Here is a 72,089-nt window from a genome sequence, read left to right on the forward strand (position 1 = left end):
AAATGTGACAAAGGAGACCCCAAACTGTTGAGCAGCAGAAATCCTCTATCAGGCAAGAATGGGACAACATTTCACTTTAAACTCCAGAAACTGTTCTCCTGGGTTCATAAACATTTACAGAGTGTTGTTAAAAGAAAAGCTGATCCAACACAACCATAAACATGACTCTGTTCCAACTGTTTTCAAGGGGGTTGTTGGCGTCTAATTTAAAATGAGCATATATCATTCATAAAACAATAAAATGTTTCAGTTTGAGAATTTGATATATTGACTTTGTAATATTTAAGTCAAAAGCAGGCCTTTAACCATCAAATTCGGTTTCAATTAACATTTTACACAGCGCACCGACTCTTTTGAATCAGGGTTGTGTAATAGCGCTTATAAAGAGAAAAAGCTCCACATTTTACAAAAAGAAACATTTTTGTAGAAAATGGGCAACAGGATGTACAAACTGAAAGCTGGAATTCAGTTCACAGATAATCCTTGTCCTTTTGTTCTCTTCTGCTGAGAGAGAGTGAAGAAGAGAAACAGAGTCATTTCTGTGGCGACCGATGGCGAACAGACTCATTTCATCTTAATCTCAGAAACCAAAGAATGCTGGTGCGAGCCTCTGTTTTGAATATGTTCCGCTTGTGTTTTCATTGGAAACAAATGCCTGTGTTTAGTTTGGGTTAAAGTCAAGAGGTCGCACTCAGTAGGAATCAACAACAGGGGACGTTACGAAATCAGGCACCATTGAACCATCGACACAGGGACAACGAGGTCTGATCAGCATTTAATGATATGTTCTTTTAAAGCTTTATACTCCAAGATGTGTGTGATTAACGTGGACATCATGAGACTGATATTGTTGTTTTTCGTTAAATATTGTGACTGCTGAATGGATTCCATGACATCTGATACAAACAGGGATATTGCCCGGAGGTTGAATCTTGCTAACTTTGATGACACTCATTTTTCCTATAGCACCACCAGCAGATAAAACCAAACTAACTTTATCTTAATGTAGTTTATAGTCCTGTTTGCAAATGTAAGCCTGCTCTAAAAGTCACAAAACCTGCCTCCTCCATGTTAGCTGCTAAAATGTGGGCAATACTTTTAGGGCAAATTAAATGTCAAATACATTTTTCTCAAATTTGGATTTGGTCTTTAGTTCTTATGCCGAGTGTTTATTCCTCTGAGAAGCTGAGTTTATTACGTTATTTGGTGCTGCAAAAAGTGGTGATTGACAGCTCTGTTGACCAATAAGGCCCCTGCAGCATAGTGTGCACCAGATTTTCGGAATAAAGAAGAGAATCTTAGTGTTATCTTTCAGTGTAAAGTACTGCGTCCGCTTCTTTATATGATGTTGTATGAGTCTTATATAGCCTTGTGTTAGCTCAGCTGATGGATGTAGGAAAATTAATCTAACTGTGCTTGTACTTGCTGCAACTAAGTGGCAACCTCCAATTTTGAGAACTGGAGCAAATGCAGAATTGCCAAAAACTGCAGTTCCTTGAGTGTCCACTTGAGGCTGGTTCCAAAAGCTCTGGAGGTCCTATTAACGCCCATGTTAAAACACACATCTGTAGAGCAAGGATAAACAAGTTTACAGCCTGGGACAGAAAACTGGTGTAGGTTGGAGGTGATGTTTATTTTTTAATTCATTTTGAAGATATTAAGTTTAAGAGTTTTTCACAACAAGCCATGATTATGGGCGTACCTGGTTTGACTGATGGGACGCTCACATGAATGTGTAGCTGTTTGCGAGGAAGCTTAAAGCCTGCCTTAACTCTGCCTCTTAGCCTCTTGTTAGGCTGACTGAAGTTTTGGTTGCGTCAACATCATAGTCACATCATAGTGACTACCATCATCAGGCTTCAGTCGTTGACGTCACTGAGACTATTTCCATGTTTTACAGTCTACTGCAACAAATACATGTGACAATAAAGAATCAATTATCACTAATTTCTGTCTGCACACACACTGCCAACATAAGCTGTTCAGTTTCAGTTTCAGTCATCGTTGAAGAAGCCAGAAGAAACTGCAAACCAGTGTCTGTCCTGTGTAATAGCTGAGTGTTAGAAATGGAGTACAAAAATATGAGTTTTAACCTCGTAGGCCTCCTACATAAGCTCTGCATGGATGAAATGCACGTGCTCATCAGGCTATTAAACCTGCAGGACATTAGCATTGGGACCAAAACATCAGCGTGCAGGCGTCCAGGCACACAGGGCTGCCAGCGTGGCTGAAGATGGTCTTGTTTGACAAAGTGAGCACTGTAAGAAGTGTTTGAAAACTATTAAAATCCATTTAGCTGCTGTGAATCTGAGCAGACTACAGATGCTGCACCTCATGGAACAGCAAACCAAAAACTTCCCCGTTTTTGATATCTCCTCATCTCCTTCAAGCTTCGTTTGCTTCCTTTGTCTCTCACTTTCTCCTCCATCTTATCTTCTTATCTCACCTTTCCCTCTGTCATACCCTCATTTACCAGCACCCCTCTCACCCTCTCTCCCCCCTCCCAGCCCCATGTGAAAGAGCTCCTTTCTCTGGGCATCTCTCACGTAGCTGCTGGCTCCAGTAAACACCTCCGGGTGCTGGGGGCTCTTGTGGCTTCGACACCTGCAAACAAAGACGGCGGTTATGAATTGGTCTGGCTTTTATGTAACTTGGCTGCAGGTGAGAGTGTGCTCTGTTATCAAAACATAACAGGTTCAATCCTACCGTCAGAGAGTGTTTTTACATGTGCACGTCCACATGTTTGCTGTCTGTACAGAATAGTCCAACAACTTCTGCCTAAGGTGCAATCAAGCGATCTTAAAATATGAAGCCCAAGTGGAAGTACTTAAAACTGCAGTTCCACGAGCCTCCGCTTGAGGCTGGCAGCATATCCAATATGGTTCCTGACGACTACTGTCTTCAAAACATTGCTTTAGAAAAACAGATGGGTAACGTTACGGATACTACCTCCACAAATTATTAGGGATGCACCGAAAATTCGGCAACCGAAAAATTTCGGCCGAAATGGCCCAAAAGGGCATTTTGGGTTTTCGGCCCCAAACCCTTTTTTCATCGAAACAACACGGCTGAAACAGAATGTTGTGATGACGCAAGCAAAAACCGCGTCTGGATTCATTTGTGCACAAGCGAGTCCTGCAACGCACATCATGAGTTCCCCTGGACATTCACTTCACACCAGTGGGTCTTAATAGAGAACATTCCCTCTCTTCTTGCCCCCTTTGAGCAGCTAACTAAAGAGATCAGCTCCTCTGATGCATCTGTAGCAGACGTTATTCCTTTAATTGCAGCACTAAAGCGTCTTCTAAGCAAAGAGGAAGAGATGGACCACGGAGTGAAAACAATGAAAAGTACACTCTTAGAGTTTGTCAGCACACATTTCACTGAGATCTATTTGGATCGCTGCACTTCTTTGCGACTGTACTTGATCTGCATCATAAAGATCATTACTTGGATATGGGAATAAAGCAGCACACGAGAAATTATCCAGGCTGTGATGGATGCAGAGAACCTGCTTGGAGATGGAGAAGCGCACAGCGCAGGAGAAGGAGAACAGAGCGGCCTAGGGACAGGGGCGTGTCCAGAGCTTTTTGACCAGGGTGGCCCAACTGAGGCTCTCACATAGGCAGGGGTGGCCAGTGCATTTACAAATAAATAACATTTACCCATTCTGTCTTCACAACCTACTTTCATTTAAGTATTAGACAGTTGTTATATTCCCTTTGACTTAAAAAAAACATGAAAAAGTGGCATACATCTTCTAAACTTAATTCTTTAAAGACTTACAAAAGATGTTTCTTCAAAGTCACATTTGAGGATAAAGAGCCTAGAAAATGCCTGTGCAACACAAACAGAAAATGCATGGCTTAATCTCAAATCCAAGGAGTGAAATGTTACAACTGTCCCCGGTCTCCCTACTAATAATTGGTATGATAATTTTTTTCGGTTTTCGGCCTTGGTTTCCTGATTTTCGGTTTTCGGTCATATTCGGGTGCAATATGTAGTATTTTCTTTTGAAATGTTTTTTATTTTATCATTCAACATAAAATGATAAAAGATTTCTTCTTTTTGCAGGTCTTAAAGTTTTGTTACACTTGTCTCATGTTGTTGTTATATTTCCTCTGTTGTGTTGTACTAACTACTAATCTTGTGTCTTTTCTGTGTCTCTTTGTTGTTATTTTGCTCCTCTTCAAAGCCCCTTCTTTGTCATTACCATATTATAATATCTTTTATTGTTATAGCACCTTTAAAAACAAAGGGTTAAAAAGTGCTTTGACAAACAAAGCATGTCAGAACTCAGGAGGATGGCAGAATAAAGCATAACAGACAGAGAAGAAAGAATGAAATGAGACAGAATGCAAATTAAACAGAATAAAGGGAAGAAACATTAGACCAATAAAACATTGTTATAGAAGTTTTTTTTTTAAAAACATTAAAGGACAAAAACAAGGTTTTAAGAAGAAGATGATATCACATCAGAAAAAATAGAAAACAATAGATTAAGAACACAGTGTTTTATTACCTTAAATTCTTACTTTACAGATTTCTTGGCTCAGTAATACCACTACCTAACTTCCTCCTGTCATAATCCTTACAGCCACTAGAGGGCAGAGCAACAACGATCGTTCACAAATGTCGTTCGGGGTCATCTCGGATCCTCTGTTCCATCACAAAGGGCAGAAGGTGGCTGGTGAGTATTTATCGAAGGAAGTAGAGCCGACTGCGTTCACAAGCAGGTGCAAGGCATCATGAACGTCACCTGGGAATTACAATCCAAAAGCTGAACGTCTGTCTGCAGGAATGCAGTGTGTGTGTATTAGCGTGCATGTTTGTGTGCGCATGTGTTTGGCAGGGTGGCCGGTGATGATGGTATATGTCTGGCAGGGCAGCTTAGCAACAATCAGGTAAAATGCCCCATTATTATCATTCCTTCTTTCTTGGATCCTTGATGTTGTTAATCTAGTCGCAGACGTTAATTCTCTGTGGTCCAGCGTGGATAAATTTAGCGTATAACTCAAGAACCGTTTCAGACCAATTGTTATTGGAAAGTCTTTAGATTGATTCCAAACGGATCCATCCACTGCTGAAAACAAATTGCTGGCATTAAAGCAAAGTTGCGGCTCACAGTTAAAACAGCGAGCCTTACTTCAGTGGATAAAATTGCCTTTACGTGCTCAATTGCTCTCAGGGTCATGTGTGCTGGAACCCATCAGGCAGAGGATTAAACAGAAGACCAACCAGTGCAGGTCCAGCGAAGGTAAGAATATAAAACATTAGTCCTCTCGCCCACCTGAAACTTATAAAACGTGTAAACAAACTACAATTACTGCAACTGTGTGAACAATTGAGCCTCACTGTTTAAAAACAAGAACCTGGAATGAGCTCAAACCAGCCCTCAGCCCACTAAAACGCCAAAACATCAGTGTTGCTCTGCAGTGTGTCACTGCTACAGTACAGCAGAGGAAAAGGTTAAGTTGAGGGACAGCCAAAAGCCGGGATGCATTGAAAAATGTTTTGTGTGTCATGTAAAGAAAAACATTTTATTTCCTTGAAAAAAAAAAAGAACAGAGGAATCATGTCCTCGCAATAGCATCCTGTAAATTATGCCTCCGAAAAAAAGTCTGATAAATTCCTCCTACACTGTTGTTCACAAAGTTTACACCATAAGTTGGTGAACACAGACCCTACCTCTTTCTCGTGGTTGATTCATTGAGAGATTTATGGGTAGAAGAACTTTGTTTACCAAGAACGACATCTTTGCTTTAAATTTGAGGCTTAAACCACTACCCTTGAGATATCATCTATATTAACAGTGAGGTGGTTTTTAATGACGGTCATCCGTCATTAAAACACACATCCAGCCTCATAGGAGCTACTTCAAATGGAGTGGACCATTTTTTCTGATATGAGCATCCCTGACTGATTGGGATTAAATGTGCAACCCTCCTTTAGCCACAAAGCACAAATCCCCCTCACCTTGTTCCTGCAGAGGTTTCATTCTCATGGGATGCTTGGACCTCTTCTTGAAGAATTAAACATTTGTTTCAACTCAATACATATGATACACATGTTTTTATCTTCCATTGCAGCAAAGCAGTGGAAACTGTGATTGGTCAGTTTTGGCTGTTTTGTTGTTACGGCAAAAGAAGAGTTGTAATTGTAGAAGAAAAATTTGTAGGACAAAAAGAAGACAAATTGTAGAAGACCATAAAAGTAGATATTGCATCTTTGATTTTAAAATGAAACAAAGGCAGGACCATCTTCAATAGCTGCAGAAATAATTGAGATTGTGTGTGTAAGGCTGACAGGAAAAGACACCACATCTCATTTGATATACTGCCTCATTTAAAAGTGTCTGCATGATTTCCTGGTCTCTGCAAAACCAGAAACGCCAAGCCAGTGGCTTCCCAAAACCAGTCAAAAATCGAATGGATGACGTCACAGTGGTAAAGTCCTCTTTTTATCATCTTATGCATAGAGTGGGGGGAGAAGTGTTATGATTGGAGAAGCAGAACTGAGCACTGAGCACTGAGAAACACTTGGGACTGACATTTAAGAAGTTTTGGAAAATCCTAATGTAATAATCAGTAAATCATTTTGTATCTCTAAATATCAAAAACCAAACTTACGTAAGCAATGACTGCAACACCGTACTGACCCCACATAGTTGATTTTGAGATGGAACTTTTTGATACTTTCTTTAAATTCCTGAAAAACCGACCGTGATGTTGAAGGTCTGAGTTCAACAATACAACACTATGTTCTAGAGGTGGGGGTAACGTTGTTGACAGGATGGGATAAAGCGGGCTTTGTTGAGGGAAATCTCTGAGGAGCAGCAGCTGCAGCCAAAGTTCAGATGAACAGATAAAAACACACTTAGCCTGCACTTTAACTGTTACACTCTGGTAGGTGGGCTGAAGGCCGCTGTGCAGAAATCTGCCCTTCATTACAACGGCTTCACGTAAAGGGGAAAGGGCTGTAATCACTTCTTTGTCTTAGGTGTTGTTAATGCTAAGTTTGAATCCCCACCTTACAACCTTTTGGAACCGTGTTGCTGGCATCAAATCCAAAATGAGCATTTCTTTTTCATAAACCAATAAAACTTTAAGATACAACATTTGGTATTTGGCCATTATATTATTTAAAATTAAAGTTGTTTTTATCAATAACTTTACAAGTCTAGAGGTTTAGAAGGCAGAGATGATCTTATTTTGGTTACCAAAAACAGCATTTTAGACCTTTAGACCTGAGGTTATGTTGTAAGACACTTCCCAGAGGGCATCACCTAGGATTTCAACACTAAAACTTGCTTGAAATCAGGTCTGGGAGTCTAATACTTCATATTAACCCTTTTTAATCAGCTAGTCAGTGTCAGTGAATACAATTTTGTCTTTTATTTTGAAAAGCTGGTTACTTAAGGGGTGATTACTTTGACAGCATTTGATATATAGGTAGTTGAAATTTGATCCCCGCAAAGATTTAATTCCAGTGCATTTTATTTGCCATTGTTAAAGGATTGCCAAACATTGCTCTTAGAAAAAAAACATTGCACATGTGCAGTCACTCCGGCTGTGCAGCCTATGCTGGCCAAAGACCTCCAGATGCTGATTAAGTTGATTAATATCGTATATTTTATATTAAGCTGCTGATGATAAGTGTTGGTTATAAATGCAACTGTCCTAGGTTTGAGGTTGGTTTGCATGTTGATGCGAATGGTATTAATTTGGCAGTGTTCACTGTGAAAAGTCAGATCGGCATTTTCCCTGCTCTTAATATTTTTGAGCTACACATCTGGAAATCTGTAGCATGCTATGGATCCCCTGAAGTCCCAAAAAGAAATATTTTTTATCTTGAGATAATTATAACCTCTTCAACTACTTCAGATGTGTATTGTCAACATAAAGCCAAATGGAGGACACTAATTTAATCAAGTTGTACTTGATGTTATAGCTGCTCTTGTAGATATGGTACTGTCAGCAGAAATTATCTGCTTCACTTACTGAAAGGCTCAGCCGGAGTCTTTTTGCTGACAGACACGCCCCCTTATCGAACATCACTCACTGATTGGACGCTGCAGCGGCTCAGACTTCTCTGATCAATATAACAGAGGATTAGCCCCCTCAAAATCTCCTCCCTGGATGGTTCAGAGATTGAGTTTGTTGACAGCTACAAATATCTAGGAATCTGGCTTGACAGCAAACTTTCTTTTGAAACACACATAAACACACAGCTCACTAAGGTCAAATCCTGTATTGGTTTTCTTTATCGCAACAAATCCTCCTTCACACACTCTACTAAACAGCTTCTGGTTAAGATGACAGTTCTCCCAATTCTTGACTACGGTGACATAGCCTAAAGGTCTGCTTCCAACACTCTCCTTCACAAACTGGATGTCATTCACCACGCTGCCATCCGTTTTGTCACTGGAGCCCCATTCTCCACTCATCACTGTCACCTGTACTCTCAGCTGAACTGGCCCTCACTCCACTCTCGCAGACAAACACACTGGTTTCTATTTATTTACAAATCCCTCACTGGTAAAACCCTGTTATATCCACAGTCACTAATCAAACTTCACAGCACAAACCGTAGCCCGGACCTCCTTTGGTCGCACCAAAGGAGGTCAGGGCTCTGTCTCTAGGTCCCTCTGTATGTCCTCTCTGTTTTTGTTTTGTTTTTTTATATATTGTCATGCCACCTGTGTTGCCTTTTTGGTTCGGAATTGGTTCTCAATTAGCTCACCTGGTTAAATAAAGGTTAAGTAAATAAATAAATTGTATAGGCCTATGTTTGTTTATTTCAGATTCACTGTATTAAGAAATCGAGTCAGAAAGCTTAATATCATATATAGAACAGAAATATTTAAAGCAATATATTATCTCATGGGCACAAGATAAAAAAAAAACAATTTAGGGGGACTTCAGGGGCTCCATAGCATGCAAGTTTCTAAATACAGAAAATGTTGCAGAGTGTACAGCCCTGTATTGTTGACTGCACTCATGCATGATGAAAGTAGAACAATGATCAGAGATTTTTCTTTTCTAGTTTTAACACTTTCACTTGTATTGAAGTAATATTTGACCAGGAGTAGTTCTACTTTTGGGTTGGGTTTAAGCAAGCTGTATATCTTGTTAAAGTTTGGATTAGTCTTTAAGATATTACATTTAGTGTACATACCCCAAACATGATTAATGCAATGGGTTAGTGTGTTTTAGGAGGCTAAAAACAACAAGCATGGATGTAAAGATTGTCTAAAGAAAGAAAAGCAGACCTTTGAGAACATGTTGGTTTTTTTTGTCGAAATATTTTTGTGTGCCAGATTTTTTATTATATCTGTGTTGAGGTTTCTTTGCAGTGAGATGTATTTACTGGTGTAATTTATTCCCTTTCCTCTCTGTGTTTTTGAAACATTTGAGGCCATCAGTCACATAATCTTACTTTGAATAACTCAACTTTTTCTCGGTTTACTTGTGTCAAGTCATTGGATTTATGCTCACACACAGTCATTCATAACTAACAGGAAGAGGACTTTTTTTCTCTTCGGTTCTAAAAAGCTTTTCCCACAATTCACCATCTTTCTTGGTGTTTCCTTAAGCCAGGGTTCATTCAGTTGAACCATCATTCACTCAGACCTGAGTTATTGTACCTCGATTGGTTCTGCTCTACACATAAGTGCATGCGGTTTATACAGTCACAGCTACAGATGGAGTCTGGATGTTGATGCAGACCCTCAGTTGCTCTCAGTTGTTTCCTTTGCAGTCTGCTTTGGTTGAACTTTCAGCCTTTAGCTCTTTCTTTTTAAAGAAAAGCTCCCACAGTACGAAGCCGTGATGTGAGGGACGTTCATCAATATTTCGTTGAGTCAGTTGAACTGTAAGATTCGAGGGCAGGCGTTCACTTTATGCAGGAAGTGACATAATTGTGTACATGGACTTTGGGCCGTTATTCAGCAGGTAACGGGAGGGCATTGTTGAAAATGGCTTTTCCCTGTATTTATTCAGTGGGCTCAGGTTTCATGTGAGGGCACATGCAATAAAATCTAACAAAACATACCTGTTTTCTGTTTAAGTCCCTATATGAGCGGCGCTGGAGTTCATTTGACAGTTGATACTGCCGCAAACGCTCCCCGAGGAAGTGATTTTGTTTCTTTATGTTACTCTTTGTCCTCGCTGAAATGCAGGAAGTTATGGTGTGTATGCCACAGTGGTCTCATGTTTAATATAGTTCCCTGTGCTGGCACTAAGGGTGATCCCCGGTGACATATTAAAGAGGTGAAAAGAGAATTTAGCTCCATTAAAATTGTATGAATGAAATATCGACTGCCAGTCTTTCATTTTAGAACAAACTTGTGCAAAGATTGTGATGTTTATTATATTCAATGAAGTGGAGAGACAGTTTATATTGTGCTGTAAATATCTGACAAATGAACAACTCTTACTTCTGCAGCTATAATTGGTTGCTTGGAACAGTTAGGGGAACACAGGTGCTAGATCAATCTGACATTGTTAACGAACCCCTCTGCTGAGGCTGTGGTATCTCAGTGAACCATAATGCAATGCAGTTGAGATCTTTGGTAGTTAATCTGCAGTAAACTCTGCCTTTCTGATGTTAAGGTGACTTCCAGTCAAGTGGCATCCTCCAGTACTTAAAAAAAGAAGCTAATGCAAGAGAGACAAAACCTAGAGCTCTTCAAGTTGCCACATAATGCTGGTTCCAAAAGCGAGTTGATTTCACCGAGCGAGCCCCGTAAGAAAAAGTCAAGCTCTAAAGAAATGAAAATTTAGCCTGGTACGAAAAAAAGTTTCTTCTTTGGAGTTAGTATGATGGCAGGGCATGGATAGTGAGAATATTGAACCCTCAAACCTTTGTCAATGTTGGGATACGTCGTAAGTGTAAGGTGTGGAGAAGCAAAGGTTGTGTAGCAGCAGCTGCAACTTCCAATAGATCCATGTCTGGTCCGTCTGTGATCCACTGCAGTCCGGTTCCGTGTTCTCTCATCCATCAACACCCACCGGCTGCATTATAGCGTTTTCATAACGGAGCACAGAGCAGGACCGCCGGAGAGCTGGAGTCACGAGACCAAGGTTCCTCCTCCTCTCTTCATCCATGTTGTCTATCTCTGACCTGTTGACTCCAGGCCTGGCTCCGCTCATCATGGAGGTTTGTTGTTGTAGTTAAGTGAAATACGATCTGGCGATAACACAGAGTGTTTTATTCTGAAAAATAACCAGATGTTTCATTTTGTTTTGGTGCCTGACTTCCTGTCCCGCTCCATCTGCTCTGTTGAGATTGATGTGGAGGACTCCTGCCTGCTGGATCAGAGACGCAGTCAGAACGCAACCGAGCAGATCCAGTGGAAGTTAACACATTGACTAGATCCGATGCCATGATGAAGCAGGGATGGACTAGACATGGATCTGGTGGAATTTAGCCAATAAGCACCAGTAGTTGGAGCTGTCACTGCTGGGGACATATTTTGAAGTGAAACTGAAACTACAAACAGCAGCCATGCCTTTGTCCTCATTTATTTATTGGAATTGACTCATTATTTTATTTAACATGGTAAATCCATAGCCTTGTTCAAACATGGACAAGTCTCAGTAACATCAACCATCGTTTTGCCATTTTGGAACTTTGGTCAACCTAGAAGAGATGAGATATGATAGTTACACTGCAACCAAACTGTCTTCAACTCAGCTGCACCCGTAATTATACACATGCAGGTATCAGAGCGTTTGTTTTCATATTATCTTAATGGGTGCAGTATAGAAACTCGCTTCCAAACAGTGTGCACAGAACCAGGCTGTAAACATTTATTTATTTATGCTGTAAAGATGAGCTTTTTATTTTGATACCAGATACAGATTCCTTTTCATTTGCAGACAGCCTCAAGTGGACATTTGAAGAACTGTAGTTTTCTGCACTTTAGCATTGACTTAATTTTCCACCATTTGAGGTTGCTGCTTGAACAAATCACTTCTTACACACTCTTTTTTTCATTTATTTCTCATCATCTCCTTTTATTTTCCCAAATTCACCACAATGCTGCCGCTGTCATCCCACACAGTAACTTCAATAACTTCATGTGTGCTCTGTTCCACATTAGTGGCTTCTGTCGACTCTCTGGAAGCTCAGACAAATCTTTCTCATGCCGACACCCAAAAGGCTTTTGATGTTATACAACTTTTTGTTCCCTGGTATTTTGAAGCTTGAAGACCATAAAAAATAAGTAACATCTAAATGAAGAGCTGAAAATGAAGAGCTGGGACACATTATTTTGAAATTATTCTATCAGGAAATGGTCACATTTCAGCTGAGAGAGACAAAAGAGCTGCGGTTCGGTTTACACAAACCAGAGCTGGAATCCTCTAATGAGGTTAAAGGTCTGCTAACGAGGAGTGCATGTGGCTGGATGTACCCAGAACACTGTTTTTCATTTCTTAATCAGTGTCTTATGTTACGCAACAGGGGAGAAAAGAGATCTGAAAATAAGAAAAATACAATCTGGAGGCTTCTTTGTGTTTCCCTGAATTTGTTTTGGAGTGTTTGTGTTGAATCAAATTTCTCTACTTCTGAGACTTACATGAACATCTTCCAAGAACCAAGATCAGATTCATTAGGTGTCACATCCGAGTGTTTTGAAGTGAATTTTCGCCAACTTTTATGTTGATTTTTCATCAGTGTTGATGGTAAATGAGGAAATAAATGCTTCGTGTGTGCCACACTGACTGAGAAAGCGTAGTTGTTTGGGCTGTACTGGCTGTTTCTACATCAACTACGAGCCACAGACCATCTCCCTCCATGAATGTCTTTAGCTTTAATCTCTCACTCCACAATATGCTGTCAATTATTCCAGTGAGAAAAAATGCCGAATTTCTGCTCATTTGTAACATCCTCTACACTCATCTTTTGGATTTTGATGTTTGCAGCAAAGTTGCACATTTAGTTTGCAATTGAAATGAGGGCATTATTGAGGCATTTATTTTTACAATTTTTGATATGACTTGTGGTGCCACTGACCATCATGCATACCAAGGCTTTAAACTATCTACTACTTGCACCATACAGATAACAGCCATGTGATCCAGAAGCCAAAAAAGGGAATTATGGAAAGAATGAGGTTAAATATGCCGGCTCAAGGCAGGGTCTATTTAAATAGAAATGTCTATGTATACATGCAAATAGTAACATTCCTACCTGCAGGTGCATCAGGCTCTTAAAGAGAGTGAGAACAGACCAAGCGGCAACCTCTAATCTTAAGAAATGAAGCTCATGAGGAAGTGCTACAAACTGCAGTTCCTCATGTGTCCACTGAAGGCTGGCTGCAGAGCCACCACAAAAACGTAGACACTCATTTAAAAAAGCAGATATTTACAGTAGAAATAAACATGTTTATAGCCTGGTTCAAAATCGATTTTGGGTACGAATAGCCAATTTGTCTATCGGCACACACTGTATGGGGAGTGACCTGTTTTAAACTTGTTATTTTATACTTTATTTTGGACTATATTACTCTTGCAAGTTTTGCCTAAATAAGGGGAATGGCTTACAGGCACCCTGAAGCTGTTAGCAAAGAGGCTAAAAGCCAGCCTCAACTCCACGTCTTTGCATCATACTAGATCAACCGAGGTTAGGTTGAGTCTGCATTTCCAATTCGGCATTCGCTGATGATAGGCTTCAGAAACAGGTGGGTACCACTCACTTTATCATAAAGTGTATGGTTCGGACATGCCCTGATTTGATTCGTGCTATGCGCTTTAGACCCTGCATTTTGATCAATCAAATAAGGCCTTTTATATGGGTAACACTTGAAGTTCATTGTGCCTAACTCAGTAATAATTGTTGTATTGCAGACACACCAGGCTGATGTGTATTGAGCCTCTTGGGGGTGATCAAATAATTAGAAAGCATCATATCTTGAGTCTGGACACAAGCCTAGCTGAACAGGTCTGGGTAGATTGTTTATGATCATGTCTAAAAGAAACCTCACAGAAATATATTTATCATAAAAACAGTGTGGCATCTCTCGTTGTATTGGTCTTGGTGTTTACAGGTTTCGGATTTTGTTTTTTGGGGGATTAAAGGTAAGAACTCCAATCAAAGGCAGTTTGTGGTTGAGCAGCATCAAAGTTATGTGTGCATAGGAAGCAGTCTAATCCTAGCTCTGACCTGTATATACATAGAAACCTCAGGATATTGGACATGGTTTTTTGATCTGTCTGCACGCTTCAGCGCCCTGCTTAAACAAGGAAAGGTCTGAAATAAACTGTGGTTAAATGCAGGACTGTGACACCTCTGCCCACACTCCAGATGGTCTGAGAAGACTGAGCATACAGTACACGTGAAAATTACACGTATAATTATCCACCTAAAAATAAGACCATGATGAGGAGTGTCCCTGTGACTCAGCAGGTTATGGTGCGTGTCACGTACGTCAGTTGTCTGAGCTCGAAATCTTTTCTGCGTGTCACCTGTTTTCTGCCACCACACTCCTGACGGAAGTGTGTTGAGTCTCAAGTCCTCTGGTTTAAATAGTCTGAGTCACCGAAGAAGAGTCTGTGTCCAGTCACTATTACCTGAGTCCAGGTCAAAGTCAAGTCCTCATTTAAAAAATTATTTATTAGAAGGAGGAGCGCTGTTTGACTCCTAACTTTCAGGTTCTAATGATGAATAAAATTTGTTTTCTGCACATCCAAAAAGTCAGTCAGTCCAGGTTCAGACTGATCCTGATGGTGTGTAGATTTAAGTAATAAAATTACAGTGCTGTGTCATGCATAAATGTGCACCACGTTTCTCTTAGTGAGGTGTTTCAAACAACGACTCTGCATTGGTGAGATCACGGCAGATTTCTAATCAACTTAAAAGTACCTGCAACCCACCCACTATTAACAAGTGTTAACTGACCAAACATCTTTGACTTGTTGGTTAAGTTCACTTTGTCTGCTAACATTACCATTAGCTTGCTTGCTGTTAGTGATGTAATCAAACCAAGCAGCAACCTCCGGCCGTGAGAATTGAAGCCAATGCAAAAGTGTTGAAAACTGCAGTTTCTCAGCTGTCTGCTTGCGGCTGGCTCCAGAAGTACCAGAAACCACATACACACATATTTAAAAAAGCTGATCTTTACAGCAGAAATAAACATGTTTACAGCCTGGTACAAAAAAAAGTGTAGTCTGGATAGCTCATTTCTCTATCAGCACACACTGTATGGTGGGGTGAATTTTTTCGAAACGCGGCCTTTCAAAGATATTAAGATTACGAGTTTTCCATTATGAGAGGCAAGCTGACTTGATGGTCAAGCAGAAACGCTAGCTGTTGGCTAGGAGGCTCAAAGCCCACCTCTTTACGTCACGCTCAGTCAACAGCAGTTAGGTTGATTTTACCATTTCCAATATAGCTCCAACTGACTGATACTACGTCCATTATTTATACAGTCTATGGATCAAACAGTCTAAGTAGGCTAACTATAGAAACTCAAGGGGAACTTCCACTAGATCCGTGTTAAGTCCGCCTTCGCTCTCACCAGCTCCACTCCCCCTCAGCTCAGGTAATCCGGTACGCAAGACCTGTGTTTTTGCTAGATGCAGGAGCACAGAAAAAAAACACGCGAGGAAGTCAGACGATATTGAACAACATTGAAACATTGGGTTAATTTCGAAATAAAACCCTCCAGATTTATTAAACTGAACTACATCAGAGGCCACTGACGACAACATGGATGCGAAGATGTTCTTCATGTAGGTGGAAAACCACCCATTCCGCATAAACTGCAGAAGATCCTTGGTCTCATGACTCCAGCTGTCTGGTGTAGCTTCCCTGTGCAGAAAATGCAACTTTTGTGTGCTGATGGACGAGGGAGCACCAGGGGTACATCTCGCTTGGCTGGAAGTGAAGCTTCCAGCAAAGCGTCTGCCCCCTGGTGGCTGGCTGCAGTATAGGTCAAAAACTCAGTCTCCCCCATTCATTTGAATGGGACTGCAGTCAAACTTTAAAAATAAATACACGTGGTACGAATGATTCTCACATCCGTATGCTGTGGTGATATGTAGTTATTATTTGACTGTTTTGTGTTCAAGGCCTCTTTTTTCTGAAAAGTTTCTTTTTTGTTAGTTAGAAGAAGTTAACAAACTGGGTTTTACTTCCGGGTTTGCTTTGATTGACAGCCGCCATAGAGGGAAAACTTCAAAGGATCTCGGACGCTGCGCTGTAGGGCGGAGCTCGTTACCATGCCGACACAGAAATTACCGTGGCAACCACAGAAATTCTGTGGCTTAGCAGACTCTGGTTGCACAATGGCTGCGCCGAGGAGCGGGTTTTTTTTTTCTTCAGAACCATACAACGGGTAGAGGCGGAGCAACGCTGTCCATTTTTATTTACAGTCTATGGGTAGCATGGAGAAAAAACACAGTGGAGCAGAGACAACCAAAAACGCAACCAGTGGAAATCCATCTTCACGTACCTTTCTTGTTTGAGCTTGTCTATTGCTCAGTGGTTCTCTTACCATGATGAGAAGTGTCCTTGTGACTCAGCAGGTTATGCTGCGTGTCACGTACATCAGTCGTATGAGCTCAAAACCTTTACTGTGTGTCACCTGTTTTCTGCCAATATGCTCATCTATGACCAGAAAAAGGCTCTACATTCTGGGAAATCTGGTACTTCTGATGCTGGTAATACTCTAGTTTTTAGGCTTCACACAAAAGTAAAGCTCAATGTAAATGCTGGAAATATCTTAACAATTTTTCATTTGAAACCCTCAGTGGATAAAATTAAATTAAAATTAGATCATCTGACTTTCAGCACAACACCATCAACAGGTCAAAGTATTTACTGATATTAATATTTCCAGATCTCATTAACCTCTGCTGCACACAAATCTGTTGCACCAGCAGAACTACCCAAAGTATTCTACACAGCTGTGTACAAATAACGGTTGATTGTGAAAAAAGACATTCAAAGATACAAAGACGAAATAATATGAAACCAGTATACCTCCATAATACCTCCAGTGGATATAAACATTAAAAATAACTGATGTGAGGTTATAGGACACACTCACGCACCTTCCCTCTCCGTTGTCAGTTAAACCAGCCTCTCATAATATTTTCGGGCCACCCTGTGGCGATATTTATTTTACTATTTCTGTTGTTTTATTGCGTTTATCGCAGCGTGCCAGCTCAGTGCGGTTTAACGTTGGAGTAACCGTGTTTATGAAAAGGATTAGAGTGGGAGAGAGATGGTCAGATTTTGTTCACAGCTGACTCTGTGTGGGTGTGTGCAGTCTGTGTTTGTGTGTTTAATTGTGCGTTATCCTGCTGAGGAGGTCCAGCTGTGAGGGTGTCCATGTTCACTGCGGCTTCGCTCTGCATTCATGGAATATTTGACAGGAGGAGACTAAAACCGTCAGCTTTCTGAGGTTTAACGAGCTATAAGACAGAAAACCTGGAAGATATAAAGAGTAAATGTGGTCTAAAGGCTGAGGTTGAATGTTAATGTACTATTCCTACTCATGGCAAAGTCATTATAAGCTGCAGTCCTGTGTTCAGAGCATATAGTTTTTTGTTGACTAGAGGCAAGCCAAACCAGCCTGTATATATCTAATCGGCTAAACAAACGGCTAAATTCCACCAGACACCGGCTCCAGCATGGGAGCTCATAAGTTTCAATTGTAGTCAGTGTGTTAACTTCCGCTGGCTCCACTCTGTTGCATTTTGGCTCGGTTTCAGAAACAGCAGGCCGAAGCCCAGAAGGCAGATAAAGGAGACTTCCATTTTTGGCTGATGCCGGGGCACAACCAAGCAGCAACCTCCAGCCACAAGAATTGAAGCCAATGCAGAAGTGTTAAAAAGGCAGTTTCGGGTTAGCCTAATGGTAAAGTTGCACGCCTAGCTGGTGGCCTGGGTTCAAATTCAGCCTGCAGCCTCTTTCCCGCATGTCATCCCCTCACTCTCTCTCAGTTTCCTACACTAACCACTGTCCTCTCCTCTATAAAATATAGGTGTAAAAGCCCAGAAAAATATAATTAAAAAAAACAAAAAAAACCTGCAGTTTCTTGAGTGTCCACTTGAGGCTGGATCCGGGAGTACCGGAAACCACTTACACACCCATTCAAAAAAGACAATCTATACAACATAAATCAACATGTTTACAGCCTGGTTCAAACAATGATTTTAGTCTGAATAGCTAATATCTCTATCGGCACACACTGTACTGGGGGTGAATTTTTTCATAATGCAACTGTTTCGAAGATATTAAGATTACGAGTTTTCCATTATGAGAGGCACAGCTGACTTCATTGACAGGCAGAACACTGTAGCTGTTGGCGAGAAGGCTCAAAGCCCACCTCTTTACCTCACACTAGCTCAACAGATTTTAGGTTGAGTTCAGCATTTCCAATATGGCTCCCGCCAACAATTGGCTTCAGGAAGAGATGAAAGACGTCACGGATACTATGTCCATTAATTATACAGTCTATGATCTCTACACACATTCACAGTCTGATCCACAACAAGGTCGGAAACAGAAGTTTGAGATTGCACCGATGGACTTCTAAGTCCAGTGGGATTTTTCCAAGGTAAAAACATTGGTTATTTGTAATGGCTCAAAATATATTGACTGCACATTCCTGATAAAACATAAAGACTGAAAAGAGTTTTAAGAATGTGTTCTCAGTTGGCGGGCTTTGTGGCGTGGAGTCTTACAGCGTAAAGAGTAAAACAAAAGCCCTCTTAAGTGTAGGCTCATTGTATCTGGTGCAGACAACACATGAGAGCTTGTTTCTTTGGCATCTTTAAGTTTTGTGTGCGTTTGTGTGTGTAAGTGTTTGTCTGCACTGTTCCTGCAGGTGCTGACCACATTGAGGAAGAGGAGACGAAGAAGGAAGGCGGCGTCGAGGCGACATGTACTTGGCAGCTCATGAGCAGAGTAATGCTGCTTAAATAACCCTCTCTCCCACATGCACAGACACACGGCCAGACAATAAGACACACACACTCAGACACACACACACAAACACACTCACAGATAATGTTATGCACAGAAATACCTCAGCAACTACGCAAAATTAACTGGATGTGAGATACACGCAAAGAAAAGCAGGAGGGGATGCACTGAAGAAATATAGTACACAGTTGAACCATCATAACTGTAAGCTCTTTTTTATTCTCTCCCTCTCTCTTTCACACACACACACACACACACACACACACAAACCCTCCTTGCTTCACAGAGATGGGAATTCCAGATTTAAAGAAGAATCTGAATCATCTTCCTCAATCTTGCGTTGACGGGGAGCACTGAATTTCCCTGCTATTACCTTAACTTGCTTTACTGCACACACACACACACACACACACACACACACACACATACACACACACACGCACACACACACACACACACACACACACACACAAACCTTAAGGATGGAACCGATCTCCTCATCCTCCTCACAATTTTGTTTTCAATGTTTGCAGATAAAGCTTTGGTGCCTGAACTTGAGTTTATTGCTTTCTTGTCTGTAGGAATCCAGACCCATCCAGACAGAGAATGTTTGTAATAAACTAAAGGATTCAACTTGTTTTAGCCAGTAGTGAAAATTATGCTCGCTCTCAAATTAAATAAGCTCCTTCCTGATTTGCTAAAAAATGTTTTGTCACAAATCTGAAATCATGTAGACTTATTGATATGTTGTTCTGTATAATGTGACTAGAGAAGGTGGTGCATTCCTGAAGAATAAATGGCACTAGAGTATATAGTGTAGTTTAGATAGTTTATTTACCATCTAGAGTGGTATAATGTTTAATATACACATGTAGCAAATATTTAAATGTCTTTTTTAAAGGTAAGCTTTAAACTTTTGTTGGCTACCCCTGTGGACAAAGCAGTATACAGTAGTAACCTCTTGAGTTTGTCTTGTTCATGTGTAAATAATTGTTTCTTATTTAAAAAAAAAGAGTCCCTGAGTTTTCTCACAGCTGTGAAAGGTATATTTCACTGGATTCTCTGCTGTAGACAATTAGAAAAAAAAAAGTACTTGTAGACTACTGACTGACGAAGAAACTCCCTGTGTATTGACATGCTGCTTTAATCTGAAGTTTGTCCAGGACAGTTAAAAGATTTAACTTGCAAAGCTTTCTGTTAGAGCCTGCGCTGAGCTTTCTTTGGAAATAAGTTTTTTTTGACTACAAGTAAGATATATTAATTATATGACATTAGGTTCTGGGACATTTTTTTTTTTTTTAAGTTGTGTTTTTGGGCATTTTTGCCTTTATTGATAGGAAAGCTGGAGAGAGAGACAGGGAATGGGGAATGTGGGGAATAGAGAGTGGGGGAAGAGATGCAGCAAATGGTAGAGGCCAGGAGTCGAGCCTGCAACGAGGAATACAGCCTCTTATACAGCCTCTTTGTATGAGGTGCGCTTAGACAGCAAGGCCAACAGCACCCCAGACATATTTTTTCTTGTGCAATCTCCCTTTCCTTTTACATCCATCTCGCAGCTCCATCTTGCAGCTCAGCTGGTGTTTTAGACAAAATTGTTACCATATAAGACCAGGGTATATTAAAAACATTGGGTTAAGAGAGATATAATCCTGTAAGATTTCTCCTTCCACTTCCTCTGTCTCAATCAACAGATTGTAGAGCGTCTAGCTCCACCCTTAAGGGTTGGATAGGTATGCTTGGTACCTCAACAGAATGATGCCAAAACAGTAGGACGGTACAAATGAGTTAATTTGGTAATTTCCCAAACTTTTGACGGGGCGGAAACAACCGAAAATACTCTGAATTTTATTTGGACCCAGTGGTTGAGTCACTTTAGCCGCTAACATAACCGTCAGTTTGCTAGCAGTAATGTAATCAACAGTCAAAGTGGGCAAACTTAACATCTCACCGCTTTTCGGGATGCATTCTGGACAGATATCTGCAAGAGTTGTAGTTCATTCCAAACACGTTGCATCTTGCTTGCAATTTCTTAAAATTTTTGAATAGTAAAATGAACGATTTGTGGCACCTCTTCAGGCATCCTGGCAGGAACTGTTGCTGGACAAGACAGCACACAAGGACACATGCAGGTGAACACACATATCAGCACTGGCTTCAACTGAATAAAGTATTAGGGCCTTAAATAAAATTAAAAATGAACTGAAACCGAACAGTCTTTGTCAATAGATACATACAAGATCTCCTCTCAATCTTTCAGGGTCTGAATCCAGTCAATGCTTGAGTCAGCGTCCAAATTGAGGCATTAGTGTATGGTACATGGTATGTTAAAAACGTTCTCGGTAGGTTTGAATGTCGGACTTTACGGTAGAGTATTTTCAGTGTGTTAGTACTTTGACTTAAGTAAAGGAGTTGACTACTTGTTTCAGCGCTGCATACTTACTCCTGCACATGCACACCTTCTGTTTCTGAAGTTTGTGCTCTGAACTCAATACACACACGGGGAGCTGCAGTGTGGTTGTTCAGGATGCAAATAAGAGGAAACAGTCGAATTATCTGTCTCTCTTGGAATGCCTTGATGGAGAAGAGTGTCGGCCAAATTCTCCCACTGGAGACTGTTAGAGAATTCACACCACCCGTGTTTTCTCCCTGCCCTCGGACTCAAGGAGGGGGCTCCACATGCTAACTTTCTGAATGAAAACAGCTTGTGTCTGTGTGTGTGATACTTGGACACTGTGCAGTCTGGGCCGGTCTTGTTCTTCCTTTTCCTCTCTCTGCTGACTGTGATAAATAGACCAGTGGAGCGTAGCGTGGCAGATGGACACGGGGGTGAAGTGGTACAAGAAATCATCTGTAACATTTTCATATAAATAAATGTCTGCTCTGCTTCTCCGTGTTTCCGAATTGAATGTTGATTTACAGCCCACTGACTGATTAACAGGCTGTCTTTGGAAAGTGAAGTGACGCCACAGCAGGAAGAGCGCAGCACTGAGGTTGTCACCAAGGAAGTACTTTGTGTGGTTGTTAGTTTTTATTTCTGTGATATTTGAAGCAGTTGGGCTGCCCCTCATCTGATTGCATGGCATGGTTATTTATCAAAATAAATAGAGAAGCATTTAAAACCTACTGGAAAGAAAAACATTAAAAAGAGCTGCTTTAGGTTTATCCTGCTGCCCTGACTATCTCTGAAGCCTCTCAGGCTGAATGTCTGGTGAGATGTTTCACATGCAAACAGCCAAGTTGGTCTAGACTCCCTCAATGAATCAGCTTCTGTTATCACTTAAAGGTACATCATTTGATACTGTTAAAAGAAGTCTTGCTTCATTATGCCGCATTGGCCCCCAGCAGGTTCTGTTGTTGTTAAGCAGACCTGGGTTGTAGTTGAGTCACCAAACATCGGGTCTGAGTCTCCTGTAACAAGTGTTTAAGTCTGAGTCCCCAAAGAAAATTCCAGTCCCTATCAGGTGAGGATTTATAAAGAGGAGTGCTGTCTCACTCCAGAGAGTAAACACATTTGATTGTTGAACATTAAAGTCTGACTGATCTTGTTGCGTGTCTGGAGATTTAAATGATCAATGAAGTGCAGAAAATTGCACCTTGTCTTTCTTACATTGGACTTCCAGGCCTGACTCCGCTCATCATGACTGTTTGTTGTTGTAGTTAAGTGAAATACAATCTGGTGATAACACAGAGTGTTTTATTCTGAAAATTCACCGGATGTTTTCATTTTGTTTTGGTGCCTGACTTCCTGTCCTGCTCCATCTGCTCTGTTGAGATCGATGCATCGTGCTTCGAGATCCGGCAAAAATAGAAGTCTTGCGTATCTGATTCGGAAGTCTCCAACCTGCCGGATTAGAGATGCAACCGGAATGCAACAGAGCGGATCCAGTGGAAGTTGGCACTTTGACTAGAATAGAAACCTATCAGATCTGGTGGAATTTGGCTATTATGAGGAGGCGCATCATTGTTTCGGCTGAGGACTACAAGCAGTTTGATCTCAGATTGGTATTTAATGTCATGGTCCGTTTCTTCCTACCCAGAACTAAAGAGTATCCTCAACGTGGTCATTTCATGTACCTGCTTCAAGCTGCATCCTCACTTCAGTCAACAGATCCAGGATCATGAACTTATTTTTCTGTATAAATCTGTTGGTGGTTTTAGATGACGTAACTATGTTTTGTTACTATTCGGACATCAATGCTCATATTTGAAAAAGAAGTCACCAGTCCAGCTTGTTTCTGGAACATTCACACATAGTATGTCCGCAGTATATCATAACATTTAGGCATACATTCTTGAGTTTGAAACTGAACCGTTGACTCTAAATGTATAGAAACACTGTAACCCTGTGCTGCATGTCCCTCTCTGGATGTGATAAAACGTACAGACTTTTATTTATCTTTGTCCTGACATTTTGTAAAAGTGAAAAATGACTTGGTGCTGTTTTGAGCCAAAGCGCACAGGTGGTCAAAATGTTTTACATCTTTTTTCTTTGCTTAAAAAAAGGACTTCTGGCAGCAGGAGGTGTGTATGAGGGGAGTGCGATGATTGATGAATCACCAGCAATGATATCTCTTCTTTTCAACACCTGGTAATGATAATGGTTCACAGAGAGGGGCGTCCCTGCTAGATGTGTGAGTGTGTATGATTGTGTGTGTGTGTGTGTGTGTGTGTGTGTGTGTGTGTGTGTGTGTGGGTATGTGGGTGTGTTGCTCCAGTATCTATCATGCTCTGTGTGTGGTCATGAAATCCTGAATGAGAGGGTGAGAGTGAGGGAGAGTCACTCTGTCCTTCAGTGATTGATGTTTGAAGTTTACTTATTGGTTTAAATTGAAAAGGGGAAGAGGTGGAAAGAGAGATCATCATATACTTTCCTCCTCTTACTCTGAAGAAGTAGTTAAAAAAGAACTTGAGGATGACTCTGGTTTGTACTGATGTTGAGCACAGATCCAATCTCAAACTTTTGAATGTCTCACAGATTCATCTGAGCCTTCCTGATCATAAAATGTTTCATTTTTAACATTACAAAATCTAGATGATTATATACATCAATATTTTTCTGAGACTGACCACAGCAGCCAATGAGAGATAGGTCCTCAATAACCAAGCAAAGATGAATATTCTTGCCAAGATGCTATCGTGAGCTAGCTTGGGCTCTCCACTCACCTGTGATCCATCTACTCTTGATTAGCTGCCTCAAATAAGCTCCAGTCTTCTCCCCACTTGCTGCCAGATTGTTATCATTTATCTAGTAGTATAGTCGGCTCCTGAACATTGATTTTATTGTCCATTTTGTGCTACTTCTAACTTTTTCCTGTGCCTAACATTTTGTTCCTTTGTCTCCAGTGCCTCCCTCCACTGAGCCTCAATGCTTCACCATTTGTTGCCTAGCCTCAGCCACATCCAACGCCTCTCAACCGCCTCTACTCAGCCAGTTTTATCACTTTCATCCACGCCTCCACTGTCCACCCTCTGGGCTTAGTTCTACTCCATTCATCAGTCTGTTCATAATAAATCTCTCTGTCACAACCTTTAACTCTCATCTGTGGTTTGCATTTTGGGTCCAGTTGAATTGAAGCCAAAGCGTAAGTGTTCAAAACTGCAGTTCATCAAGCGTCCACTTGAGGCTGGCTCCGGAAGTACGGAAACCACATACACACCAATTCAAAGAAGCCGATCTTTACAGCAGAAATAAACATGTTTACAGCCTGGTACAAAAGACGAGTGTAGTCTGAATAGCTCATTTCTCTTTCAGTACACACTGTATGGGGGTGAATTTTTTTCTAATGCGGCATTTACGAAAATATCAAGATTAAGAGTTTTCCATTACAAGAGGCACAGCTGACTTGATTGAAAGGCGGGGAACATTGTAGCTATTTGCTAGGAGGCTCAAAGCCTGCCTCTTTACCGCGACAGAAGTTAGGTTGACTTCAGCATTTCCAATATGTTTCCCGCCAATTGGCTTCAAAATGCTGTTCAGAAACAGATGGGTGATGCACGGATACTACATTTATTATTTATACAGTCTATGGGTATAACATATGCATTGTAACAACCAATTAAGCCTAGAGTGAAATGTTTACAGTAAAGTCATTTCAGTGTGTGGCAGTCAAAGAATGTCATGTCTGTTGAATGCAATAATCCAAAAAAGCGTCATATTTTCCAATATTGCATGAGTGATTTGAGAAAAGCCACCAACTCTATGATAAGGGATCGAGGTAAGTTCTGCGACTGGACTTGCTGAAGTGATACTTTAGTAATACCTGACAGCACCCACCTGTCACTCAGAGCAGCAACACCCCTGATTATGCTTATCTTACCATTTAAACAGGTGGGTTAAAAAAATAAAAAAAATAATATAAAGGCACACACATATGTTTGATGTATTTAATGTTCACCGAGCAGACACACAAGGCAGAAGAATCAATTTGCAGCTGTTGACACTTCCACATAAACAAGTCTCTTCGTCTACACACTGTGCTGTGCTTCTGCTCTTACACTCAACAAGTGAATAGAAATGAATAGACCCACTGTGTCCTTACATGAAACATGTACGCCTCCATTAAATGCTTTCCAGGCCGGGGTCTGTACTGAAAAGAGAGCTATGTTTGCACAGCAGAACTGAAATTGTGGCTTTTTTCGAGCGATTCATGGAGGAGGAAGAGGAGGAGGAGGGTGAAGCAACACGCAGCACTAACTCATGATAAAAAGTTGGAGGTTAAACCTGGACTGAAATGTACTCTGTTGCTTCTCTGCCAAAGCTTGGAGATGTTGAACTCTGGAGAAAAAATATCCCCCTTCCGGACCGTACGTCAGGACTGAAACTGGTCTGTGTGCTGGATAAATCCACACTTTTCAAGAGAAATCACACACACACACAAATTGATTTGAGATCACAGATGATAAACAAACAAACTGTTAACCCTTCCCTCCACACAGAGACATACAAGTCCACACACCCACATGTATGAAGGGGAAAGACACGCACAGCTGTAGATGTAGGTGTCACACACACACCCTGCCAGATAAAACCTCACTATTTTAGCAGCTATTGGCGTGGCCACATGATAAAATTCCTCCCAAACATCTGTCAAGAGGAACCATGACCGCATTTACTTTAAAGTTAAACACCGGTCAGCTCAGCCAAGCCAAATCTGATAGCAATAAAACTCAGTGAAAAAAGAGAGATGTGGTGAAAAACACAGCAGGGCAGGAAGGATTCAAGGCTCTCAGTGGACGGATAAATCTGAGACTGTGGTCACTATCGGATCACAACACCGCTAAGCATCTTATCTGCTGCATGTATTACATGACAAGCAATTGAAACATACTTCCAGAACTCAGAGGGAGAGTGAGAATGTAAATATATGTATACAGTATATATATAATGGTCTCTATGAACCTTGCTGTATGAATATAATGCTTGAGGTAGAGCGAGTATAGAGCATTTAACATATTTTATGCCAGGCTGTATTAAATACTTGATTCTGATTAGTCAAATCCCCAACAACAGTGATTAATTCCCAACAGCAAAAGCGACACAAGAGACAACCTGATCACACCTGACATATCAAATCAATCCACAGAATAGGATGCTCCGATGTATCAAAGCCAACAGCTGTGATTCATTTTAGACAGAAAAAGCAGCACCAGGAACACCCTGACTTCCTATCAAATCACTCCACAGAAAGTAGTCTGTCACATTCTCCCTCTGCCTGTTAAATCTGTGGTAAAAACGTTAGCGTGGTCTCAGGCTGGTCTTGAGAGTGGGGAAATAATGACAATTAGTGGGCACAGATGTGAGGGCAGCCTGAGGAGCTACTGGACCCCAACCATCTCTGAGATGTGGAGCAACATCCTGTCCTGGAATCCAGGCAAAGCCAGCAGAGCTGGAGAGAGCATCTCTAAACTGCTGATCTCTACAAAGTCACTGAAACCAGGAGAGGTAGAGATAACAGCAACAATGTTCAAAGATGAGACATTTTCCTCATTTATGTTTAAAGGTGAGTTAATGTCAAAGATAAGAAGGAGAGCTTTTTCCATATAAATAGTGTATTATTAAATCAATTAAATCCTCCTTAAAGGTGACATATCATGCAAAATCAACTTTTTAATGGTTCTCTACCTGAAATATGTTTCCCTGGCATGTCTACAAACCCCCCAAGAATGAAAAACCTTTAAGTCAATATTCTGTGAGAACTTGTTTATGTCTTAAGTTCCCTTTTTGGGATTCTGATTTACAAACAACCAATTCACTAAACATTATCTCTCATTTAACCGACAATATGTCACATTTTTAAGGAACTATGTCCTATCATAACACAACCAGCTCTGTAATAATACAACAACCTTGATGCCATATGTTTTTTGATCTTTTTTTGTGTTAAAAACAGACTGTATAAATAATGGACGTATTATCCGTAACGTCACATCTGTACCTGAAGCCAATATTGGAAATGCTGAAAACAACCTAACTTCTGTCGAGCTAGTGTGAGGTAAAGAGGTGGGCTTTGAGCCTCCTAGCCAAGTCGAAATTGCCGCGTTATGAAAAAATTCACCCCCCGTACAGTGTGTGCTGTTCGAGAAATGATCTATCCCAGACGACTCTCGTTTTTTTTAACCAGGCTGTAAACGTGTTTATTTCTGCTGTAAAGATCGGCTGTTTGAATTGGTGTGTATGTGGTTTCCGGTACTTCCGGAGCCAGCCTCCAGCAAACACCTGAGAAACCGCAGTTTTGAACACTTCCGCATTGGCTTCAATTCTTGCGGCCGAAGGTGGCAACTTTGTTAAAAATAGAGATTTATATGATATGCGTGCATCTTTGTTTACTAAATCTTAGCCTTTTGTACCCTCAGGCTGGCCAAATCTAACACAACTTGTATTTTGAGCTACAAAATTAAAAATCAATTTAAGTAACCTTATCGGTATCAGCCATCAGGAACAGATCATTATCAATTATTGGTAGTGGCTCAAACAAACCCATATTGTTCATACCTAGAAAATATGTGATAATCAAAAGGCAGCACTTCACAGAGTTAGAGGTAGAGTGTGTGACGGAGATGCGGAACACTAACCTGGGACAAAGTGTGTTCAAATCTGAAGTTCTCAGCGGGAACACAAGCCTTCAGGGTGTGTGTAGTCTTCTCATGGGACACACACTAACACACACAGAAATGCTTTTGCAAGCCTACCCGAAACATCATTGTTAAATCGTGTAATAAGGGCGACTATTAAAGTTGTATTCAATGAAGTAAAGCGCTGTTAAACAAGCCTGCCTTTTCAGCGCTGAGGATGGAGGGCATATGTTTCTGATTACGTCTGAGCAGCGAAACACAATAGCCCTCTTCAACTGGGCTCTTGATCCTGTTCACTTGGATTCGGCCTGACACTTTGCCACAACTCCCGGCCACAAACAGCGACAAGGAAACCTGAAACCTGTAAACAATCCATGTTTCTGCTTTATTACAGATTTCTGGGCTCGAGAAGGAGAACCGCAGAGTTCACTACAATGTAATGTGATTATGGGCTCTGTGGGCCAAAGGCCAGGTGGGGACGGCCGTGGCTCAGAGCCAGAGGAGCTGAATATAAAATAATAAAAGAAGGAGTCCATTACAAAAACATCCATTTCAAGAAGAACACTGCTTTAGCTGAATCATTTATTGCCCCTTAAATCGTTGGTTGAAACAATGACTTGGGTTTTTTTAACTCTTTATGGCCGTTATTCTGTTTTCATCCAATTTAGTGAAATCTGGTTTTAGCTGCTCAAACATGAAGGATGTTCCCCAGCTGAGCAACAACTATGGCTTAAATAAACACTCCTCAAAATTCAAAGAGAACAAGATGATAACTCAAAAGCACAATTGTTCAACTTTGGGATGAAAAGGCTGGATGCTGCTTTAAATCATGGGTTTACTTGTGGCTTCAGACATTTCAGCAAACAAGCAGCAGTAAGAATCATGACTTCCATCCATCAGGGGCAAAGTGAGTAACGCTGTCGAAATCTGTGCAGAACAGAGATCAGGGTTAATGGATGGGTCAGCAAATCCCAAACAAATCATCACTCCTTTTCATTTTCCATTACAAACAGTCCGTACTAATGTCTTCTTTGCATGATCAAAAATACAAAATATTCTTCTTAAGCTTCTTGAAAGAATGTGAAATCCTGAGCATTTGTTGCACTAGAATGAAAGACAAAAGGTGCATCTCAAAGCTCTAAACGTCCATCCTCGCGTTGTTTCCTCGCGTCTCTTCCTGGCGTCTTAGTCCTGCCCACCAGAGATGCGAGGAAATGAAACCAGAGGAGAGAGGAGAGCGGAGATTTGTCTTTAGAGAAATGAGACGTCCTCTCCTCTGGAGCGTCACGTGAAGCGATGTCGGTTTGGTAATGACAGCTTCAACAGCTGTTTGTGTCTGCACACATGTTCACTGTAATAACTCTGATCAATATAAACAGTAACAGAGCTCTGTCTCTGTGTTTACCTGTTTAACAAACCCCTGCACATGAAGAGAATCAGCTCTCTGTTTATTCTGTCCTGAAGCATCACAGATCGATTCACCGGTAAAATGCCTCATTATTAAATTATTTATTACTTCAAGGGAAAATAGAAACCATGCAACTCTTTTCAAACCCCATGCTCATTCATGATCAGCCTCATAGGAAACTTTATTAACCTGACAGGAAATATAACAAGTGTTTTTACTAACAGACAAACTTTACTGTCAGACTTCTCTTCATGAAGAAAACGAGAACAAACGGGGAAACTAACAGGAGGAATAACTGATCATTAATATATATTCTATGATATTAGACTCTCTTACTCTATTTCGTTAGACAGTGAATCTGACAAAAACAATCAGATATAACAATCTATCCTCTGTTATATTGAATTTATGTTTTGCGTTCAGTATTTTGTGTTTAAAACACTTTTTAATCTCAGCTCATCACATACAGACTGTTTAGAAACCGACGGATGTTTATGATCTGTTTCAGGGCACCCTTAATGACTGTTTTAAGGTCCGTCATTTCTCTGTTATTAAACTCAGCTGATGTTAAGTTTCGGTTAAGTCCGAGCCACTGCAGCGTCCAATCAGTGAGTGATATTCGAATAAGGGGGCGTGTCTATCAGAGAAAAGACTTCCGCAAAGTCTGCTCTCATGTTTCCTCGATTATCCCTCCTCTGATCAGTCTCCTCGCTCCTCGCTCCTCTCTCCTCCAGCAGCGTTAAGAGCTTTGGGACCATAGACTGTATAAAATATGGACGTAGTATCCGTGACGTCACCCATCTGTTCCTAAGAGCTGTTTTGAAGCAAATCGACGGCAGCAGCCATATTGGTAATGCGGAACTCAACTAGGCAGAGTGTGACGTAGTGTGAGTCTCTTAGCCAATGGCTGTGTGTTCCCGACCGGGAGTCACGTCAGTCATGTCCTTATTTGGGCAAAACTCATAATCTTAATATCTTCTTAACCATCACGTTAGAAAAAAATTCACCCCCCTTACAGTGTGTGCCATTAGAGAGATTAGCGTTGTAGGGCCAAGCTGTTTTTTGAACCAGGCTGTAAACATGTTTATTAATGCTGCAAAGATCGTCTTTTTCCCATTCATATCTATGTGGTTTCCGGTGTTTCTGCAGCCAGCCTCAAGCGGATTTTCGATGTATTGCAGTTTATAACACTTCCGCATTGGCTTCATCGTTTGAGACCGGAGTTTTCCGCTTGTTTGGGACGCAAGTTAAAATGGCGCGTCAGTAACTACTTCCGGTTCGGCAGAGGAGCGAGGAGACTGCAGTTTAGAGCTTTGAGATGCACCCAAAGTCTGCTTTTGTGCATGATGATTTCTATCATGTTCATTAAAGTCCGTAACAACAAGTTTTCTGTGCAGCTCTATCTATTACCATCTGTTTTCACAATGTGGAGTTTGCAATCCTGGACACTTGAGCTCAACCTGCAGTAACTTTGATAGTTGTGACATATACACAGAGATACGCTCCTCACTCATTATTTTCAATTGAGTAGTCTTTACAGTCAAACCAGCCCTACACAAGCTTTATTTGTCTCTTGGCATGAAGCTGTAAAATCCAGGATTATTATTATTATTATTATTATTTTTTAACAACATTTATTTATCTTATTTATTGGTCTGTTTATTTCTTGTATTTATCTGATCATTTTAACTTTAACTGATTTTTTTATTTGGGTTTTGACTCTTACTTATTTTATGTACTGTACTGATTGTATTTCTAAGTATTTTATCTATGATTGTCTCTTATTATTTTGCCATTTCTGTTGTTTTCCTTCTCTAGATATGTATGCTGCTTGGATGTTTGAAAGGTGCTATAAAAGTTGAGTTGAGTAGGACACAGCTCACTTTTCAGATGGCAAAAAAGGTTTGAAAAGTTCACCTTCTACACTAAATTTTACCTCTTGTTTCAAGAAATGTATCAAGAAAGTTTTGTTGCATTGGCAGCCATTTTCACAATCAATTAAGACCATATTTTTGGCTTGTAAAATCTTGGAATAAGCTATGTATGTTATCTGAATGTGTCAGGTCAGTGTGGCTTGTATTAAGTGTAATGAGATATTTGAGAAGTGATGAAACAGAAACACTTTGTAAGATTTGAGCTTTTCCATTGAGGAAAGACTTATTTTAGCCTGGCAGGGCAGACAACATTCATTGCATTACATGTGAGTAACAGTTCAATAAGAAGGAAATAACAGATGTTACCTGGTAACACGCAGCTTATTGTTGCTAAAATTAATGTATTTTTTACAGGTTTGCCAAAGCATGTTGGCACGAGATCTAACACAACAGTTTTCAAACTGAGTGAGAAAAACAGAGCTGAAGATATGACACGTCTCCTCAACAGAAGTAGAGTTAAAATTTACACAAGCCTCACTTCACAGCTTTTGTTTGTCTCCTTTAACAATCCCAATCTGTGATAGGAGGAAAAACATAAAAGAAAGCACACTGTGAAGTCAGTTTCCCAATTATGTTTCATTTCCTGTCGGGCCAACACACTTTCACAGCGCCATAAATCATAGGAAGTATCAGTCCCCATAAATCATACATGTAGATTTAAATCAGCTGTTTGTATGATCTAGCGCCTGTATCTCAGACGGGCTAATGTGTGGAAATGTGTGATAATTAAAGCCAGGCGCTCTCTCTGTGGGAATACTGTTTCCATTTAACACACTCTGCTCCATACCTCCTTCAACAGGTTGAAACTGCAGGCCACAGTAGCGCTGATGAAATTTGATTTGTATGATGAGTTTGCCCAGATGGAGACGGCATGGTTTCAGAAAACAGAACTTAGAATGATTCGACAAAGGTTGTTGAAACGTTTGGACTTCTATTTTTAAACTAAGTGAAGAGAAATGTTAAATAAATACAGATCCTGGTTGAAGGGTTTTCAGGTGTCTGTTTTTCAGTATTTTTCATGGCTCACTTTGGGTTTCAAAACCATCCTCCAAATAAAGCTAATGTGGAACTGGTCAAAGCTGCAGTTCCGTTAAGTGTCCACTAGAGGCTCACTCCAAAAGCAGAGGACCCTTTGATAGAGTCCATAGTGATTTACAGCAGAACTAAACATGTAAAGCCTATCAGCTGACCGGCTGGGGTCTGAACAAGCGACAACCTCCGGTCTCACACACCAGAAACCACATAGACATGAATGGGAAAAAGACGTTCTTTGCAGCATTAATAAACATGTTTACAGCCTGGTTCAAAAAACGGCTTGGCTCTACGAAGCTAATCTCTCTAATGGCACACACTGTATGGGGGTTGAATTTTTTTCTAACGCGACGGTTCAGAAGATATTAAGATTTCGAGTTTTTTGCCCAAATAAGGACATGACTGACGTGACTCCTGGTCGGGAACACATAGCTGTTGGCTAGGAGGTTCACACTACGTCACACTCTGCCTGGTTGAGTTCCCCATTTCCAATATGGCTGCCGCCGTCGATTGGCTTCAAAACAGCTCTCAAGAACAGATGGATGACGTCACAGATACTACGTCCATATTTTATACAGTCTATGGGTCTGAATCATCATTACCAATCACCCACAAACCAATCACATTCTTTTTATTGATCTGTGCGGCTTTGAGTTAGGCATAAAAAGGCGTAATTGAGGACATGGCTGACTTGACTGACAGGTTGTCAGCACATTGTAGCGGTTTGCCATGAAGTATAAGGCGCCATGTGTTTTTTCTTCTCACTAGGTCCACTTAAAGTTAGGTTGAGTCAGTATTTCCAATATAGCGACCACCATCGTTGGGCTCCTAAGACTCAACCAATCGGCAACATCACTGAGACTACATCTATGTTTTATACAGTCTATGCTTTTGACCCAAACTCTGCAGAAACAGTCACATTTCCACCAGCCTCAGTCGTACTTTGTGCTAATTAGCAAAAATAAGCATACAGAAAATCTACTCGTCTGCTGTGTTTCATTTTGATGGTTTCATTTGAGTAAAGCTCTGAAGACAACTGAGCCCAAGACCCAGCATCACTTTAAACTCTGTTGTTTAATAAAAGATCGACATGTTTATATCTACAGTAATAAAGGCATTCCTCAAATCCATGACATGGTTTTTAAAGTCTTACTAATAGAAGCATCATGTTCACATGGTTATACATACCAGCTTTCAGCCTTGGATTTTTAAAAGTAGGTCTCAGGCTGGGAAAAACAACAGGGTGAATTCCTCTTATCTGAAACTGGCGTTTATGGAACGCAGCTAAACTTAGGGCTGTCAGGTCTGAGTGACTGGGTTCCTTCCTGCTTCTGAAAAGAATGAACTGATTGTTGACCAACTCACAAATCACAGACTATAAATCACTTTCTTTGAACAAACACATTTTTCATTTTCTGCAAAGCCACATAAGAAATAGAAGTCTGAAGTTTAAATCTCTCAAAGTGATGAGGAACAGCAGCAGCAGTGATTTAAGATGTTCTTTTTAGTAACAGATTTAGATTCAGATCTAAGCTTCAAATCCCACATAAACAAGACTGTGAAGGTATCATTTTCTATCAAACTGATGTAGCTAAAAAGCAACCATGGGTCAGAACTGCTGAGAAGTTTATTCATTCCCTTACTAGAGGTCAGAGTCATAATGCAAGTTTTACAAGCCTCCCTGAAAAAGTATAAGCACATACAAAACTCACCCAGAAGAGAAAGCGCATTAGTCAATGTCTCTGCACTGAATGCTACCTTTAGAGTCATTTGAAGGCCCTCTCCTTGTTTGAAAAGCCTAAATTGACTTTGGATGCATGCCCAAAAGTTTTGGACCTTATAATGTTTAAAACAATGGACAGAATAATAAGTGTCCTGAGTGAAGCCAAAACTTTAAGAGCCCTTTCTTTAGTTTTAAATGCTGGCTTCCTCATTAGGACGGATGGAACATGGGTCAAACTACAAAATTAAAATATACATCAAAGGATTTTTTTTTAAAACATGCATCTTGTCCCAGAAGAACATTTTCCTGATTTATGCGCCAGTGTTCATGTTTCTGAGAGGATAGTTTAAATGAGTGATTTGATGTTAATTCAGACTCCTGCAGGGTTTCTCAATGGATTAAAAGAGTTGAGGATGAACAACGAGAGAGAATACAAACTCAAGAGTCATTAAATTTTCCATAATCGTGAGTGTCTGCTTCAAACTGACTCAAGAAACTGTTCTGCTGTGGACTGAACCCACCCGAGGGATCTTTGATGTTTGGTAAGCAGAAGGGATGTGACGTTTGTCCAACAACGCCTTGGCTCCACCAGCGCAATGTGTTAGCACCCATCAGGGCTGTATTTTGGCTTCACATCTCATGATGGGAGGAGATAAAGGCACAGTATCCAGCATAATGCATAGTCAATATCATGGACACATTGCATGGAGGGATGAAGGAGGCCAGTTTGCTAAATGCTTCTAAAAAAAAGGAGCTATAACCTTTAATCATAACTGACAATATTCTCTCTTTTTTCCATTGCTATACTGTTGGACTTCTTTGTTCTAATGCATTATATATAATCTTTATATTTATTAGTTACAGTTATTATGTTACATTAACTTTCCTTGTCATTCAAACTTTTTATTTCTATCTTTTGACCTTTTTAAAGGTGCCTTTGATTTTTTTTTTTTTACATTACTTAGGCTTGTGTTTCCCAGTTCATAAATTATTTTGTCATTATATTTTCTTCTCATTAACTATTATAATATGCTTATTGGCTTTTATTTTCCAGCTTGTTGAAGTGTTTTTTATGTCATTAACATGTGCATTTATTTCCTTACACAGCACCTTTAGATATGAAAGATGCTTTACAAATTAAGTTTATTGTAAAGGAGAAACATTGTTCTGCAGCTGCATCATTTCCTGTACAATTACAGCACAAACGAGCACAGATGAGCTGCTCTTGGATTATAAAATAATCTCATTAGTGCTGATGTTATCAAGCTCTGGTCTTCAAAGTTTTCTGAGTGTATTGATCCAGATGCTTCCGGTGAAATGTTCTCAAATGATCTCCTGTATGAACAACTTAATCCAACTATCCTGGTTTGGAGTTGCGGCTCACTAAAGTCAGGAAAGTATTCTTTAAACCCCGTCCTGCTCAGCCTCTCCCCTCTCTCCTTGTCAGTTCAGGTTTAGAGAGAGGGGGCAATACTGCTGGCATGTCTCAGCTTTGATTAAAGGAAATGCTTACATCACCCCGTCTCCAAGAGAAATAAGCCATTCGCTCAGTGCAGATGGCCTCATCCAATGGTTGAGGAGCTTTACAAGGGGCAGGCAGACAGGTGCGCCTGCTGCAGACTGTATGGAACACAGACAGGGAAGTGTTGCTGCTGTTTTATGTGTAACGTAGCAACAACAAAGCAGTAAATCTCTGTGCAGATTTACAGATTGTCGTGGGTTTCCGTAAAGCCTGCCCTCCTTTAACAGATCAGGCAGGGGCTCTTAACCTGCAGGTCAGGGTCCATTATTGGCCCTAAGGTTCTGTCTGATGGTCTTGACTTTAGTAGAATGGTGGTGTCTTTTGAACTTATTATTTGCCTGGAAAAATATGACACACAGTTTGGCTTTGTTGATGCAAATTGCACCTGACATTTGGGTTCTGGCTTTACGGTGAAAAGGTTTAGTATTACTGAATCAAACTAACAGACTAGGTCTGCGGAGGGAATATCTGTAATGACTAAAGGGAGGTACTTAGCTAGTCCAAATGACTCAAACATTTTCACTGTCAATCTGTGATTCTCAGAATAACTTCAAACCAAAGTTTGTGATCTTCTTTCATTCTCTTTCTCGCAGAGAATGCTTTTCTTCTGAAAACAACGAGCTGCCTTTGACTTAGCAGTAGTTCGGATGGGATGTAATTGTGGCATATGCTGGATGAGCATTAAGAGCTTGCAGGCCACTTGTGATCTTCTTTGTCTATTCTCCAATCCTTTCGGCTGCTGGTTTAGCTTGGTTAATATGCACCAAATATAAAGAAGCTACAATCCCTGAGCATGAGTTGCTGGTTTTACTCCTGGCCTTGACCTTTTGATGCATTTCTCCTCCACTCTCTTCCTCTCAGTTAAAAGTGGGCACAGCATGTAGAAAACAAAGGATATAAAGAAAACTTTTTCTCTGTCTTTTCCATGAAGATTCTGAATAGCAGAGAACAGATAAGGTGAGATGTGCCAAGGGTTTGTGCAGTATGTCAGTATGATGCTTCTGTCAGAAAGTGTTTATATGTGGAAACTATTGCACCGCAGCTGGTGTCGTTATGCATGCTTTTTATTCTCTGTCTAACTTCAGGACAGAGTCCAAACATATTTCCCCATGGAGACATTAAAATAAATCTTCTCTAGCTTTTCGTATAACTACATTACAGTGACTGATAAAGCACAACTTTTTCAGTATCTCATTTTTATACTTTGTTTTTTTTTGTTGCCAAATTTGCAGCAGGTTGTGACTTTACCACAAACACACTTCAAACCAAACCAACCACAGAAATTCTTTGATGAAATTGTGATTTGGTATTTGAGAATATCACAAATTCCTCTGATAGTTTAGTCTACAGAGCCTGTGAGGGGGCAGAGGATCAGACTGATGAGAGTTTGGAGCTCAGTCAACCAGACATTTTTTATTGAATATCAGTTTATGCAACTTTCCCACATTTGGAGCCAGTCGGATTAGCTCTTCATCACTGGCCTTTTATTTATACATCAGAAATTCTTTACATGCTTCATAAAAAAGTCTCACATACGGCCAACAAATTACTCTTCATCTTACATCTTAGCAGGCGAAGGCACAACGGCAGATAAGTGCTGGAAAAAGGGCATTTTGGAGTATAATCACTACTGCTTCAATAGATTTTATAATACACGCAAAGTTTTTACAACAATCAGGACATACATCAGGTACAAATCTGAAGATAGACAACAACAGGAGTAAAAATCAGTCCATCAGATCAATTGTCTTTAGTCAGGAAGTCTCTCTGATATGTGGACGTTTTCGGCTGCTCTCAGACGGGTCTTGCTCATCACCACTCACAGCAACATTTCACACAAGTTTAAGTGAGTGGGTGTTAAAGAGCATCACCTCAGGAGTTTATGTTTCTCTGTTTAGTCTGACCACAGTCTAGCAGTCTTTGGTATGCAGTCTGATAGTCCACTTGAGTGTGAAGAGCAATGTCTGCTACATAGCTGTGAGTCCAGTCATAGTCCATTAAAGTATATCCTGCTTGTCACAGATTTTATCTTCCTGTTATAAGTCTGATGGACTGCATCTTTCTCTGTCTCACTTCTCGCTTGCTTTGCTACCTACAGCCACATGACTCCACCACCATGTCCTCATACTGCTTGTAGACAACGTTATTGGCTGAGTCGATGTAGAGTATGCTAATTGGACTGAGTCGTGTTGGCACACAGCAAGTGGGCGGCGTCGACTCCGGGTCCATGGAGTTCATCAGGGTCTGAATGATGGCGTGGTTGGTTGGCTCCAGGTGCGAGCGAATGGGGAAGTCACATGCGCCGTCGCAGTGAAAGGCCTCGTACTCCAGTGGGGCGATGATCCAGTCGTCCCAGCCCATCTCCTTAAAGTTCACATGGAGTCGTCTGCGGTTACACCGCGGCCTCGTCGGCATCTTTATCACCTGGTGTTGGGGGAGGGACTGCAGTGGCTGCTGCAGGTTTTTTTTCGCCCCCCTTGAGGCAGGAGCTCGCCGCATTCGTCGCTGGGTGAACAGGTATTCATACACGGTTTTGTTGTCGTGGCCTGACCTCGCTTTAATCTCGTTGTAGAAAAGGTCACGCTTCTTGCTTTTGCCAAACGCCAAGAAGAAAGCTTTTTCCTTGTTGGTCCTTCCAGGTCTAGCGAACCCCAGAGTGCGCAGGTCCATGAGGCGCCCACCTCTGTGCTCGGCAGCCTCGAGTTCAAAGCACAGCTGCTGAGAGTGCTGGTTCTGCTGGTTTCTAAAGCCCTTAAAGACTTTCCATATGTCAAACACTTCCCATTTGCTGCCAAATCCGCCTCCACCGAGCAGATCCTCCATGGTTTTCGTCTGGAGCAGAGAAACCTGTTGTTTACCTGACGCGCAGGTGTACAGCTTCAGGCACGGGGACGAGCCTCCTCCACCCCCTCCTCCTCCGTCAGCGGCTGCAGATCCAAAGAAGGCTCTCCGTGGGTCAGACAGGCGCTTCCTCAGGATGCGTAATTCAGCCCCCAGGAGCCCGTCTCGTTCCAGAGAGCTGACATTGAAGTGATACCTCTGCCGTCTCAGTTGGGGCCCACGCTCGTCTGTGAGGAGGGATACAAAAGCAGAGGCAAGGAAATATGAGTAAAAGCTGACCAAAGGCAAATTTATCCAGAAGTAAACCAGTAAAATCTGTTTTACAGACTGAAATAAACATAAACAAGCACTTAGCTGCACAGACCGACATATGAGTGGATATTTGAAACCACCAAAGTAATGAAAAACTCTTGATTTATACCCCTCCCCCCACCCCCCCCAAAGTGACTGTTGCACTTGTGAAAACATCACATTGAAAAGTAAAAAACTGCTGATTTTATTTAACAATGAATCGATTAATTAAATAAACTTGCATCAGGAGTGTTTGTGCAAAAAGAAAAGACACATCAGTAATTAGATCGTAGCTGCATCCCTAAAGCAAACACATATCACAAAGAGAAACGGGATATAAAAATCAATAACACAAATATTTACACACATCATTACAGTATGCTCATGTTGCCCTTGCAGGCAGATACCAACATGTCACACACTCTCTCATACACACTGTTGTCCCACATATACACAGTCGCACACAAGCACCAGAACATCAGGAAGAACAAACTGAATGGTGTGGTGTGTAATGTTTTCTTTTGTTGTCAGTGAAGGAAACCAGTGAACCTCCATGTCTAAATGAAATCCAGCAATGAAATCCACTACAGCACACACACACACACACACACACACACACACACACACACACACACACACACACACACACTCACACGCACACACACACAAACACACGTACACACGACACCACCAGCAGCAGCAGCAGAAGCAGCAGATCTCTCCCCTCTGTACACTCCTTCTCACGTTATCCCCCACTGCTATCCCCGACTTTAGCATGCATCGAAAAAGTACATTAGAACCAGACAAAGAGACCACATCGGACTGTAAACAGGCCTACTATTCTGGACCTGCAGCTATCTGCTGCACCATCCCTTACACACACACATACACACACACGCGCACGCACACATGCACGCACGCGCGCACGCACACACACACACACACACACACACACGCGCGCGCACGCGCACACACACACACACACACACACACACACACACACACACACACACACACACACACAAATAACAGCTCATGCTTGGAAAATTTGTATCTAATAAGCTCCAAACAAAAGCGAGGATGAAACTACAGTAAAGATTGGAGGGAGGTCTGTGTCACATGAGGTGGAGCAGGTTGTCCAGGTTGTGGATTACCGGATCAGTCCCTGGTTCCTACAGTCCTTGGGCAAGACAGTGAACCCCAAATTGACCTAGAAGCTGTGCCGGTATTGTACAAGTATGAACGTTGAATTAAAGCATGCAGTCTCTGCATATTTGTGTGTGTGTGAGTGTGTGCATGCAGTGTAAAGCACTAAAAGATATCTAAAGAGAATAAAGAAGCTGCATTAATTCTATTTACCATGTGCAGTTTATTTAAAAACAAGAAGTCAAATTGTATTTTGCAAAGTTTTCAGTTTTACTTTCAGTTAACACTTTTTTGGTCCACCTACAGTGGTGGAAAAAAGTTTTGGGACACCCCAAACATTGCATTGAGAATCACTCTTAGGTCTCTAAGTGCAATTTCTTTTAGTACAGTCACAGCCAGGTTTATTTATTTTTTGTTCAGTTTTGAACACATTCTCTGTTATTTGTTGAGTTTGATACCGACAATGTGGAGAACTAACATATCTGTCAAGAATTTAGTTTTGTTAGTTTTTCTTGTAAAAAATAAACAAAAAAAATATAATTTGTATTTGTTTATGTCGGTCTAATGCTTGAAACAGAAAACATATTTTTCAAAAAATATTTAATGACAATATTTGAGATTGTGTAAAATTTTAAGGGTGTCCAGAAACTTTTTTGGTCCACCCTCATTAAAGGGGTAGCTCTTGTAGCTATGAAGCTCCTGAGGTTGTATGAAGTACTTGTCAATCGTAAGTGTTTCACCCACAGTGATTTATGGTCAGCTCGGCCTCTCAGTTTAGAAACCAGGTGAAGGACAGACATGGAAGCTAGGCTATGAACAGAGAAGAGGATCAAGCACAGATCCTTGTGGTACCCCTTAAGAAAGACAATGACGCTTTGACAGTTTTCGGAAAATGCTGCTTGGAAGGACCAGACAGAAGGTTTTTGAGGCTCTTTGAGGGTTTTATGGGCTGCTGACAGGCCCATGAGGAAAGAACTGACAAATGGACATCCCTTCTCGCTGACCTCAGAGTTTCCACTGACACAGTGCTGTTTCAGGTGAATGACTGTTCCTGAGACACAGACAGGTTTGGATGAAGAAGTTCATTTTAGAGGGAAGTCCGAGTCTTGGTCTAAAGCTACATGCTCTAAACCAAAAACCTGGAAATTGAACTCAGCATTAGTTTAAGCAGGCCATGAAGTCAAGCTCAGCTCACAGTACATCAGCTGAAGTTAATGCCAGCCTCTGTCTACGCTCTCTGCAAACTGCTTTGCTACCTGCTTCCACCCCAGCCCCTGCTTAATGTGGTGTCTGATTTTACCAGTGTCACATATATTGGCACTAATGCCTGTGATGCTCTGTGCCCCGGGAGTCTTTGCTGCTGCTTGGCTTGACATTCCACATATATACATGGAAGGGGAGGTAACTCTCCAAACAGAGCCATACCACCAAATATAACTTACTGCATGCAAATAATTATTTTTGACAAAAGTGGTCCAGTCTTAAGTGTAGTTGTAAGACCTGGCTGTAGTTTTAAAGAACAGGATAGTTACATTTGTGGCCAATTGATGTAAAAAACATCTGTATGATTGGAGTAACTTGCATTGACGATGTCTTGAAAACCATTTTAAGACCTTTTGTTTAATCACTGCAAAGCCTCTCTAATGTAAGTTATCCCTTACATCTGCTTCCCTATGGGATCAGGTCAGATCATGTGAAATCACTTTTAGTGGTATGACACACAAACTGGCAGGCATGATCATCTTAATAATGTCCTGTCATGCATGACGCAGCATTACTTTTAAATCTTGTCATTGTTTTAAATTACAGAAAAAAGATCTGTGTCTTTGTGTGTGAAATGCAACTGGTTTCTAACCAGACGTGGTTTTAGTTAGTCACCTGTTATAATAAACTAAGACTCAGTGAGAGAGCGATATGTTGAGTGTGTAGAAGTGTAGGACTCCTAGGAGATACGTTGGGATTGGAAGGTTCTATGAAGCGACTGCTAACACCTTGTTAGTAAAGACAGGTGCAAAGTCATTCGCCACAAAAGAGGTGTCAGTTGGGGGAGCTTGAGAAAGAAAAATAAATGTGGTTATGGTCAAATTCTTTTTTTCAGGATCAAAAAGTCACAGCTGAAATTAATGAAATGTGTTCAGTGAACATCAGGCAGAGACTGCCCAGACAGTAGTTTAGCAGGAGCAGCATGTACAGGTGCATCTACACTATTTCAAACATCATGAAAAAGTAATATTTTTTTCCTTAATTAATTCTAAAAAGGTAAAATTGCATATTTTCCATTTTACCACAAGTCCCTTTCTTAAGTAGCTGATGGGAAATAATAATTTATTCATGATAATTTTATTATTGAGAGGCACCTTTATCTGTAATCATCAGGAAAACATGCCTTGGAATGACAAGATGAGCATGAGCAGTGTGGAGAAGTGAGTGGGCTAAGGGTTTTGGAACTGAAATTATTTAAATTCAGAAATACTTGTGAAATGTAAGAACTTATAAAGAATGAGTCCCCCTAAATGTTTGACATGTTTAAACTTTTAAAGAGAGGTGATGACTTAATGGTCATTTTCGAGATTAGTTTTTGATGCTGTGTTTAGATGAAAACCACGTAACTTTGATGTGTAATATGAGATTTTTTATTATTAGATATTAATATGTGGTGACTGAGAGAAGAGGGGCATGGAAACAAGAAATAAAAGGCAGAGAAATAAAGAAAGAAAGAAAGAAAGAAGGAGGAAGTGTGTTAAAGTGAACAAGTGTGTGGGAAGAGATGTGTCAGGCCATCAGTTACACCTTCTCTCACCCCCTCAACATGTGGAGGAGGTCAGCGGTGATTTGCTGAGGACACACTAAACAAATAAAGCCCAAATTAAAAGTACATTAAGTGGCTGAAATGTAAACCTTTAGCAGGACTAGAAATATTAAACTCTGGTCATTTAAACATTGTTTTAAACAGTTTTACACCCTAAAGATAACATTTCACAGGGGGGCCACCCGACTTGTGGCTGTGAGGAGTGTTTATTTACCCTCCTGAGGCCGTATATCACTGAGAGAAGCAGTGCTGCCAATGACTGACCAGATGGTTATACACAAACACACACTTAGAGAAAACCAGAATTAAACAGTGCACATAGAAAAATACACAAGTTCACGCATGTTCAAACCTTGCCCCAAACCTTACAGGTGCTATATCTCTGGTTGGTAATCAGAGATAATTTTACTTCTATTAAATAAAAAGAGATACAGTTAAAGGGGAAAACATCCAGAGGACTTCATGAGAAGAATCACCCAAGACTTTTCAAAAATGATCTTCATCAGGACCTAGCGGGTGTGGTTTGATTAGATTTGTTTGACAATGTTGGCAACAAAAGCAAACAACCCAACAACTGTCATCAAATCCATGATTTAAATGTTGCTTAATCCCAAATTGTGCATGATAAGAAGGTGACATCACGTTTTCAAAATGCACACACCATGCCAAAACAGACCTGATTAAAACAATCCTTCATACAACATAACCAAAATGTGTTGCCTAAAAAGACTCAGTGTTCTTCACAAGAGGGAAGCAATTAAAAATCCAGATTTTGATTTTTAGCTTTTAAAGGAACAGTTCTGCATTTTACGCAGGAAAATATCAGCCAATATCAGTGTATATGGTACATGTAAGTAATGATGCATAGTAAGCAGCTGGTTATGCAAAATAGGATCCTGTCAGGGTGAGACCCCAACTTTGCGTCTTGTCTCACCCTGTCCTGATTCTGTTTGGCAGGACCACCTGCTCACAATACATAATCTTGCTTCTTCTTTTTGTTTTTAGTTATATTTTTAGGCATTTTTGCCTTTAATGGACAGGACAGCTGAAGAGAGACAGGAAATGTGGGGAAGACATGCAGTAAAGGGTCGAGGCTGGAATCAAACCTGTGACCTATGTGACAAGGGCTATGTCCTCTGTGTATGGGGCACGCGCTTAGACGCTAGTGTTTTTCAGTTGTCATTCTTACCAGATGCAGAAAATAACAGCAGCACCTGTGTAGGGTCATCTTCCTTGTAACTTCAGAAGCCTCTTGGAATTTTCTTCTCAATCAACCAGTCCTGTAACTCTGCCAAAGCCTGTACTGTGTTGTGGTTTGTGGTTGCTTCATGTCTGTTTTCTTCAATATGATTGATGTCTCTTTCACTCATGCCCTTGTGTCATCAGTCTGCACAAAATACTGTTCAATTGTTATGCTTATGACACCCAATTGTACCTGTAAACTAACACAACTTGCGCTACAGCAATTCCAGCAACATCCACATTAACCTCCCACCTGGAGGAGATAAAGGCGTGGATTAATCATAACTTCCTTCCCAATCAGACAGCTCTAAAACTGAAGCCAGTTGACAGTATTTATCAGCCCCACCAGGTCCAGTCATCTCAGATAACCACCATATACTTTTCTGACTGAAACATTCCCTTCCCATCAACCAGGGCGTTAAAATCAACCCAAACCTTTGTGACCTACATTAAAACTTAAAAAACTTAAAACTTAAACTTAAAACTTAAAACGGCTCTAATCTCTGCCTCACTCACTCTCCCTGACACCAAACAAATGGTCCATGCCTCTGTCTCTTTTAGGCTTGACTTCTCGAACACACTTCTCATCAGGATCTGTAACAAGAGCATCTAAGAACTCCAGTACATCCAAAACAGTACAGCTAGGATCCCAATGAGAGTGTGCAAAATATCAACACATCACACCCACCCTGCGTTCACTACACTGACTTCCTTTCTCACTCAGGATGGAATACAAAATCTTCCTTATAACATCCCTCTGCATTGACGGCAATACCACCATCAGACATTTATAATGAGTAAAGTTATGTGCTGTCCAAATAAATTAAGAGTACATAATAAAGATGTCCTCCATGTTATTGACCAATACTATATGAAACTAAAGTTTTTGCCACATTGCCAACAGGAAGAGGTGAAATCATGAACTTTTTAAAATGTGCCCGACTCCTTTCCACAGATCTATTTGATATGTCGTGTGTGATCAGGCTGTGCCTGTCATCAGCGTTGCTATTTATAAGGTCTTGATTGACCATGTTAGGGTTTTTTCGCCAATCAGTATCAAAGTATTTAACACAGCCAGGTGATTAGTCAGAAAGCTGAGTACCCTGCATTCATGTGGTGTCGAATACATCAGGAACACAAAATCCTGAGTTGGAAAAAGCATGTGAGCATCTGCTCATGTTGGAACAACAACTAAAAAACTCTGCACGACTTTGGTGCCAAGCTTGCCGACTTCACATCATATTCGTCATCAACATGGTGGACAATTGATGTTTTGTAAACGGTGTGCATTAACACTAATACAATTATTTTTTGACCAATGCTTTTATGAAGAAAGTGGTGCATTGAAAACAATCGTGTTGCATAGCTCAACTGATGAGTTTCCCCTGCTCTTTGTTGTCACATAAATAGTGGAAAGATATCAGCATAGAGTTTAAACTCTCTAAGTAGTGACAGTCCACACATCTTCCTTATGGCATCTGTGTTATTTGGTGTTGTTACAACCTTCAGACTGTTGCTACTTTCACGAGAACACACCAAAGTTGGAATAGCAACATCCCAACTTGGAAACTGGGACCATCGAGGAACAGCATAAAGTAAGATTAAAGCTCCTGTGAAGAATGTTCTGCTTCTGTTGATTTTGGTGCCCCTTGTGGACAGAGTGATACCTCCTATCTCTTTGCTAATCTTGTCCTGTACATGTGTAGAAATCTGTTACTGATTTCTTTTAACAGTCAAATGTATCACACACTTTGAGTATTTTCCATGGTAAAAGTAAAAAAGGCAGTTACCTCAGCATGCTTTAAAACACCTGGTCTGACACCTACCCCCTCACAGCAGTTACAGGTATTAAATTTACAGCACAGGCTTTTCAGCAGTTGTTGAAGAGGGTCTTGTTTGCATTTTAAGGTTGTAGAGCATAACAGACTGTTTCATAATCAGCTAAAAGAAAATTCTGACAGTAGCTTTAAAGTAAAAAAAATCTTAAGATAAATAAAAAAAATGATCAGGTCAACTCATAAAAAAGGCTTATTCTGGTGTTCGTTTGAAAAAGTTTCCCATTTAAAACTTCACCTGGAGGTTTTTTCTGCCACAGCCATGAATAAATAGTTAAAACAATTAATACTGAGCTTTACACTGTTGTATTTCATGCCTTTGGACTGCTAGGTTAACTCTCTTCTTGTGTTCAAGAATAGCCAACAAATATCTCCCAAATCGTTGAACTGTACCTTTAACACGTAATGTGGTGACATGTAGATGTGTGATAGCTCACTCTGCTCACGGCAGCTTTGAAGTCAGTTCCAGCACATTTATGTACAACAGAGTCATCTCTTTTCCCATCATCCCCTCTGTGTGTGTGTGCGTGTGCGTGCGTGTGTGTAGGAGCAGCTGACCTCCCCGCCTCCCTTCCAGATGCTCTAACTCTCTTACCTCACGAACTCCCCAACACAGGCATGTCTACATTTTAGAGAATTTACAGCCCTGTTTCCAGAGCCGCCGTCCTCCAGAAACCTCCAGACTGGTGCTTGACCTCCAATGCTCTCCCTCACATCTCCCAGCCAGAAGTCAGACATCATCTCCCCCTCATTTAGCCTCACTCACAGCGGTTTGTGCCTCAGCACTCTGCTCACAGCTGGGCTTGTGTCCTTTCTTTTTTCATATATTTTATGATGCAAAGAGAGTTTATCAGCACCACCCCTTCACTGAATTATATCAAGAGACAAAATGAATCTCAAACCAAAGGGGGAATGATCATTGAGTAATATCAAACGCCACACTCGCGGTTTCAGTCAGTAACGGGCCTCCTGCCAAATGTCAAAATCATCCCTCAGACTGGATACGAGAGCTTGCCAAGTTTTTTCTTAGCCAAACAAAAAACTTAAGATCGATCAATTTCTTGTTTCAGGTTCAATGAAGTTTGAATTATAACTACAAATTTAATTTTAATATAATGAAAGCTGTCATTATGAAGCAAATGATTTGTTTTATCTCCTGTCTAACTCCAAAACCTCAAACCGCATCAGCAAAACAGAGGAAGAGAGATAACTTATTGGAGAGCGGTGAGTTACCTTGTCCTTTGTCCACGAAGCTGGTGATGGTGTTAGCCAGTCCCGCTTCATGCAGCGCGCTACTGTTCAGGTCCCCGCTGGAGAGAGACCAGTACAACGACAGCATGTAGTCGTGAGGAATAACCAGCGGCTGTTTGTGTTGCGTTTCCCGGTTGAGTACTTTTGGGTACTTGAAGCTGACTCCCCGCTGCGCCACTGGACCTGCTGCCTGCTGCTTCTGCTGATTTTGCGCACCGACTGCTCTCTGAGGCGGCCCCGTGCGTGCCGGAGAAACTGCGCTCGCTCCTGGAGCAACTTTCCCAAATTGTTTCCCTTGCAGTGCACTCCTTCCAGCAGCTGCCGTTCCGACTCCTTTTCCTGCTGCATGCGCGCTAAAAGCTGCGGGAGCGTGCGCCTTAACTTGAGCATTCCCGCCAGGCACCCAGGAGCGCACAGCCTCTTTGCGCCCTAAGCTGATTGCTCTGTCCCGTTGTTGTTGTTGTTGTTGTTGTTGTTGTTGTTGTTGTTGTTTTTGTTGTTGTTGTTGTTGTTGTTGTTGTTGTTGCTGCTGCTCACGACTCAACAGCACTGTTCCGCTGCGCGATGGCGAGGATGCGGACGCAGATTCCTTGGCTGAAAGTTTGGTTTTAGTAACAGCCGTTTCGCCCCTGATTAACGGAGGACCTGCGCGGATCCGCGTAATCCTCGCTGCATTCACCGGTGAGGGTTTCCCAGTCCCAGGAGCGGTCGCCACTTGCCTTCCCGCTGTAACTGCTGACCCACCAGTTCCTCCAGCGGTCCCCCGGTGGCTTTGTCCTCCTTCCCCGCCGCCTAACACGCGCTTTGCCACCTCTCCAAGCCGGTGTTGCTGATGCTCGCTCGGTCTGGTCCGGCTGAGTGAACCGAGGATGGGATGCAGGTAAATGAGAGTCCAGCAGCTCAGCAGGAGAGAGAGACGCTTCACAACTTTCATTCTAATGTCCTTTTGCCCTTTGCCAGGCCGTCATTGTATTAAACATCAGTCTTTTCAAATTGAATTCTTCTGTTTGGTTAAAATAAGAGAAGGGAGCAGTCCGGTTCGGTCCGAGTCTTTCATCCTCTGAGTCTGTTCTTTGCTCTGCCACAGATGAAATGCATAAAAAGTGCCTCTCCCGTCTCAAAAAGGCTGCAGACATATGCGAAGTTGGAAAAGCATAAATGTGGACTGTAACCGATTTTAATAAGTTGGAGAAACAAATCCTGCAAACCTTTATTTTCCCATCCGTCGTATGTAAGCACCATAGTGCTGCAGAGATCCTGCCTGTGATGGAATAAAGCAATCCAAGAAAAGGCTGATAAAAGAAGTGCACTTGCTCTCAACACTCCACGGCACGATTCTGCTGGATATCTGGTAAGAAACTTCTTTAAATCCCACTTTTTTTCCAAGAGAGGCAAGAATGGCGTAATGCCGCTGCCTCCGTTTTTTTTTTCTCTTTCCCTTCAAAGTTTGAACTCCGTCCAGTGAAAATATTTCACTCACACACCAACCTGCAGGTGCTCGAAAAATCCTCCAACAAACCTGAGCGCAGGAATTGGAAACGGAATTCCAGAGCTGTTTTAATTACGCCGTGATGTCATGCTGTCCAAAGTCATTTAACAGCAATATTTCTTCTCCAATCTTCCTCCCCACTTTCCACCAATGACTCACAAAAGCTGTAGCACAAAACGGCTTAAAACTGCCCCCCCCTAAAGTCACACACATATATTCATACACACACGCGCGCGCACACACACAAACTCTATCTCCACAGGAAAAAAAGAAAAGAGAAAAACTTTGCTTTATGTAATTTGAAGTGAGCACTTTGTCTAGGCTCCCACTTTCTCCTTACTACACGCACACACACACACACACACACACACACACACACACACACACACACACACACACACACACACACTTTGCTCTAGTCAAAGAAAAGTCTAGGAGTAGGCGAAGTATTTAGACACTTCACTTTGATGAAAGTAAACCATACGAATACTTCTCATCTAAAAGTTTTCATGTTTTCAGAGTCTTGGGATCAAACAGGGATCCCTTCATGCCTTCAAATCAGTTTAACATAATGTTATTATTGATCAAAGTGACTCTGCAAACTTTGTGACCCTATGGTGGTCAATATGGTTTCAGTCAAAAAAAAAATCTGATGTACAAAACAAAGAAATCATTCTTTTTCAGTTTCATACAGCTGACCTAAACCAGATTGAAGCGTCTATTATCTGTACTACGAGATTATCAGGCTATGTTTTGGCCCGATTCCCTCCTTATGATAAAAGTCAACAAAGGCTTAATTATTAAATTTAATAATCTTAAAAATCTGACTCTGATCTTTACACCTTAAGGTTTAAAGATCAGAGTCAGATTTTCCTGTGCTGTGAAGTGTGATGTTAAAAAGAAAACATGTTTAATATTTGCGATTTATGTTGTGTGGGGGGGAAACCTGAGGACAGCTGAGCAAGCGTTGTCCGGATTGTCGAATGGAAAGAAATGATAGCCAATCAGGAAGCAGGCTGACTGACGAAGGAAGCAAACACAGCAACTTGGAGACGCAGGCTGTTTCTGAAACCGCCTAGCAGTACGTACTGATTTGGCCACAACTCAGTATGTAGTAAGCAGTATGTGAACAAGAGCAAAATCTGCAGTGTGCCAAAACTCCCCAGATGTCTACTGATTCGGGAAACTTTCCCAGTATGCATCGCACCAGTCTGCCTCAAGTACTGTATCCCATAATGCACAGCACAGCTTTTTCTTTTTCCTTCTTTTTTTGACGGGAGGAAATCTGTTTTTGGGTGCTGTGAAGGTTATTGAATTACATATAAACCACTTCCTAACTTTTTAAATCATAAATGGATGCTAAAGGAGCACATTGTCTACTTCCGCTTTCCGAAATCGGAAATCTAGTGACGTCTGGCCCAGCATACTGCAACACAGATCGAACAGAACAGTCATACCACATACTAAATTTAAACGCAGTATGTAGTAGGCAATACCTATTGCCTACTACATTAGTAAGTAGTATGTAGCAGGCCTGCCTACTATACTAGTACCTACTGATTTGGCCAAAATTCAGTATGTAGTAAGCAGTATGTGAACAAGAGCAAAATCTGCAGTAAGCCAAAACTGTCCGGATGTCCCTGATTCAGGAAAATTTCACAGTATGCATCGAACCAGTCTGCCTCAAGTACTTTTTCCCACAATGCACAGCGCTCGTTCCGTTTTTTTTTCTCTTCTTTTTTTGACGGGGGAACTCATTTTTTAGGTGCTGTGAAAATTATTTAATTCCATATAAACCGCTTTCTTACTTTTTAAATCAGAAGTTGATGCCAAAGAAGCAGTTTTGCTATCGGCTTGACCGCTGCTTACTTCCGCTTTCCTAAACCAGAAGTTCAGTGACGTCTGGCTCAGCGTACTGCAACACAGATTGAACAGAACAGTCATACAACACTGTAAGACATTTCAAGCTGGTTTAACTTGGAAATGTAAATTCCCCCACTTTCTTGAAAATGTAAGTTCATTCAACTTCAAAACTAGCTTTGTCTTAAATCCAAAATTAAAGTTCAAAAAGTTGATTTAACTATAATGTACTAGTTGTCACAATATTGTTGTTTAAGTTATGTATGTTAGTTAACTTTTGATATTTCACTGATTCAACTTTATACTGCAACTTCAAACAATGAATTATATAGTTTTATTGCAGTTATAAAAATTGTCTTACCTAGTTGAAAAAACACACATTTCTCTGTTGTTTCAAGTTTTTCTTAAGGTAAAATAACTTGACTAATTTGTTTTTACTTGTCTTTATACGCTAGGAGAATTTCTGTTTCTAAATTGTTTTAACTTAGCTGCATCAGTTATTTTGACAAATGATTGTAAGTATGGATACCAGTAGGCTATGTTTAAATCCACGAACCACCAACATCAGGGTTTTAAAGCTAGCATTATTGACCGTGCAAACTAGCTAGTATCAGGTAAAACAGGAATAGCTTCACAAAGAAAATAATATCGTGCACCCTTTTACATTTTTTTTTTTGATATGATACAAATGTTAAATGAATCAAACCAAAAGGTCGTGGGCAGGATGGTGGACGAAGAAGAATTGGCTTAACTTAAAAGCCTCCAACCTTTCCATTCAATAGACTACCAACAGCACTACATGCATCCTCCTACAGCAAAGGAAAAGTGTAAAAGAACATAATAGAGAGAAAATAAATTAATCTTAATAAATATATATAAACTTATATCAAAATCCCCTATTCCCGCTTCTTTTGTTCTTTTATTTTTTAAACTTAGAAAAGCTAGTTCATTGAACATGACAAAATATCTAAATCGTCCAAACAATTCATTCTTGCAATTTTTACATTCCAAAACTCATATAGCTTAGTTCAAAGTCTAAAATTTCTTCAGGCTCTTTGAGTTAAAGAAAAAAAAGTTTATGGATATAAGTAATTGGGGCTATAATGTTTTACAGTGTACATACTAAATTCAGACGCAGTAGCTACTGCCTACTACATTCGTAGGTAGTATGTAGCAGGCCGTTTCGAAAACAGCCTCACTCTCGATCTCTGCTGTCCTTGTCTGGACTGCAGGACCTGATTTTAAAATATCCCAAATGTGGTTTGGCCTACTGATTTGACAGAAACTAACATTTTTGCCACAGTGACAACAAGCTAGGGTGTAATCTGACAAACTCCTTTAACGTGGATTGATTTGATTTGATGTGTGTGATCATTTTCTCTCTGGCCTTATCTTTGCTGTTGAGAATTAAAACTGAGTCCTTTGATACACAGACTATGTTTTACATTCTCCACCTCTTCATTTTCGTCCTTCAATAAAAGACAGGCGGCCTCATTTTGATTCTAAAACTCTGGAGGCTGAATTTACAATGCCACAAGGAGTGCCAACTTAATGTCATAAATCCAGTGTAGACCAAGCTCGAGGAGTAATCACCAGCCAGAAAGCTTGGGTTGAGACTTTGAGATGTTGGCAGTCGATGAGGGTCTCTGGTGGTTTGTAACACTAGCTGTGTTCTGGTACTGTGTTTGTCTTACTGCTCTGTCTCTCTGAACTTTCATTCTTTATTTTCTTTATTGGAGTCTTATACTGCACAGCTCTGTGTATGATGGATGAACAGAAGTGATTGGATAATATGAGGCTGTCATGGATCACACATAAACTCAACCTGATCCAGTCAATTTGATAAAACAGCCAAGGGATGTGAGTAACTGTGACTGGCCAAGGAGCTGCAGCGAAGACAAGGCTCAGTAACAGCTTTATGTGTGCTGTTATTGTAAAATATACCCCGGCCTGATGCGTTCACACAGTATGTTGTTGTTTTTCTCTCAGGCGTTTTAGTTTGGAGTTATATTTCAGTGAGCTTGGCTGACTTTATATGATGATATCTGCGGCTGAAATACAAACAGAGCCACAAATCAAAGCTTTACCGGTCCTTCAGTTTGATTTAAGTTCAAGTTTATGGCTACAGAAGCAGTAATGTTTTAAAGCCCTGCATAAAAAACATTATTCAGCTCACTACTTATTGGCTAATCTTTGTTTTAACAGTGCACCAGCACATATATACATATCAGTATGTACTTGGATGCAAGATGTGAAGTTATGGGACAAAATGAGTAATATAAGTCAAGTCAACTTTATTTATATAGCACATTTAAAAACAACATATGTTGATGAATGCTTTACAAGGTAAAAAGTGCAAGAAGACAATATTTTTTGAAAATTGTCAAATCTGTGGTGATATGAATGTTCTCATTTCGAGGAGAAGGCCAAAGAGAAGAGATGGGTCTTCAATACTGACTATGGAGGGAGCAGATCTTATTTGAAGTTATTACAGAGATTTGGGGCAGCTATTGCAAAGTTTTTCGATGAGTCTTAGGCACATCCAGGAGCAGCTGTTTGGTTGACCTCAGTGCTGTAACTAGGGAATAAACATCAGCTACGTAAGATGGTGCCAATCCATTGAGGGCCTTGTGCATTAACATTGACATGTTTGTTTGTTTTTTTAAAATTTGGAATCACATGAGTTCACAATTGTACAGATTACATTGTTACTTATCATAGTGATCCACCTTATTTTTTAATGTTACAAGACAGAACTCAATAAAAACAAAAACAAAAACAAACAAACAAAAAAGAAAAAGATAATGAAAGAACGTGGGATGTCTGTTTCACAAGAAAGTAATACATACAAATACTTTGATACACAGAAGTAAGTTTGAATACCTTAAACAAAAGAAGGTCTTTTTGTAGAAATATAAGACATCCACTTACTCCACACTTCCTCAAATTTGTCTTTCTGAAGCTTCAAAGAAAAGGTAATCCGTTCCATTTTAAAAATGTCATTAATTATATCATACCAGTCATCGATAGATGGTTGGGCAGGTTCAAGCCATTTTCTGGTTATTGCTTTCCTGGCAGCTATGCTAAATATTCCAAATAAATACATTTTCTATTATTGGATGTGTGGAGGTGTCCACCAAAGAGCTGGTCCCAACTAAAGGTCACATTTGTATCAAACACCTCCCTTAGTTCTTTGTGTATATCAAACCAAAAAGGGCGTATTTGGGGACAGGACCAAAACAGGTGATAATGATTTGCTTGCTGACTGCCACAGTTCCTCCAAAAGCTGGAAGAACCTGTGTGGTTTAATTTCTGAAGTGGTGTTCTAAAATATCTGATAAGACACTTCCATCAAAAAAACCTCCATGAGACTGAGCTCGTTATCTTCCATTGCAGTTCACAATATTTGTCCCACATCTCCTCAGAATACATTAAGTTCTCTTTATCATTTTTGTTTTATGTATGAGGTGCATTCTGTTCTCATCACTTGTAGACCTTTGTTTAACCTTGAGATTACTTTGAGCCCAGAATCTGACCTATAGGCACTTATAAAGATCATAGACAAATAATTTTCAAACACCTTTTGAATTTGCAATCCCAAGTTGTTTATGTGGTGGCGTGTTTAAAGATATCTAAATAAATCACCATTATTCAACCCACACAGTCTCTTCAAAGTCTGGAACTACTCAATGTACCCTTGTTGAAGAAAGTGCAATAAGAGGTGAGGCCCTGTTTAGCCATTTTTATAGTTAGAGTCCAGTTTGCTAGGGGCAAAGGTCATGGGAACACCCTTTAAAAATTTGTAGTCTTCAGACAAGTCATTCTTAGTAATAATACTTAGCCATATTTTAAGAGACACATTGATCCACTTACTACCTATTTTCATAAGATTTATAGCAAGTCTTTTGTCACCCAAACAAGCCGGAATTGGAACTTCCCCTGACATGTTTTCTTCAATACTTTTCCATTTTACTTGGTAATCAGAGTTGCACCAACAGAATAATGTCCGCCAATTGAGTAGATACATAATAATCCTTCAAGCATGGGAGTGCGAGTCCCCCTTTGCTTCTTGGTAACAGGAGTGTTTGATATTTTATCCTCGGTTTTCTCCCTTGCCAGATGTACCGCGATATTAGTTTATCCCATTCTTTAAAATTTTTATCAGATATCTCAATTGGAAGAGTCTGAAACAAGTATAAAATTCTAGGCAAGATGTTAACTTTTATAGACTCAATTCGTGACTCAAAGCTTAATATTGGAATTTAATTCTATCTCTTCTGTCCTACTTTATTTTCTGAGACAGTTGGTTGAAATTTAAATCAAAAATTTGGTAAATCCTTTGGGATATTAATCCCCAAATATTTTATGTATTTCAAGTCCCAGTTTTGTTTGATATTTAAACATATGATCTGATTAGGTGTGTAGTCAAAACTAAGTATTTGGGTCTTCAAAAGATTCACTTTATAACCTGAAACAGATCCAAAAAGATCTAGAAATAACAACAGTTTGAGAGTTGTCTGATCCGGGTTAGATAGCTAAATCAAGATATCATCAGCAAACAGGGAGATTTTGTGTTCTTCATTCAATATCTTTATACCTTTAATATTTTCATCCTGATAACTCCCTGGCTCAAAGCTTCAATAAAGACAGCAAATAACAGAGGGCTTATTGAACAACCCTGTCTTGTCCCTCTTTCTAGTCCAAAATAATTTGATATGGCTCCATTCACTTTTATTTTTGCACTTGCTCTGTTATATAAGGTTTGAATAACTTTGATAAATGTCTAGTGGAAGCCGAGATTTCTCAGAACCCAATAGAGAAACACCCAATTACTTGATCAAAGGCTTCTTCCGCGTCAAGACTCAACACTACTGCCTGGAGTTGTTTTTAACAGTATGTTCAATCACATAAATGATTATGTTGCCATGTACATTTTAATTGATACATAAAAATATATTCAATATAAATGTGTCCTTGATTTTGTGGTAATTATTTAAGTAAATTTAAATGAAAATATATGGAATAGAATCAACTTAATATGGTTACATTAAATATAATCATTCTGGATATATAATTATAAATTGATAGAAAATTGAATGGATCCTACTTAATGTAATTAGTCAGTTTTTAATTTAAATTCACTTGGATGTTATTGGCGCGTTTTTTTTTTTTAATGCAGCGAGTCACAGGACACTTGTGGCAAAGCCAGACGACTGTTGTCCCTCTTCTTCCTCTTTACTCCTGGGTGGTTGACAAGGTAAGGAAACGTATTTTGTTTTTTTACTGGAATAACAAAGACAACTAACATCCCACTATAAAAGAATATTTCCTACATCTTGGCAATCACCTAAAGCGTCATGAAACTGTAGACTGTGTTTTTGTTGGATGTACATTCAAGACAAACATATATGGAACATTTTTTTTCACATAAAAGCAGAAAGCACAGGTCTCATTCACTCACAGACTTTAATTCAGAACTAATTGGTGAACACCAAACTTTACCTCATCAATCTGACCATTTAGGTGATTGTGACGATGAGTATACTGTTTTAGATGATCAAGTTGATATCTCAAAGGAAATTCACCAATGAATAGGCTCACTTCTCTTGAAGTTAGAAAGTGTGCACAACGTGTCTGGTAAATGTATTGATGATTTGGTGGAAGAGCTTCATTTTATATACACAGCGTCTGTTCCAGTAATTCGTCAGCTAGTCGATACAAGTTTAGAAAGAATAATTGTGCTTTGGATGAGGCCATTGTCACTGAATTAGTGGAGGAACTTTGTAAATCACACCCTACAAGCAAAGCACTGGGAGTGGATGGACCCTCCGGTTCTGTGTATAAAAGAAGAAAATATTTCAAGGAGCAGTTTGAATTTATTGAGCCAGTGGAGTACATCCTCCATTCACAGGAGAACCTCAGCTTTCAATACGTGCCCCTTCTAAAGACTTTGCAAAATATATTGCTCTTGAGACTTTGAAAAAACAACCGAGCTCATCCACTCAGTATGTCTCATTTCAAGATGGGGAATATTTTCAAACAACACAATTTTTTTGCTGTAGAGGAACCAAGAATTGCCTTAATTCTCTACATTGATGACTTTGAGGTTTGCAACCCTATAGGGACATCACGCAAAAAACACTGTTTATTGGATTCTGGCAAATGTACCATCTGGACTGCGCTCTACACTTTGTGCAATAAATTTGGCCATTCTCTGCAAAGCTGTAGATGTTAAAAGATTTGGCTATGACACTGTGTTAGAGCCTCTCTTAAAAGATTTGACCGTCTCGGAACAAGAAGGAGTTTTCGTTCCCTGTGCTGGAAAGAACATTAGAGGAACAGTATACTGTGTAGCTGCAGACAATCTTGGAGCACACTCTCTTGGAGGACTGGTTGAGAGCTTCACAGGTCCTTACATCTGCAGGTTCTGCTTAGGACACCGCTCTGAATACTCTGAAAAAGAGGTACGCTGTGGGGATTTTCATCTTATCACCAAACCGCAACTCACAAAGGAAGCCATGGCCAACGGAATTCATCCTGCCAGAATTCTCTGTTGAACGGAAATAATTCTTGACAGAGCCAATGAAGTTTACAAAAAAGATGGCACACTGCTGAGAATCCCAAACTTGATGAATCATCCCCCTGCAGCCGTTTTCAGTGGTGGACAATGAGGGATTTAAAAGGGATTTTTTTTTAATTTGCTTGTTACTTGAAACACTGGATGGGCCTGCACTGCTCATTGCACTTGAAAAGACCGGTTTTTACTTGTTTTGTAATGTGTAGGTATGTTTTAGGCATGTTATATCTTAAATAAAAATACATATACAAGTAGTTATGTCTCCTTGTATTAGTTTGTCCACCTGTTATTGACATAATGCGCAAATATAGATATTCAAATGGTTCGAACCTATGGGTTTTTTTAGAGCGAATATTCGAATGTCATTTTGGAGCAATTTTGACAGCCCTAGTTGGTAGTAATAAATGGGATTAGAACATTTGAGCATTATGTTTGTGTTCAATTACAGTAAGTGTGTTTATCCTTATCATTCCTGGCACTTAATTTTCCACACTATGACATTTTTTCCCAAAGTCATCTTATTTTTTTGACAATACCGCAATAATACCGTACCGTGGCCTTAATACCGTGACGATACCGTACCGTGAGATTTTGATATCGTTGCATCCCTATTCTACATAGAAAGTTTTTTTAAATTTGAAAAATCAAATCAAAATGTTATTAACAGAAATATCCCTGATCAAAAATATTCCAGAGTTGCATATAAATTGAATGTGTTGTTTATGCAGTATTTTAGGGTCCAAAATAATAATTTTGTGTGTGAGTGTTGTATGTTTACATTCAATTTAGAAAACATCTAGTGACTTTTTTTGTCCTTTTTTTCCTCAATTGGCTTATCAGTTGTTGAATTTATTTTCAGGTCTCCACATGCTCCTCTGTTGAGAGGACCAGAGAAGTTGTCCTCTGATGCCTGGTAGAATACCTTGGAGAACATGGGGATCATCTCATCAAAGAATTCAATGTAGGTGAATCTTCATCAGCTTAATTTTAGTAGTGTAATCCCTTGATTGGATGCTGTTGTCTATAGATGGATAATGATGTTATAAACTTTTTTGTTAACATGTGATATGCAGTTTTGTAATGTGATGTGTGGAAATTCTTTTGATGACACTATACTATGTCATGACACTGAATAAGGTTTGCATGTTGCAGGGCACCGAGGACTCGGAGGAACTTGAACAACTTGTGGTGGCGATCACTGTGACAACAAAGCTGAACACTCCCCAAGTGACAACTCAAAGGAAGTTGGAGTTTTCATCAAGGGTATGGAAGTTGGAGATATTGCCAGAGCTTGCTATCTCCTTCTTGGCTTGACCTACACACTGAATCTGGATTATCCCAGGCAGCTCAAGAATACCTTTGAGGTTTTCCAAAACTTTTTATGGAACTGGATGCATCAAAGCTGTCAAAGAAAATTCCAGTCCTTCAAGAGCAAACTTCTGGCTTGAAATGAGACAGTGGTCAAGTGTGGTCACACTGTTGTGCCTCACAATGTTCAGCTCCTGCAGAGCTAAAGAATGGTTGTAGTTTTAAGGTAAATAATGTTCTGGACTCCAGGTCACAAATGCTGTTGAAAGAGGATACCACTTGCACTTCCATGTTTTATGTTATTATGGCACTTGCACTTAAAGGATGTTTCTTAACATCAGGCACAATGATTACGAATCACACAACGCCCTTCAATGGTCCTGCGTGAGTCTTATTTTGTTATAAGCATCTGTTTGCTTTTTAAATTTTTTGGAACGTGATGCTTTTGTGAAAGACAATGTTTCGCTCCTGCAGAGCTCAAGATTTGCATGTTAAAATGTTAAAACAAGTTTGTTAGCACAGATTGCAAAAAAATGTCAGTAAAATTGCTACTGTGGTCAGCTCAAGGTAAAAATGCATACAAGTACAAATTGTGGCATCTGAACTTTTCAAGAATTTTCTTTCCACTTATGATCATAGTTGATATCTGTCAGTGTCTTACTGGAATGAGAAAGCATGCACACTAACATGGGAGATGTTCGGTTTTGCAAAGGTATTTTTGTTGTCTTCTATGATTGAATGTGAATTGTGGTCAGTTCAGCGTAAAAACTATCTTGTACTAAGTGCAAATTCCGTTTTATGTTGAGCACATGCACTTTAGGTTTGTTTTAAGACGAGAAGAAAATTATTTTGGTTTATACCAGGAACACAAAGGGTTTCTCTGAGAAACTTATTTGTCAACATTTTTTTGTGTATTTATAGGACAATGTAAGCCCTAATGTTTCCAAAGGTGTTTTTGAATATCTTCTGTTTTCACAAAAGGGTCCAGGCACAGCATTTTTTTTAGATTTCAAAGGTTGCAATAAAATGCTGTTTCTTTAATTAAGCGATACAAATTAAAAATGTTACTTATTGTAAACATAAAGCATCCTTGTATATTGTTTGAATATCATGCATTCTTAAATTTCATGTGAATTGACTCGTCTCAGTTTAAAATGTAATTTACAAAAATATAGTTGTTATTTCTAAGGAATAATAATATTTACATTTAATTAAATGCATTAGTATATTAAACAAATGCACTGAAATATTTAGGTAAGTTTTACTCAATTCTACATCATTTATATGTAGAAATTAGTTATTTTTATTAGTGCTTTTTACTAATTTGGACATTTCTTTTTTTTTTTATATCCAATATTTTTGTTTAGATACAAATTAATTACTCCGTATTGTATTGAAATCTACTCAATTTAATGAATAATTACAAAGGGTCTCATTGAAGTTATATTTACTCAATTCTAAACACAATCATATTTAATTAATATTATGCGTGCAATCTGTTGCCTCAATTTTATTGAGAAAATAAGGGGTATCTTTTTTAACAGTGTAGGCAGGGTTCCCACTCTTTTCCAGAGATCATTTTCCAGGACATTTCCAGGACATTTTCAGTGATGATCAAGCTGGTATGACAGTCTAAATTTAGTTCCTAATTTAGCTCCTAAATAGTCTAATATGTTCTTCTCAGTGGAAGTCTACATTGAAAACATGTAGTCTATGGCTATCAATGAAATCGTCTCTTACATACTTAAAAATTATGGCAAATTGATAATAGAATAATGCAACCACAGATGTACAGCACTTCACTTTATTAGTGCAACCAAGTAACAATGATGGGCAACATCTCAGCTTTCTCTTTTCTCCAAAAATATAAAAGGAGCTAAGAAAAAAAACAAAAGAGCCAGCAAAGGATCAGGAAGCTGCCTTACTGAAATAATTAAATAATAATAATGATCAGAGGATCAGTGCATTAATGACCTAAATAGATCTGAATTACAAAAATGGCCACAAATGTTTCTCAACTCAACTCAAACTCAAAATTAACCTGCTTAATCCTGATATTCATCCTGCTAAGTGGTCGATATAAAACAAAGCAAATGTCACTTTTTTTTTATTTGAGTTTACCGTAAACTCTGAAAAAATCGCACCGGTGTAAAGACTCTATATTTGAAGATCTCTCAGATATTTAGAAAATGTAAACTGTCTTCCTGCATGTCGATGTCTATTATGAACAGCGATGTCTACAACGTGGAGTTTCTGTGCAGCTGTGTCGCTCTTTTGTTCCGTTTGTTTCACTATCGGGAGTTTGCACTCCTACTAGCTAGAGCAGGGGTTCTCAACTTTTTGGAGCCAGGGACCCCTTACAGGTGAGAAAATTGTCCATGGCCCCTCATAATTGTAACACAGATAAGCACATTAGTGATGTGTCATGATCAAAAGCTGCGGCTCTGAGAGCCGATGCTTTATAGTGAATCAGAAGAGCTCGCATCAAGAGAGAGCCGGCTCCCAGTTTTTTCCTTTCGCAGCTTAGCTCTCTCAGTGCTCAGCCCCAGCTCTGCTCACAGCAGAACTTTGTTTTGATTGGTCAGCATGGCGGCCATGCAGCCAATCATAAGTGAGGATATAGGATACAGGTGATGGAGGGGAGGCTGTGTATCCTGGCTACATCTGTTTCTTCACAGAGAGACTTCTTGAAGACCGGGCAAATTCTCACTGAGAGGAGAAATCGGATCAGCCCATCAAAGCTGAGGCATCTGATATTCTCAATGCCAACCTGAAGACGTTAATAATGTTTGCTTGGAGTTTGGTTCTGGTTCGTTTGCTTGAGTTTGGTTCTGGTTCTGTTTACCTGAGTTGGTTTTGGTTCAGTTTGCTTGAGTTTGGTTCTGGTTCTGTTTACCTGAGTTGGTTTTGGTTCAGTTTGCTTAAGTTGGTTCTGTTTCTGTTTACCTGAGTTGGTTTTGGTTCAGTTTGCTTGAGTTTGGTTCTGGTTCTGTTCTGGTATGGTTCTGGTTCAGTTCTGTTCTGGTTCGGTTCTGTTTTGGTTTGATTCTGGTTCAAGTCTGGTTCAGCTCTGGATCGGTTCTGGTACGGTTCTGGTTCGGTTCTGGTTCGGTTCTGGTATGGTTCTGGTTCGGTTCGGATCTGGTTCAGTTCTGGTACGGTTCTGGTTCGGTTCTGGTTTGGTTCTGGTTCAAGTCTGGTTCGGTTCTGGTTCGGTTCTGGTTCGCTTCTGGTACGGTTCTGGTTCGGTTCTGTTTCGGTTCCGGTTCGGTTCTGTTTCGGTTCCGGTTCGGTTCCGGTTCAGTTCTGGTACGGTTCTGGTTCGTTTCTGGTTCGGTTCGGTTCTTTTTCATTTCAGTTTGGTTCTGGTTTGATTCTGGTTCATTCTGGTTCAGTTCTGGTTGAGTTTGATTCTGGTTCTGTATGCTTAAGTTTAGTTCTGGTTCTAAACCTAACCCTAACCCTAATCCTAACCCTAATCATAACCCTTACCCGAACCGGAACCCTAACCCTAATCATAACCCTAACCCTAACCCTAACCCTAACCCTAATCTCAACCCTTACCCGAACCGGAACCCTTACCCTAATCACAACCCAAATCCTAAACCTAACCCTAATCATAACCCTAACCCTAACCCTAATCCTAACCCTAATCCTAAACCTAACCCTAATCACAACCCTAACCCTAACCATAACCCTAACCCTAATCACAACCCTAACCCTAATCACAACCCTAACCCTAATCACAACCCTAACCCTAACCCTAACCCTAATCACAACCCCAACCCTAACCCTAACCCCTCACCCCAACCCTAACCCTAATCACAACCCTAACCCTAACCATAACCCTAACCCTAATCACAACCCTAACCCTAATCACAACCCTAACCCTAATCACAACCCTAACCCTAACCCTAACCCTAACCCTAATCACAACCCCAACCCTAACCCTAACCCTCACCCCAACCCTAACCCTACCCTAGGATCAGGGTGAGAAGGGTTTGTAACAGAATAAATGCACACAATTGGGCAATTATAGGCTCTTCATAAAAACACTGTACGTAAAAGGATTTTCAACACAAACCATTCGTTTTTGCAAAGTTAAGGTAAACTATATGGCTACAAAAGCATCCTAAATTAAGAGCCATTCGGGAGTCGAAAGAGCCAGCTCTTCTATGGGGGCCGAGTTAAAAGAGCCGGCTCTCTGAAAAGAGCCCATCTTCAATCACTAAAGCACATGCTTACTACCATTTGCACTCTTAGTTGCCCTTGGAACTATTTGTATTGTAAAACATATCAATGTAAATACTTCAGACCTGTACCATAGTGATAAACAGATAACACTTCAATTTGAATCAAGTAAATACAACTTGTATACTTTAAAACAGAGGGTCATTTCATTCGTTGTGGACTCACATGACACATTTATACTTTTCAAGTAATTGATCTTAAACGCTTTCAGAAAATTAACAGTAGCAAGACTCACATATCCCTTCGAGACACCAAATGGTATCATAACAATGGTGTATGCTGTTTTGTAATGACCACAATTTTATGATTTACTAGAATGTATTCAAATTATTTTCACGGACCCCCACGCTATGGTTCGCAGAGCCCAGGGGTCCCAGGACCCCACTTTGAGAACAACTGAGCTAGAGTACGGTAATTGAGCCAAATGTACCATAAAGCATAAACAATATACCCCCGTTTCTGTTGAATGCATGATTATGAAGTGAAGGAGAAAGATGTGAAAAAAGTTGCGCAGTGTCGCTGTCTTTACCAGCACAGCGTGCACTCAACTTTCAATGAATGGGGATGTGTTTTGTTAATCGGGTCAGGTCGCACGCAGCCATGTTGGAATCATTTTCCAGGACTATATGTGATTTTCCAGGACATTTGACTTTTTTCCCATTTTCCAGGTGTTTTCCAGTACTGGAAACTGGTCACTGTTTTCCAGGTTTCCAGGACGCGTGGGAACCCTGGTAGGGTTCGGCGAATGTTATCTTGTGTCTGCCTTGCCGAATAAAGTCTGTTTGGACCTAAACTAATTATATAAGGGAGGATTTTCTCAAGTCTTCTTGCTAAGATATGGGTAAAAATCTTTTATTCTTGGTTCAGAACACTTATAGTGCGATAACTTACGATAACCACAGTCATGTTTATCTTTACCTTCCTTTGGTATTAAAGAAATCACTGCCTCTTTCCAAGAAGGAGGAGTTATGCCAGTGTTCAGCACATAATTAAATGTATTCTTCATCACTGGAATCAATAGATCTTTCATTCTTTATACCACTCTGAGGTCCAGCTTTGTGGGTTTTTTAAACGCGAAATTGCTTTTTTTTCTTCATGTGTGATTTCACTTATCATAAGCTTATTTTGATCATCATTCACTTCTGGGAGTTTTATCCGATCCAAAAAGGCATTGATCTCTGATTCATCTACTCTAGGCTCGGAATATACATCCTTATAAAATTTTAAAAATGACTGATGCATGTCTTCTTGTTTGCTATGAATGGTGTTGGTTTCAGGGTACCTTATTTTGTATATTGTGTGTTGCTTTTTTAGTTTGTAAGCCAGTAACTTTGTAGATTGTCCTCCTGCCTGACAATATCTTTGTCCTAGAAAGATCAGCTTTTTTTAATCTCGTTTGAATAGATTTCATTTAACTAATTATTTTTCTTTTCAATTTCCATTTTAACTTTAGAGTTTAGGGTTGTTTTATGTTGATTTTCCAGTGTTTTTAATTCCTCTTGTAGGTTCTCGACTTTTTCATTTCATTTATTTTTAATTCAGAGCAATAACCTATAATTTTCCCCCTTAAAACAGCTTTGCTTGCATCCCAAAGTATTGGTGGGGAAACTTCCCCGTTATCATTCTCTTTGAGATAAGTTTGAATATCTTCCCTTATTTGTGGTCTCATTTGATTTAAGATCCCTGTGTTTAACTTCCAAAAAATGCTCCTCTTTTCAGAATTTAGTGTTAGATCCGTGGAAACAGGAGTATCAGACAGATCCATAGTCCCAATATTACAGTTTGACACTCTGAAAAAATCTCTTTGGAACATAAAAAAGTAGTCCAGCATAGAATAGAGTGAATGTGAGTGAGAGAGAAAGTGTAGTCCTTTTTTCCAGGATTCAGGTCCCTCCACACATCTGAGAGTCCTAGTTCCTTTATTGTTATTTTTATATTCTTGGTAGTTTTCCTCCCTCCTAAATTGTAGGATTTGATGTATCCAGAGTTGGATGGAGTCTAAACTTGAAATCTCCCCCACATATCAAAATACCCTGGACCTCCATTATTAGCAAATCAAAAATTTGTTTATAAAATGTTCCATGCAGAGCCTGGAGAAGCATAAACATTTAAGAGAGTCACTAAGCACCCCTGTTGTTTCCCCTGATCAGTACAAATCTCCCATCTGCATCTTTCTTTCATATGTGCATTCAAGATTTTCAGAAATCAAAGTAACTACACCCCTGTTTGAGGGATGACTACAGGAAGAGGAATACGAGTTAAATTTCCACCTTTTAAGTTTTTCGTGTTCCAATTCTGTTAAATGAGACTCTTGAAGGAGGGCTACCTCCACACCTTCCCTTTTAATTTTTTTAATTTACCTTGCTCCTCTTGACTGGATTTCCAGGCCATTTACATTATAAGTTATTATTTTAACTGATCTGGTTTGTTGCATTATTTATGATTGAGTGTATTACTATCTCCTGTGCTTCTAAAAGAATGAAATAAAATCTTAAACCCCTGGTGCTACAAAGAACGGTAGCACTGTAAACATAACCAACGATGAACAAAGTGACATTGAAAACAACATAGAAAATAACAAATTTGACTTCCACATTATGGCCTCTTCTGTGGCCTTATAACTCTGGTGTAATGAGAGTTAGATGGAAAGTCTCTACCTCCTGACTGCAGGAGAGGCCCTCTCCAGCTTTATGCTGATGTGCAGGTCCAGAATGTCCAACTACAGGTGTCCCGACTCCTGCTCAAAACTGTATATGCCCTGAACATGATCTCCACAACAGAGCTACTTAGGAATTCAGCTCAAAGTATGAATCCTCGCTTTATTGAGGAGTCAACGATTATATTATAAGTTTGTGTTTATGTCATATTGACAATACTAATCAAGTGTCCTAAGCCGGAATGCCTGGAGCTGCTCTTTGAAGCCTCGTTTGGGACGCGCATTTGCTTCACTACCTCTCTTTTTTCGGGCTGAACTCCAAGTCAGCTGGTTAATCTGATCCAGCAGGGAAGTGGGTTTCTTCAGGACAGTGACAGGTATCCCTCTTTCTGCCATGTCAGCTGTTGCGTTCTCTACCAAGCCGTAAATCACCGTCCCTTCCTCATAAAACACTCTCAATCTGGCCGGAAACAGAGTCTGGAATCTGATGTTTTTTCCTTTGAACGCAGACTTCGCTTCTGCGTATTCCCTCTGCTTCCTCAGCAACTCCGATCCGTAGTCGTGGTCCAAGTGTATTCTTTTTCCTGGAAGTCGAATCCTTTTTTTCTGCCCTGCTCGTTTTATTACATCCTCCTTCACTCTGTAGCTTAAAAACTTGACCACAAGGGACCTTGGCGGTGCATCAGCCGGGAGCGTCGGGGCAAGCACCCGGTGCACTCTCTCCATGTTCAGCGCGGTAGGGGCTGGAAGCTCCAGGCCTTTCATCAAAAAGTCTTCCGCAAAAGCGTCAACAGAAGTCATACTGTCCTCAGCTCCTTCTTTCACCCCATATATCCTGACGTTATCATGCCGTGATCGCCCTCAAGGTCCACAAGTTTAGCATCAGTTGTATCTGGAATTTTACCAGATCCGACAGCACGTCCTCCGGTGATTGAATTCGGACCTCGGCTGTGTCATCCGCTCTTCAGCTTCCTCTACCCTGTTGTAGATTTAACGAAATCTTCTCGTATTCCGTTTAGTTGCTGACTCAAGTCTTTTCTGAATTCTCTCAGTTCTTTCAGTATGAGGCTTAAATTGACTTCGCCGCTCGGCTCCTGTTGCATCTCGTCCTCCGTGTTGCTAGCAGCGCTAGCTTGAAGCAGCAAGCTTTCCTCTTCTCCATCAAACTCTTTATTTTGAATGATACTCTTCTTTCCTGCTCTAGGCATTTTCAGTCGCCCGTTGAATCAATGCTCGTTTGAGCTCATTTCTGTGTTAATTTGAGTTGAAATGGGCAACATTTTATTCTAAATGTCAGGGACTATCGCCTTATGCTGCCATCACCTACTCCACAAGACCGGAATTCGTCACCATTGACATTTTAAATATAAGAAGCTAAACTGGTTAGGAGCAAACTGACATGAGAACAGTCTCTGGTAAGGACTTGAAAGGGTCAAGGATTTGTTTATTCAGTGATCTACATGAAGTTTGTACGTTATTCTGAAATGTGAAAGAAATGACATCAAACTCACCTTCTCTTAAAACAATGCCATGGAAATCTTTGTTGTAAGTATCAAATAAACCACAATAAAAATATTTGAAGGTTTGAATCAAGGATGTATCACCAAAAACCATTCAGCTGGTTTCAGTACAAGTGGATGTCTTCAGGGAGACACTCTCATGATGCAGACACTCTGCCTACTCGGGTCTCTATGGGTTTGTAGGTGCAGAATTGTTTGCTTGCTTGCTTCCTCTAACCTCTGCATTTCAATGTCCTAAAAGAATAAAAACTCATGAGGGATGTCTTTAAACAGGCAAAGGTATGTGGGGGAAGGTGTTTTTCCAAAGGTTACAGTAAAGACTGACATGTGAAAATATACTGTAGATGCAGACATGTAAACACCTACACTGGACACATACCTCTCCTGGCCCACCAGTCAGAGAGAAGAAAGTGTGGAGCTCAGCAGATTGTGAAGCCAACTTTCAACGAACAAGGAGGAAAAAGGAAACAGTTTGAAGGAGACGTGGTTTTCTTATTCAGGTCTGAGTTGTGTGGCATGTGAGGAAGCGGGAACATGACCTTGGATACATTCATACAGGCAGGAGTTCAAAGTTATATGTCAAAGGTAACTGGAAGTTGATACTAACATGCTTACATTAAGGTGGTATGATGTTCACCATGTTCACAATCATTATTTTACATATGAGCATGCTAACATTCAAAGCCTCCTGGTACATGTTTGACCAGCAGTGTTCACTCTTTTCTGTAGACTTCCAGAAGTTGGCGCGATATAATCCCTCCGGCATGTTCAAGGTCTACCCTGCAGTCCTCTAAGACTCAGAAGAATCCAAAACCAACTCAGTTTGTTATTAGCATGGGCTCTATATCACACAAAAAAAACACCTTTTTAGAACTGTATATTCACATTCATTCCAGTCATTGTGTTCTTTTTTATATTGCGTATTGTTTGATTTATCGCATACTCTCTTCTCTTATAGTAAGTCTGTTTCATTGTCTTGCATTTGTAAGGTGTCCTTGAGACTCTTGAAAGGCGCCCATAAATAAAATGTATTATTATTATTATTATTTTAAATCAGTCAAGCCATCTTGCAGAAGAAACTCACTTGAAACTCACTGTTTAGCTCTTTATTTAAGCTCATGACCACAGGTGAGGACCTCCCTGTGTGATATGACCAGTACTATGCATTTATTTACCTCTGTTGTTTTGTTCAGTGAAATCATATGAAAGTGAGGTATTTGCACAGGATACAATGCTGGAAAATAATGCCCAATTTACAGTAATGTTTAAATGCCATCATGTGCAGGCTGGTGTATCTAAATTTCTGAGATCTGTGAATTTGCCATGGCACATGATTTTCAGTTCTGCTCTTCAGTTCCTAACAGAAACATAAATCTCTCATAAAACTTCAGTGACAATTTTGCAGTCCGCAGAGGTTGCACTCATCTGCCAGGACCTGCTGTGCCACATAACATTACCCTGTTTGTGACGCAGATTGTCAACAAAACTGTGAGAGCAGGATCATGGTGGGACGCAGCAAGTGATTGAGAGATTTGCAATGCTTCACAAAGATAAGGACAGCAAAGTGCAGCATGTTTGACAATACACATTACAGAGGTGGAGCAAAAAATACAAATGACACTAACTTAATTCACAGACCCTCTGATGCTAGTTGGAATTTTGAACATACATGAGTACATCCATTAATTATGATCATATCAGATCCTACCAACCATCAAAACACCAGTTTAGCACAGCAGTGTCTGGAGAAACAAAAATCTATTGGGGACCTTAATACATTAAAAACCTATCATCACTACATCTGTAAATTCTCAACAGATTAAAAAATGCATCATTGAAGAAAAATGCAACGCACCTCTGAACACTTTTTGGTAAAGTATTAAAAAGTGTCACTTTCATTAGCTGCTAAGAAGGCTGGATTCATGCAAAAACATACTTTATTGAACCCATCTCTGGGATTTTGCTAAGCATGCTTTAAACCACTATTAAACATAAACACAGCTTCTGCAAAAGTCTGCTACACGCCATCATGTGCATTTCCAGCATGAATCACTACTATGGTATGAAACACACCCCTCTGTTACATGTAAAGCAACAGCCTAAAGCAAAGGAGGTCTGAGCTCCACCTCTCCCATGACTCATGTGAGACAAAACAGGAAACAGCATATTCCTCTTTACAATAGAGAGACGTACAGACTGAAAACGACGATAGATTCACCTCAGAACCAGCTCAAATTCTTCTCTGAGTGGGGCAAGCCACGGAGAAAAACTCTGAAACACTGCTGCTTATCCTGCTCACTTTCCAGACTCTAAGGTGAGTTTAAAAGACAGGACCATCAAAGTGAAAGTACATTTGTGTTGAGCTGGTAGAGATAAGAAAAGGGGCATGTCTGACTCCTCTTTACAAATCCTGTTTGTTCAGTTTCCCTCAGGCAAGAAATGGCCTTCAAATCAGAGGAGGATCTCAGCTGTTCGATCTGCCGCGACATCTTCAGAGAACCTGTCGTTCTGTCGTGTACCCACAGCTTCTGTAAGGACTGTCTGCAGAGCTGGTGGAGACAGAAACAAACGCGGGAATGTCCAGTTTGTAAGACGGTATCTTCCAGTGAACACCCGCCTGTTAGTCTGGTGTTGAAAAACCTGTGTGAGGCCTTTTTGTTGGAGAGAGATAAGAGACCGTTGGATGATCTCTGCAGTCTGCATTCTGAGAGACTCAAACTCTTCTGTCTGGACCATCAGCAGCCAGTGTGTCTTGTGTGCAGAGATTCAGAGGCGCACACTAACCACACATTCAGACCCATTGATGAAGTCGCACGACAACACAAGAAGAAACTTTTGGAGTCCTTGAAGGAAAATTGCAGATTTTTAGAAAAGTGAAACTAAAGTGTGACCAAACAGCAGAACACATCAAGGTCCAGGCCCGGCACACAGAGAGGAGATCAGGAAGCAGTTTAAGAAGCTTCACAAGTTTCTAGAAAAGGAAGAGGAGGCCCGGCTGTCTTCTCTGAGGGAGGAAGAGGAGCAGAAGAGTCAGAGGATGAAGGAGAGGATGGAGGCCCTGAGTAAAGAGATAGATGATCTTTCAGACATAGTGGGAGCTACAGAGGAGGAGCTGAGAGCTGAAGATGTCTCATTCTTGCACAACTACAAGGCTGCAGTGCAAAGAGTCCAGCAGCGCCCCTGCTGGATGACCCTCAGCTGCTCTCTAGGGCTCTTATAGATGAAGTCAAACACCTGGGCAACTTGAGCTTCAACATCTGGTTCAAGATGAAGGACGTGGTCTCCTACACTCATATGTTTCTGGACCCGAACACGGCTCATCCAGAACTCATCGTGTCTGATGATCTGACCGGTGTGAGACTCGGTGAGGAGAGGCAGCTTCCTGATAATCCAGAGAGGATTGATAACTACAACTCTGTCCTGGCTCTGAGGGCTTTGACTCAGGGACTCACAGCTGGGACGTCCATGTGGAGACAGTAAAGTCTGGACTCTGGGGGTTTCTGCACAGTCTGTCCAGAGGAAAGGACGTGTGCATTCTGGATTATGGGGAATCTGGTTTGATGAGGGAGAATACTCTGCATGGTCTCCACCAGCTCCGGCTACTGACCTCCTGCTGGGGAGGAAGTTTGAGAGGATCAGAGTGAGTCTGGACTGGGACAGAGGATGCTTTTGTTTTCTGATCCTGATACTGACACACACATACACACCTTCACAGACACTTTCACTGACAAGCTGTTCCATACATTAACACTGTGGATGAACTCACACTGAAGATCTTACCGCTGAGGGTCTGCGTAACAGTGGAAAAGAATAGATAGATGCGGAGGAGAGACAAAGATTTATGGTGCTCTTTTGTTTCTTAAAGCTCCTGTGAGGAGTTTTTAGCTGCTTATGAAACAGAATGAAATTTACTGTGGTTTATTTAGGACCCAAAAAACCACACCAGACCATCAGCAACAAGACTGATCATTTCTGGATTGTGACTTTTTATCCTGCAACTGCTGTGTCAGTGTCAGACCAGAGGATAGACAGCTCTCTGGAGAAACAGCCTTCATTTACTTTTTCACTGCAGATATTTACAGTGAGTGGAATGTTTGACTATCCAAGAAAGCAGGGGTGACATTTTAATTTTGTTAAAACAAACTACTTTTGTTAAAACATGCTCTCCATAAACAGTTCTCCTTCTCTCTTTGCTGTCCCAAGCCCCTCCTCTGATGCACATCTAGGTCTCCCTGCCTGACAAGGCTCACCTGAACATGACATCACTGAAACATGGGGGACAGCGTTAGAGAAAACTTTAAAAAACATTTTAACCTTGAAAGGATGTATTTATTTCCTTATCTCTTTTCTTCACCTATGATGTAGTGGTGTGACAAATTTATATCTGTGCAAAATTTTCTTTGCACAATCTTGGGTCAAGAATCAGTTGGTGCAATAGATCTATTTTGCTGCAATAGATCTATATTTCTGGATAATTCACACTCCAGGCATACAGAAATTAAAATAATCACGAGGACTCATATTTACTACCTGTATTCTTATTATATTAAATTTGACTTTTTAATGCTCTGCGGTGACTTTGTGTTCATGAAAAGTCTGATGACATTTAAAATGTTCAATTCAAAATAGTTGTATCCAGCATCAAAAAAGAGACTGCAAACCAGGAAGAAAGTGAAAGTAAGGGCCACTCAAGGGACGTGCAAACCACTGCAGGAACAAGGGCTGTTGTCAAAAGCTCTGAAGGTGGTGCAAATACTGGGCATTTGATTTATACCTCAAGGACACAAAAGCATTCCAGCTTTTCTTTCTGACCAGCTTACGATCTGACTATTTACTGTATTTAAAGATGGATGACATGTCTCTACCTCCTCCCATCGTGCAAAAATGAAGACAAAATACCTTGCCGATTGCTGCTGGCATGTTGCACTCGCAAGGGTGATAACAAGTGCAGCCAGAGTCTGCACAGTCAGGATTTATCAGTGGATCTATTGACACCCAAAACACACACCAAACTCAAAGCTCCCTCAGGTGGGTTCAGTCCACAGCAGATTCTGTTGGTTTCAAGCAGACACTCACAGTTATGGAATGTTCAGTGACTCTTAATACTCTGTGAATCTGGTGCACACAGCACTGTAGGAGATTTATTTGTGAACAGAACTGTCAATTATTATGTTACAACCCCTTGTTTTTGACATCAAATATCTAACTAGAACTTATCTTTTCAGAAAAAGGAACACTTGCACATAAATCAGCATCATAAGAACAAATTATGATGACAGAAACCATGTTTGAGAAAAAATACTTTGACCCATGTTTCATCTGTTACAATGGAGGAAACATGCTGTATGATTTATACTGCAGCCAGTCACCAGGGGGCATTCCA

The 72,089-nt window shown here is 40.4% G+C and overlaps 1 protein-coding gene and 2 long non-coding RNA genes across 4 annotated transcripts; 2 read left to right on the plus strand and 1 right to left on the minus strand.

Annotated features, from left to right (window-relative positions):
- The first annotated feature begins 13,551 nt into the window (after positions 1-13,551).
- LOC117817385 lies at positions 13,552-19,118 on the plus strand. The gene is made up of 3 exons (XR_004632142.1): positions 13,552-13,687; positions 18,494-18,571; positions 18,842-19,118. It is a non-coding gene; the product is annotated as an uncharacterized LOC117817385 (long non-coding RNA).
- A 4,301-nt stretch (positions 19,119-23,419) lies between these two features.
- Positions 23,420-24,472, plus strand: LOC117817390. 2 transcript variants are annotated; one of them, XR_004632144.1, is made up of 2 exons: positions 23,420-23,527; positions 24,283-24,472. It is a non-coding gene; the product is annotated as an uncharacterized LOC117817390 (long non-coding RNA). The 2 variants fall into 2 exon arrangements; XR_004632143.1 differs by having other exon boundaries at positions 23,486-23,570.
- Positions 24,473-37,016: 12,544 nt separating this feature from the next.
- On the minus strand, positions 37,017-48,425 carry gdf5 (growth differentiation factor 5). The gene is made up of 2 exons (XM_034689044.1): positions 47,028-48,425; positions 37,017-38,698 (listed from the first exon to the last, which is right to left on the minus strand). The coding sequence occupies exons 1-2, from the start codon at positions 47,977-47,979 to the stop codon at positions 37,719-37,721; spliced, it is 1,932 nt and encodes a 643-aa protein (XP_034544935.1). The 5' UTR covers positions 47,980-48,425; the 3' UTR covers positions 37,017-37,718.
- Between the last annotated feature and the right edge of the window lie 23,664 nt (positions 48,426-72,089).

Source organism: Notolabrus celidotus, chromosome 1, assembly GCF_009762535.1.
Source record: "Notolabrus celidotus isolate fNotCel1 chromosome 1, fNotCel1.pri, whole genome shotgun sequence".
In the NCBI taxonomy this organism is placed as follows: Eukaryota; Metazoa; Chordata; class Actinopteri; order Labriformes; family Labridae; genus Notolabrus; species Notolabrus celidotus.

What these genes read in the sequence shown, in the direction of transcription:
- gdf5 (XM_034689044.1), bottom strand. Translation starts at nt 47,979, where the DNA reads ATGAAAGTTGTGAAGCGTCTCTCTCTCCTGCTGAGCTGCTGGACTCTC. An exon ending in CTTCGTGGACAAAGGACAAG is followed by an intron (nt 38,699 to 47,027) that starts GTAACTCACCGC and finishes CCCTCCTCACAG; the next exon opens with ACGAGCGTGGGCCCCAACTG.